Below are 72,089 nucleotides of genomic sequence, written 5' to 3'. Positions count from 1 at the left end.
ACACGAACGCGAGCAATGTAGAGAAAACTAGTGTCTCTCCTTTCTGGCGTGTATAGATGGGTGCTAGAAGAGTGTGCTGGCGAAGGGAAAGAACTCGCGGTGTTTTGTGGCGTCCAGCATAGCGGGGCGGCGTGGCCGTGCCCACAGCGGCGTGCATGCATGTTCGGCACTGGCATCAGCATGTACGTTCGGCATTAGCCTCGGCGGTATCTCTGGTGTGTCAGTGATCGAATGAGGAGACGGGATTGAGGGTGCATCCCGACGGTGACCTAGCAGTGGCGGCGAGCATAGCCGTTCTGACCATGCCGATATCGGCATCAGCATCGTTTGGAGGCTGTGGTGCTCGAATCAAGGTGGGATTTGTTTCTTGTATGCCAAAATGAATTTGAAACAAGTTTCGTGTTGAAGGTTAGGTAACGAAAGTTTGTAACTAAAAATTACTAGCGCCATGGTGAGGTTCTTTTTGATAGAGCTATACGGTTGGGCAAACTTTTTTTGACACTTTTTAGATAGGGTTCCTTGTTGTTACACGTATGGCATCATGTATGGCAAATTTGGGGTCATTTGGAGATGTTCGAAAAAATCACTTTGCTTAAGCGCATGCCGTTTCGTCTCACTGAAACCAGCTTTTCTAACAAGGTTATTTTTTCTACCTTCTCTAAATGACCTCAAATTTCATACCGCTGATCTTCTATACATAGATAGATAGATTGTTTCGTTTTTACATTTTTCGAACTTTTTTATTTCCCTTTATAATACCCAATTGATTTTTAGGTCAAAACCTCGAAAAATAGCATCATGTATGGCATCATTTTCGCCCTAAATTTCAAATTTTGTGAAACTTTCTCTTTTAGATATTCCTTGTTGTTATAGGTATGGCATCATGTATGCCAAATTTGGTTAGGTCTCACTGAAACCAGCTTTTGTAACAAGTTAGGTTTTTTTGACCTTCTCAAAAGGGATTTTTTTCTACCTTCTCTAAATGACCTAAAAAATCATACAGACGATCTTCTATACAAAGATAGGTAGATTGTTTCGTTTTTACATTTTTTGAACTTTTATTTCCGTTTATAATACCCATTTGATTTTCAGGTCAAAACCTCGAAAGTTAACATAAGTAGATGGTGAACCCTCCCAAACTTCAAATACAGAGATAGATAGATTGTTTCGTTTATCATTTTTATCGTGAATAGTAATGGCTACAAGAAATCGGTGATGGTTTATCATTTTTTACGTGAAAAGTAATGGATACAATAAATCGGTGATGGTTTATCATTTTTTGCGTGAAAATTAATGGCTACAACAAATCGGTGATGGTTTATCATTTTTTGCGTGAAAAGTAATGGCTACAACAAATCGGTGACGGTTTATCATTTTTTGCGTGAAAATTAATGCCTAAAAGAGTTTATAATTTTTTGCGCGTGAAAAAATAATACAGAAAACCGTCCTTTAGCATACTTAGAGAGTGGAAGCTAACCGACAGAGAGAGAGAGAGGGGTTATCCTGCCCTTTAGATCATACGATCAACGGTCGGCGGGCACGATCCGCATGACATGGGCTAGACCAATCAGGGCAATGTTGCACGTTTGCGAGAATTTGTGGAGGGAGAGGGCAAAACTGAGTAGTATCAAGAAACCAAGGGCACCTGAGTAATAAACAGACTAAGGGATTCAAATATGAGATTTAAAAAATGGAAAATGCGTGTTTTGTACAATGAAACCCATCTTGGCCTACCTCAAACTATTTGCAATACAAATATACATGAGTATGAGAATTGTGGCCTCATTTAGACAAAGTATGTTTTGGGGAAAGCTGTTTTGGGAAGGGCTTATTGTGGAAAACCATGCACCTTCATAGCTAGTAGGTGATTTGAGAAGTGGCAATTTGTGGCAAAACTTCATTTATCTATGACTTATCTATGATTTGAGAAGTGGCAATTTGTGGTAAAGACTCCATGAGTAAGTGCCACTATTTTTCGGAATTTTTTGCACATTAAATGACTCATTTAACTAGTTAATCTCATTTGTTGACTCTCTGTTGACCAGCCACTTGAGGGTAAAACTGAGCATATTGCACTAGCCAGTATTAGCACTCAAGGGGAAAACTGAGCACACAAAAAATGCTAGTATAATACTCGAGGGTATACCTGAGTATATCTAAATTTCCAGGGTTAGACTCGAGGACGCGTGTTGCGGTGCAAAAATGGAAGACGTGCAATTGTTGACGCGTAGACGCGGGTCGCGTTTCAGATGTCGAACAGTCGAAGACGTGCAATCGTGGACGCGTGTCGCGTTGCAGAAGTCCAAGACGTGCAGACGTGCAACGGTAGATGCGTAGGACGCGGGTCGCATTAACCACCCCTCGCCTTTATAGACGCCTCCTCCCACTATCTCGGTCACTCTCACTCGCTCACGCAACGCCGCCTCTCTCACGTCCCATCATCTTCTCCAAAGCAAAAAACCCTCTCCCTCTCCCTCTCCTCTGCCGGCGAGATGGACAAGGAGAATGCCAATCCCATCGTCCATGACGCCGTCGGCTCCAAGCGCGACGCCTCCCTCTTCGACGGCGTCCCCTCAATGGACGTCGCCGCCTCCTCCGCCGGTGCATCGGAGGCTGCTGCCGCCGGTGGCGGTCAGATCCCGCCGGGATATGACCCCTACGAGGAGGTGTCGTACGTCCCGCCCCTGAACCCCTACGACACCTCCATGGAGGACGCATGGAGCGAGGTAACTACGGTTTGCTTCCTTTTTGTTCCCCATTCCTTTTTTAACCCTATTTTTGCTGGTGTAGATGGATCTGTAGATGGATGAGTATTGGCTAATATTTGCGCCGATTTTATTCTATTTTGTGTTGATCCCTTCTTGATTTCGTTTAAGATTTGGGGTTCGGCCGTTCGGTTAATTTATGCAAGTAATAATGGGATCTCAATCAGTTAATTTATGCAAGTAATCATGGGATCTCAATCAGTTATTTGATGCACAAATCAAAAGATATCAACCGTTTAATTTTGCAAATAATCTGGAATGTGTTCAAGTTCAGATCTGGAATCTGTTTCTTTGCCTATGATGAATCGGTGGGCACAAATTTTTACAGGAAGGGTTCAGCGAACAATTGTTGTGTACAAATCTGTTGTGCATGAGCTTTGGTTCGCTAACACCATCCCTGTAGACATATAATCGTGTCCACTCTAACTGAGGCTGCCTCTTTTTTCCTAACTTTGTTATCATGCACGTTAGTCATCGTTGCAACTCATTCACTAATAGTTCCCGTTTGATATGGATCAGCTGTCTGGCAGCGACGTCGGCAGCGACGACGAGCACCATGACACCAAGACTCGCCAGGTGCTGCGGAGGCTGCAGGTCGGCCAGTACGTCTCCTACTTCGCCAAGGGTGTCTACAGGTGCCCCTTCTGCACTAGGAGACTCGGCGACACTGACTTCAACTGCCTCCTCACGCATGCCGAGAACATTGGCAACACCTTCCCCAAGATCGGCACAACGGTGAACCCCCACTCCTTCCGCGCCAAGCACAAGGCGCTCGGCATGCACCTCCGCAGCTTCCAGCGGGTGGAGATCTCCGGCGGGTGCATGCCTCCGCTCAAGCCCAAGGCTCCCAAGGGGAGCAACAAGTGGAGGCAGAGGCAGATGGGGTAGGCGGAGTTCTGGACGTGTGCTGCTGCTGCCTCCTATTTTGTTGTTAGCTAGGGATCCCTTGTTGTTATGTTGTTAGTATGATGGTGCTGGGAAGAACATCGAACCTGTTACTATGTTTGGCTATTGTATGCAGCTTATTATCTAGGGAGGGATCCCTATTATCTATCCCTATTCTACTATATGACTGTGTGAATTTATCGTACATTTCCTGTAGATTTGCTTCTAGATTTAACTACATACATATGGACCAGATGGAGTACTAGATTTGCTGCCATATTGGGCAAACAACGAGGGCCAAAAGGCACAAATAATTGAAGAAAGACAGAAATGCAAGCTTCTCTAGATTTGATACTAATTAGGTGAAAAAAGACAGAGAGAAGGAGGCGGAAAAGGTACTCTTAAAAGGGAAAATGCCAATTTCGGCCGAGAGAGACAAAACCCAGCTCCTGCTCACGTGCAACCAAACGCTATCTCATCTTGTCCCACGCGGTCCCTTTCTACCAGCCCCACGCGACGCGGCCCCACACGTCAGCACGAAACGGTCAACCAAACGGGAATCCTACCGTCTGAGCTCCTTCTGCGGGTTTCAAACAAGGACTTGGGGAAAACTGAGGAAAAACCAAGGAGTTGGGGAAAACTGAATACAACTAAGGATCCGAGGGCACGGAAATAGAAATCCCTAATTTGTATGTACTTGTTACACCTAAAAGTTTTCGACTAAATGTAAGACCTCAGAATTTCCGGCTAAGGCCGAAAATCCGCTGCCTCGATTCTAGGGCAAAAATATTCGGGCTTACACTAGCAAATGCTCGTGCATGCTCGACGTCGCGGGCGATACGTCGCAACTCAAGTCGAAGGAGGCTGGCGGAAGCACGATACGCAAGACAATTCGACCGGCGCTTTTCAGACCCGAAGCCCAAGTTCCTCGGAAGGGACCCCGTCGGAGGTTCCGGCGACTATGGGTTGAACTTGGCCGGATTTGACCGCTCCAAGCTCGGTTGTCGATCTCTGACAAAATCTATGCGAAGTCGCCAAAGAACGGAAGCAGGAACAAGGGTACGAGGAAAAAAGTAGTTGTATTGATATTTGTCGATTGTTTGCTTGATTTCAATCGGCCATCACGTCTTACATATATATGAGACAGCTAGACTTCCCGTGCAAGTTTTGGACAACTGTTTACATGTTTCGTACAAGAAAAGGATTTCCAATTTCCTCCTACATCTACTCTAAGTTGGATAGAATCCGGATACAACTATGTTCATTGTCCTGCTTCTTGTGTTGATTCTGAAAATTGCTCCGTAACTCAGATGGAGATGCTCCAAAAGAAAAAAAAAATTACATCTCGAAGAGACGAACAACTCTTATGTTTATCACTTTTCCATCTGAGATAATCTTGAGATATCTCCGGATCCATCTTCAACTTCAGGTCAGATCCGTCAGGCAGCATGTCACCCGGGTCTTGTCAAGACTCTGTGGCTCACACGGTCGGTCAGATCCGGGTGGACTCAACATTGAAGTTGTGCATTAAGATGATACGAATAAGTTCTGTGTTGAGCATTGTCTCATCCAGAACCGTCTTGATGCATTTCCAACGACATCTTATACTTGAGGTCGGATCCGTTGCTAGGCAGAAAGTTGCCCGGATCTTATGAGGTCCCTGGGGGTCGCATCTTAAGAGCATCCCAGCCGTTGGGGCTCCCCAGGCCGAAATCCGGCGTTATTTAGCGCCGGATGGATGAAGTTTTTGGCCTGGGGAGGCCCATTTTTCCAGCCGCGAGCCCATGGACGCGCACCCACCGCGTGCATAGCGACGGCGCAGTCACCGGGAAGGGCAATCGTCGGAGTTCCCTCGACGCATTGAACCGTCGCGAAGTGGACTGGAGAGCCGAAACGACTCGTCGGGAACGGTCGAAGTGGCCTCGATGCGAGAACCGCCGTAATGGAGCACGAACTCCGCGGAAGAGCAACCGCCGCTCTCTTTCGTCGAGAGACCTACATATACGGTTTCCGACGGCCGACGCCATTCATCTGTTCTCTCGTCACCATCCTCCGTCAACCATGAGCGATCTCTCTTGGCCATCGGACACCGACAGCGAGGGGAAGCCGCCTAGATGGCGACATTGGTGGGATAAAGCCGCATCGTCCAGCAGCGACGATTCCCCTCCGCCGGCCAGCGAGGACGACGACGAGGAGGACGAGGAGGAGGCCGAAGAGGCCAAGGAGCAGGCCGAGGAAGAGGCCGAGGAAAAGGAGGAGGAAGAGGCCGAGGAAAAGGAGGAGGACGACGAAGAGGCTGAGGACACTGACGAGGAGGAGGAGTCAACTTCCTCCGACGAGGAGGTGACGAGCCGGAAGCGTCGCCGCGACGACGATGAGGCGGGGCCTTCTAAGAAGAAGAAGTAGTTTAAATTAGTTTTAAAGTTTTTATATGTAATTTTTATGTTTATTCGAATTATATTCGAAATATATATAATCTATCTATGTTGCACCACTTGAGGGTTCAAAGCTTTCGTTCGACGAGGGTATTGCCGTAGATCGGGAAGACGAGGGTTTTGCCGTAGATCGGGAAGACGAGGGTTTTGCCGTAGATCGGAGGCCATTGTCGCCGACAAGTTGGGGCCACGCGTGCTTTCGTTTCGTCCGGAGTCCCCGAGCGCTCCCCGGGGGGCCGGGGATGGCGTGGGATCGCCGGATGAATTTAGGCCCAAATCCGGACGAAAGCGAGGAACCGGGGGCGCGACTGGGCCGAATTACGCCGTCCGGATGAAAAAAACGCTCGCCGGGGGCCTGTTCGGGGGACGAGTGGAGATGCTCTAAGCCGGATCCGGATGGTTCCAAAACCAAAGTTATACGTTTCGATGACAAGCACAACTTTGCTGTTGAGAATTTTTTTCATATGAGGTCATCTCGAAATATTTCCGACCATATCTTCAACGTGGGATCAGATCCGTCGCCAGGCAGAAACTTATCCAGATGTTGTCAGGTCTCTGTGAGCCTTATCGACAATCAGATCCAGATGACTTCAAAAGCAAAGTTGTATATTTCGACGATAAGAACAACTTTCGTGTTGGGCACTTTTTCATATGAGAACATCTTGAGGATATTCCGACTGACTTCTGCATATGCTGTCATCCGGGTGTCTCCAACTTCCCTATGAGCTAAGTTGGCAAAAATTTCACCTTCAATCTTGAGTGGCCAAATTCCGACTTATATAATTTGGCCTTCATCCTTTATGAGCATAAGGTGATGGAACCGCCTAATGATTGAGGTAGTTACAGATCCGACCAAGTAACAAGGGCGACCAAGGACCCACCTAGTGAAAATGGCCATGGATCCACCTTGGGACCAAAGTTTACGGATCCGACTACTCCATGCAGCTTCTTCAGCTTCAACTATTCCGACTTGCTTTGGTCAACGGGAGGACAAATATGGGTGCTAACAGTACTCAGCAAGCCGTGAGACTGCATATGTATATGACTCTCCAAAAAAAAGACATCATAAACATTTTTTTCGATAAAGAGACATCATAAACATGATTGCCAGGCTTCTAGAAATTTTTGAATCCGCACGTAGCAAAACCGGATGAAAATGAAATGAAGTATTTACAACAGTTAGATGGTAACCATTCCTGACCGAGGACTAGCTAAGACCATGTTTCACTTTTAGACTAATCATAGTGTCATAGTGAGTGTATCATATGTAACATTATGCATTTCATATATTTAAAAAGACATTGTCTCGTTGCAGTTAATGATGATAGATGATAATAACATGGCTGGTAGAATTTTGATAAAGGACATTTTATTAATTAAAAGAGATACTATATCATAACACATAAATCTGGTAAATAAAGATTATGCAAATCAATAAATATAACAAAATTACGATAGTCCTACATGATGTTATGAATTATTCAAAATATATGTCACTGTCATATGCATGATACTCTAGCATATTGTTCGATGCAAATGTCCGAACCAAAAATGCGTTGCACATGGCCAGATAAGTGTAGGAGTGATTGTTTCAAGTCAACGGTGCATATGGCATGACAGCTTGGGTAGAGCGATTTAGATAGATTTTTTATCTTCGGGTTTGAAGCCTTAGAAGCTTATGGCTTATTTCTAGCAAATATTTTTTTTTTGTTGAGCAACCGGCAGGAGCACTACCTATTCATTAAGAAGAGGGAAATTTGGCCAGTTTATAAGGGAAACTGGCCGAAAACCGTACAACCCAAACACCACACACCGACCCCGAGGCCGCGCACCACACGAGCCGACAACACTCCCGCCTAGCAAGAAGTGGCAACACTCAAAACAGAAGCACCCGGAGCCGCCGCTCCGACGTCTACTCCGGTCCCGAGACCGCGCACACTAGCGAGAACCGGAAAGGGACGGCCCAAACACAACACACTGGCCTCGAGGCCACGCACGCTACGAGCCGACGACACTTCAGCCCAAGCAAGAAGAGACGACGCTCTGGAGCAGCCGCTCCGACATCCACACCGGTCCCGAGACCGCGCACCCACCTAGCCGACGAAGCAGCTGCCATGCAAAGCATGCCAAACCATGCCCAGCGGAGTACCAGACGTCCAAGGCACCGCCCCAAGGGGGAGACGACGATGGCGTCGTCGATGCCCGCTCTAGCGAAAGCCAAAGCTCAGGTTTTCACCCGGAGAGTCTGAGACTTCACACGACAAGGGAGGTGAAGGAGCTCCTCGACAATGCCTCCAACGAGGCTAGCGACGTCCGAGGACGCCGACATCGTCGGCACCAACCGAAGTGGATGCAGTGCTTTCGCGTGGAGTTCACCCAAACCCAAGTCGCTGAAGCCTATCCACGAAGGCGACGAAGAAGACATGTCTGCATTGCAGCCCACCGCCGCCACACGAAGCCGACCCTGAGACGGCGCTTCACGCAGCCGTGCCCTGCCGCCCGCACGGCCAGGGCAGAGCAGCAAAAACCTCCACGTCCCGGAGCCGCCGCTCCGGCCTCCATGCGCAGCAGCAGAGCAAACACCTCAAGTCGACTCGTCGCTCGCCTCGGGGCACCAGTCAGCACCCCGACCACCAGAGAAGCGGCGCCGCCGCGCCGCCGTCCAAGCACCTTGGCACACCTCAACCATGGCCCGCAGGTGGCACAACCGCCGGGACGCCGCAAAACTGGGGGCAGCCACCACGCGACCGCCGCGCCGAGGCACCCACCAGATCCATGGACCTCCACGCAACCGCTGCGTCGAGGCACTGCCCGGACGCCAACCACCCACGCGCAGTCCAGACGCCGCAGCCGGCGAGGCGAAGACGCGCACTCGGGGCTGCCGCCCCGGCATCCCCAACTCCGGCAGAGAACATGCCAGCACCGGGCACCTCCTCCACCTCCACCCTTCACGAGCAGCACCTCATCCCGTCTGAGCCCGCCAAGGCCCAAAAACGGCCCGCCCTGGGCAACACCAGCGCGCCGCCATCCGCCGCCGCACGCAGCAGCACGCTCGCCGCCGCGCCATTGTGGCCGCCCGCAGCAGCCCCCAACGATCGTCGAGCAGCCTGTGGCCTCCAGCAGCGGCCCGCCCGCCGCCGAAGCACGCTGCGCGCGCGAGGATGCGCCGAAGAACCGCCTTCCCGGGGCCGCCGCCCGGCGTCCGCGCCAGATCCGCCGCGCCGACCCCAGCCCAGCCCAAAGATCTCCCGCCGTCGAGGACGAAGGCGCCGCCGCCGCGCCTAGCGCCCACCCCCGCGCCGCGACGCGAGACGAGGTCCCCGCCGCCGCCCACAGCCGCACGAGCTTTGCCCGTCGGTGCGCTCCGGCGGCGGAGGGAAGGGAGGCGGAGGGGAGGCCGAGCCCGGTGGCCAGGGTTTCGCCACCCGAGTCACCCGAGCGGGACGACGCGGGGGCCAACCATTTCCTTGGATCGTGTGTTTGAGCCGGCTAGCAAATATCTTTGTACAACACTTTCTTGATAATTTAGAAAAGAGAGAAACCCACCGTTCAGACTCTATAAAAAACAGTGCATGCGCTGGTTTTATTTATTTGTTTGAAATGGTCAGTGGTGACAGCTGGTTTTATTTTAGAAAATTATACCGCGTGGTCGCGTGTGAAGCGACTGCAACTGCAGGCGTCGGACTTCCAAGTTCCAACGAACGGCCATTGCATTTTATTTAAAGAGAGAAAATCTTCCGCGTGAAAGTTGACAGGCCCCACCACAGATTTCCCATGGCAACTCTCGATGTTCAACCAGGCGATTTGCACAAAAATAACCTAAAAGTGAAAGAAAAGCACAGACTGACCCTCCAGCAAAACTATTTCACCAATCTAACCCTTTTGTGTGGCGCCCCACATGTCGGCGCCACACATGCCAGTGTGGCGCCCCTCCTGCCGGCGCCACACACCCAGCCGACGTGGCGCCCGCGATGCTGAGCTGGTGCGCCCATCCGACGTGTCAGCATGTGTGGCGCCCCTCCCATCGGCGCCACACATGCCCTTACAATTGCCCAAAACATACTGTGAGACAATTCGTCTGAGACTTAGCCGTTTTGCGAGCCTCTATGTGTGGCGCCGATGCCAAGGGCGCCACACTAGCATGTGTGGCGCCGACGCCACGGGCGCCACACATCCACTTAAGTGTGGCGCCCTGATACGTCTCCGACGTATCGATAATTTCTTATGTTCCATGCCACATTATTGATGATATCTACATGTTTTATGCATACTTTATGTCATTATTATGCGTTTTCCGAAACTAACCTATTGACGAGATGCCGAAGGGCCAGTTCCTGTTTTCTGCTGTTTTTGGTTCCTGAAATTCTAGTAAGGAAATATTCTCGGAATCGGACGAAATCAACACCCAGCATCCTATTTTTCCACGAAGCTTCCAGAACACCCGAGAGCCGCCAGAGGAGGGCCTTGTGGGCCCCAGACGACAGGGTGGCGTGGCCCAGGCCTTCGCCGCGCCCCCCTAGTGTGTCGTGGCCTCGTCGACCCTCCGACTCCGCCTCTTCGCCTATATAAAGGTCCCTGGCCTAAAAACCTCGACACGTTCGACGAAACCAGAGAAAACCTTCCAGAGTCGCCGCCATCGCGAAGCCAAGATCTGGGGGACAGGAGTCTCTGTTCTGGCACGCCGCCGGGACGGGGAAGTGCCCCCGGAAGGCTCCTCCATCGACAGCATCGCCATCTCCATCAACGCTGCTGTCTCCCATGAGGAGGGAGTAGTTCTCCATCGAGGCTCGGGGCTGTACCGGTAGCTATGTGGTTAATCTCTCTCCTATGTGCTTCAATACAATAATCTCATGAGCTGCCTTACATGATTGAGATTCATATGATGATGCTTGTAATCTAGATGTCATTATGCTAGTCAAGTGGATTTTACTTATGTGATCTCCGGAGACTCCTTATCCCACGTGTGTAAAGGTGACAGTGTGTGCACCGTGTGGGTCTCTTAGGCTATATTTCACAGAATACTTATTCACTGTTATGAATGGCATAGTGAAGTGCTTATTTATATGTAATGGTGACAGTGTGTGCATCGTGTAGTACTTGGCGTAGGCTATGATTGTGATCTCTTGTAGATTATGAAGTTAACTATTGCTATGATAGTATTGATGTGATCTATTCCTCCTTTCGTAGTGTGAAGGTGACAGTGTGCATGCTATGTTAGTACTTGGTTTGGTTATGTTGATCTTTCATGCACTCTAAGGTTATTTAAATATGAACATTGAATATTGTGGAGCTTGTTAACTCCGGCATTGAGGGTTCGTGTAATCCTACACAGTTAGTGGTGTTCATCATTCAACAAGAGGGTGTAGAGTATAGCATCTATCTATTTATTCTGTTATGTGATCAATGTTGAGAGTGTCCACTAGTGAAAGTATGATCCCTAGGCCTTGTTTCCAAATACTGCAATCATCGCTTGTTTACTGTTTTATTGCATCTTTACTTCCTGCAATATTACTACCATCAACTGCACGCCAGCAAGCACTTTTCTGGCGCCGTTACTACTGCTCATATTCATTCATACCACCTGTATTTCACTATCTCTTCGCCGAACTAGTGCACCTATTAGGTGTGTTGGGGACACAAGAGACTTCTTGCTTTGTGGTTGCAGGGTTGCATGAGAGGGATATCTTTGACCTCTTCCTCCCTGAGTTCGATAAACCTTGGGTGATCCACTTAAGGGAAACTTGTTGCTGTTCTACAAACCTCTGCTCTTGGAGGCCCAACACTGTCTACAAGAATAGAAGCACCCGTAGACACCAAGCACTTTTCTGGCGCCGTTGCCGGGGAGGAAAGGTAAAAAGGCACTCATACTCCGGTCCCAGGCAAAGTACTTTTCTGTTGCCGTTGTGTGTGTGCTCGAAGCTATTTCCTTTAGATCCTGCAATTGCATCTTTTTGTTTCTTGTTTACACTAGTTAGGCATAATGGACAACAATGAGCTTCTTATTCTATTTCCTGATTTAAGACATGGATGGTTTGATGCGAAAATTAAAAAACCTATGGAACATATTAGTATGAACGCTTTGAACACCATTGTTGCTAATGATATGGAAAATTCTAAGCTTGGGGAAGCTGGCTTTGATGAGCATGATATTTTTAGTCCCCCAAGCATTGAGGAGAAAATTTACTTTGATGATACTTTGCCTCCTATTTATGATGATTATAATGATATTGGTCTTTTAGTACCGCCTATTATGGAGGATAAATTTGATTATGATTACAATATGCCTCCTATATTTGATGATGAGAATAATAATGATAGCTACTTTGTTGAATTTGCTCCCACTACAACTAATAAAATTGATTATGCCTATGTGGGGAGTAATAATTTTATGCATGAGACTCATGATAAGAATGCTTTATGTGATAGTTATATTGTTGAGTTTGCTCATGTTGCTACTGAAAGTTATTATGAGAGAGAAAAATATGGTTGTAGAAATTTTCATGTTACTAAAACACCTCTCTATGTGCTGAAATTTTTGAAGCTACACTTGTTCTATCTTCCTATGCTTGTTACTTTTTTCTTCATGAACTTGTTTATTTACAAAACTCCTATGCATAGGAAGCATGTTAGATTTAAATGTGTTTTGAATTTGCCTCTTGATGCTCTCTTTTGCTTCATACTCTATTTTTCATGTGAGCATCATTAAAACTGCTGAGCCCATCTTAATGGCTATAAAGAAAGCACTTCTTGTGAGATAACCCATGTCTTTATTTTACTACAGTACTTTGTTTTATATTTGAGTCTTGGAAGTTGTTTACTACTGTAGCAACCTCTCCTTATCTTAGTTTTGTTGCATTGTTGTGCCAAGTAAAGTCTTTGATAGTAAGGTTCATACTAGATTTGGATTACTGCGCAGAAACAGATTTCTTGCTGTCACGAATCTGGGCCTAATTCTCTGTAGGTAACTCAGAAAATTATGCCAATTTACGTGAGTGATCCTCAGATATGTACGCAACTTTCATTCAATTTGAGCATTTTCGTCTGAGCAAGTCTGGTGCCACTTTAAAATTCGTCTTTACGGACTGTTCTGTTTTGACAGATTCTGCCTTTTATTTCGCATTGCTTCTTTTGCTATGTTGGATGGATTTCTTTGTTTCATTAATGTCCAGTAGCTTTGTGCAATGTCCAGAAGTGTTAAGAATGATTGTGTCACCTCTGAACATGTGAATTTTTGATTATGCACTAACCCTCTAATGAGTTGTTTCGAGTTTGGTGTGGAGGAAGTTTTCAAGGGTCAAGAGAGGAGGATGATATACTATGATCAAGAAGAGTGAAGAGTCTAAGCTTGGGGATGCCCCCGTGGTTCATCCCTGCATATTTCAAGAAGACTCAAGCATCTAAGCTTGGGGATGCCCAAGGCATCCCCTTCTTCATCGACAACTTATCAGGTTTCTTCTCTTGAAACTATATTTTTATTCGGTCACATCTTATGTACTTTGCTTGGAGCGTCTGTGTGCTTTTATTTTTGTTTTGTTATTTTCATTCTCTGAATAAATACATGCTTGTGTGGGAGAGAGACACGCTCCGCTGGTTCGTATGAACACATGTGTTCTTAGCTATACTTTTAATGTTCATGGCGAAGGTTGAAACTGCTTCGTTCATTGTTATATGGTTGGAAACGGGAAATGCTACATGTAGTAATTGATAAAATGTCTTGGATAATTTGATACTTGGCAATTGTTGTGCTCATGTTTAAGCTCTTGCATCATATACTTTGCACCCATTAATGAAGAAATACATAGAGCTTGCTAAAATTTGGTTTGCATAATTGGTCTCTCTAAAGTCTAGATAATTTCTAGTATTGAGTTTTGAACAACAAGGAAGACGGTGTAGAGTCTTATAATGTTTACAATATGTCTTTTATGTGAGTTTTGCTGCACCGGTTCATCCTTGTGTTTGTTTCAAATAACCTTGCTAGCCTAAATCTTGTATCGAGAGGGAATACTTCTCATGCATCCAAAATCCTTGAGCCAACCACTATGCCATTTGTGTCCACCATACCTACCTACTACATGGTATTTCTCCGCCATTACAAAGTAAATTGCTTGAGTGCTACCTTTAAATAATTCAAAATTTATCACCTCTTATTTGTGTCAATGTTTTATAGCTCATGAGAAAGTATGTGGTGTTTATCTTTCGATCTTGTCATTTACTTCGGACAGACTTTCACCAATGGACTAGTGGCTCATCCGCTTATTCAATAATTTTGCAAAAAGAGCTGGCAATGGGGTGCCCAGCCCCAATTAATTAACTTGCATTAATAATTCTCTTCACATGTTTTGCTCTGATCTATCAGTAAGCAACTTAATTTTGCAAATAAACACTCCTCCATGGTATGTGAATGTTGGAAGGCACCCGAGGATTCGGTTAGCCATGGCTTGTGTAAGCAAAAGGTTGGGAGGAGTGTCATCCATAAATAAAGAAAAACTAAACTAAAGTACATGTGTAAACAAAAGAGAAGAGGGATGATCTACCTTGCTGGTAGAGATAACGTCCTTCATGGGAGCCGCTCTTGAAAGTCTGGTTGATAAGGTAGTTAGAGTGCCCACTACCATTCGTTGACAACAACAAACACCTCTCAAAATTTTACTTTGATGCTCTCTTTATGTTTTCAAAACCAAAGCCCTAGCACAAATATAGCAATCAATGTTTCCCTCTGCGAAGGGCCTTTCTTTTACTTTTATGTTGAGTCAGTTCACCTATCTCTCTCCACCTCAAGAAGCAAACACTTGTGTGAACTGTGCATTGATTCCTACATACTTGCATATTGCACTTGTTATATTACTTTACATTGACAATATCCATGAGATATACATGTTACAAGTTGAAAGCAACCGCTGAAACTTAATCTTCCTTTGTGTTGCTTCAATACCTTTACTTTGATTTATTGCTTTATGAGTTAACTCTTATGCAAGACTTATTGATGCTTGTCTTGAAAGTACTATTCATGAAAAGTCTTTGCTTTATGATTCATTTGTTTACTCATGTCATTACCATTGTTTTGATCGCTGCATTCATTACATATGCTTGCAATAGTATGATCAAGGTTATGATGGCATGTCACTCCAGAAATTATCTTTGTTATCGTTTACCTGCTCGGGACGAGCAGGAACTAAGCTTGGGGATGCTGATACGTCTCTGACGTATCGATAGTTTCTTATGTTCCATGCCACATTATTGATGATATCTACATGTTTTATGCATACTTTATGTCATTATTATGCGTTTTTCGGAACTAACCTATTGACGAGATGCCGAAGGGCCAGTTCCTGTTTTCTGCTGTTTTTGGTTCCAGAAATCCTACTAAGGAAATATTCTCGGAATCGGACGAAATCAACGCCCAGCATCCTATTTTTCCACGAAGCTTCCAGAACACCCGAGAGCCGCCAGAGGAGGGCCTTGTGGGCCCCAGACGACAGGGTGGCGCGGCCCAGGCCTTGGCCGCGCCCCCCTAGTGTGTCGTGGCCTCGTCGACCCTCCAACTCCGCCTCTTTGCCTATATAAAGGTCCCTGACCTAAAAACCTCGACACGTTCGACGAAACCAGAGAAAACCTTCCAGAGCCGCCGCCATCGCGAAGCCAAGATCTGGGGGACAGGAGTCTCTGTTCCGGCACGCCGCCGGGACGGGGAAGTGCCCTCGGAAGGCTCCTCCATCGACACCACCGCCATCTCCATCAACGCTGCTGTCTCCCATGAGGAGGGAGTAGTTCTCCATCGAGGCTCGGGGCTGTACCGGTAGCTATGTGGTTAATCTCTCTCCTATGTGCTTCAATACAATAATCTCATGAGCTGCCTTACATGATTGAGATTCATATGATGATGCTTGTAATATAGATGTCATTATGCTAGTCAAGTGGATTTTACTTATGTGATCTCCGGAGACTCCTTGTCCCACGTGTGTAAAGGTGACAGTCTGTGCACCGTGTGGGTCTCTTAGGCTATATTTCACAGAATACTTATTCACTGTTATGAATGGCATAGTGAAGTGCTTATTTATATCTCTTTATGATTGCAATGTGTTTTGTATCACAATATATCTGCGTGCTACTCTAGTAATGTTATTAAAGTAGTTTATTCCTCCTGCACGGTGTAATGGTGACAGTGTGTGCATCGTGTAGTACTTGGCGTAGGCTATGATTGTGATCTCTTGTAGATTATGAAGTTAACTATTGCTATGATAGTATTGATGTGATCTATTCCTCCTTTCGTAGTGTGAAGGTGACAGTGTGCATGCTATGTTAGTACTTGGTTTGGTTATGTTGATCTGTCATGCACTCTAAGGTTATTTAAATATGAACGTTGAATATTGTGGAGCTTGTTAACTCCGGCATTGAGGGTTCGTGTAATCCTACACAGTTAGTGGTGTTCATCATCCAACAAGAGGGTGTAGAGTCTAGCATCTATCTATTTATTCTGTTATGTGATCAATGTTGAGAGTGTCCACTAGTGAAAGTATGATCCCTAGGCCTTGTTTCCAAATACTGCAATCATCGCTTGTTTACTGTTTTACTGCATCTTTACTTCCTGCAATATTACTACCATCAACTGCACGCCAGCAAGCACTTTTCTGGCGCTGTTACTACTGCTCATATTCATTCATACCACCTGTATTTCACTATCTCTTCGCCGAACTAGTGCACCTATTAGGTGTGTTGGGGACACAAGAGACTTCTTGCTTTGTGGTTGCAGGGTTGCATGAGAGGGATATCTTTGACCTCTTCCTCCCTGAGTTCGATAAACCTTGGGTGATCCACTTAAGGGAAACTTGCTGCTGTTCTACAAACCTCTGCTCTTGGAGGCCCAACACTGTCTACAAGAATAGAAGCACCCGTAGACACCACGCCCGCGCCCGCCCCCAGCCCGACCCTCTCTTTCTCTTCTTTCTCTCCTCTCTTTCTCTCCTCCAACCGCCGCCGCCGGCCGCCTCTCCGCCGTCCCCCCACCAAATCCTCCACGGATTGGACAGATCTGGCCGGCCAAATCCATCCCCATACAATCCTCAAGGTATTCCCCTTCGTTCCCCTTCGATTCATCCAAGATTTGTTCCGGTTTAATTCGTTCCCCTTCGATTCATCCTAGATTGGAAATGTTGGTTGTGTTTGAACCATAGATTTGTATGCATGTGTTTGAACCATAGATTTGAACCATAGATTTGTTGGAACCATAGATTGTATGCATGTGTTTGAACCATAGATTTGAACCATAGATTTGTTGGAACCATAGATTGTATGCATGTGTTTGAACCATAGATGTTAAAAAAAATTAGATTGTATGCATTGTATCCAAAGATGTTTGAAATGGCTATGGTGTTCTATTCCTAGATATGAATGTATGTGTGTATGGAACCTTATGTATGTATGTGGTGAAAGGCAAAATTGGAGCTTAGCAAATGCATGTGTATGGAACCTTATGAATGTATGTGTTGCTCATTTTTGTTAGTGGAATGACTCATAACATGGTTGTGTAAACATGTAGGATGGTGTGGCTTCTGGATGAAGAGTACGACAGGGAGCACCGGGCTGTTCATATGACGGAGAGGGGAACGGATCTTCACCCTTTGAAGATTCGTTACCATGGCACAGTGGATATACCGTATGACGAGAGGTACACGGAGTTCATCCAGCCTACCGGTCTTATGCCGTTCATATCGCTTGTAAGCCGTGGGGGGCCAAACATGAACCCCTCTGCACTCACCGCCCTTGTCGACCGGTGGAGGCCGGAGACTCACACCTTCCACTTGGGGCCGGCGAGATGGCCCCTACTCTCCAGGATGTTTCCATGATCCTTGGACTACCTATTCAGGGCGATCCACTGTGTATGAACACAGCTTCTGATGGGTGGCGCGGACAGATGGAGGACCTTATTGGCAGGGCTCCTCCGGCGCCAGCAAATCCAAAGGAGAGAGTTCCCGCCGGCGCGTCTTTCTCTTGGATCAGGACTAACTTTGCACAATGCCCGGACGGGGCCAACGAGGACACTCGGAGGACGTACGCCCACGTGTGCTTATGGTACATGATTTCGAGGACTCTCTTTCCTGACAGTGGGGGGAAGCTGGCCCATTGGTGTTGGCTGAAGGCGCTTACTGTGTTGGACAACCGGTGGAGTTGGGGAACAGCGGCACTTGCCTACCTCTACCGGCAGGTGATGACTTGTTCTATGTACTATTTTCCTATAGTAGTGTGCTAGACAAAGTAGTAACCAAATGTCTTATGTACGCAGTTGGACGAAGCTTGTCGCAGGACTGGGAGCAGGACTGGGAGCGGCGGTATTGGTGGATGCTTGCTCCTACTTTTCGTATGGAGCTGGGACCGCATATCAGTTGGGCGGCCTAGGATACTCAACGAGAGGCCATGGCCTCATCACCATGAGAACCCTGATCGGGAGCCCACTTGGGCATACCTTTGGGACAATGTCTCGGAGATGACAAGCGATCCAATGGTCATGTACAGGCAGTACACTGCGGAGTTGGACACTCTTACCGCTGAGCAGGTAACCGATCACTGTTTTGCAATCCTAGTTTTCATTGATTGTACTGGCATGTTCTAAATTCTGAAATATTTGTATGGTGCAGGTGGAATGGGAGCCATATGGTAACTACTACCGTATTGGTGCGGGGATGCCTGACCTCAACCGCAAGTGCACGGAGGAGGCGCTGTTCTGGCGGATGCGTTGCCCACTCATATGCATGTGGCTTGTTGAACACCACCAGCCGCACAGAGTGATGAGATAGTTTGGGCTATATCAGGAGTGCCCACCTCAGTGGCAAGACACGGACAAGGCGCTTCATAGGTAAACTTCTGGAATCATGCGATGGAAGATTCTTGATAGAAGAGGTAGAATCTAACTTCTTGATTCTTGCAGGCTTGATAGGCAGCGGCAGAGGAAGATCACAAATTGGCCAGTCCACCATAGCGGCCACTGATGTCTACGCCCCCTCCTTTTCATGTAGACAGTGTTGGGCCTCCAAGAGCAGAGGTTTGTAGAACAGCAGCAGTTTTCCCTTAAGTGGATCACCCAAGGTTTATCGAACTCAGGGAGGAAGAGGTCAAAGATATCCCTCTCATGCAACCCTGCAACCACAAAGCAAGAAGTCTCTTGTGTCCCCAACACACCTAATAGGTGCACTAGTTCGGCGAAGAGATAGTGAAATACAGGTGGTATGAATATATATGAGCAGTAGCAACGGTGCCGTAAAAATAACTTGTCGGCGTGTAGTTGATGGTGGTGGTATTGCAGCGGTAGTAACGCAAAAAACAAGTAAACAAGCAGCGATAGCAGTATTTAGGAACAAGGCCTAGGGATTACACTTTCACTAGTGGACACTCTCAACATTGATCGCATAATAAATAACTCTTTCTCATATGTGCTACATACACTCTTTTGTTGGATGATGAACACATTGCGTAGGATTACACGAACCCTCAATGCCGGAGTTAACAAGCTCCACAATTCAATGTTCATATTTAAATAACCTTAGAGCATAATAGATCATTGCAAAATAAACCAAGAACTAACATAGTGCACACACTGTCCACATTACGCTATGAAGGAGGAATAGATCACATCAATACTATCATAATGATAATTAACTCCACAATCTACAAGAGATCATGATCATAGCCTACGACAAGAACCACACGGTGCACACACTAGTCACCTTTACACCATGCAGGAGGAATAGACTACTTTAATAACATCACATGAGTAGCACACAACTAGTAGCGATACAAAGCTCATCATATGGATCTCAATCATGTAAAGCAGCTCATGAGATCATTGTATTGAAGTACATAGGAGAGAGATTAACCACATAGCTACCGGTACAGCCCCGAGCCTCGATGGAGAACTACTCCCTCCTCATGGGAGCAGCAGCGGTAATGAAGATGCGGTGGAGATGGCAGCGGTGTCGATGGAGAAGCCTTCCGGGGGCACTTCCCCGTCCCGGCGGCGTGCGAGAACAGAGTCCTGTCCCCCAGATCTTGGCTTCGCGATGGCGGCGGCTCTGGAAGGTTTCTGTGGGTTTCGTCGAACGTATCAGGGTTTTCGCGATGGAGGCTTTAAATAGGCGAAGAGGCGGCGCAGGAGGGCTGACAGGGTGGCCACACTATAGGGGGGCGCGGACCCCCCTTGGCCGCGCCGGCCTAGGGTTTGGTGGCCCTGTGCCCCCTCTCTGGCGGTTCTCGTGTGTTCTGGATGCTTCCGGGCAAAATAGGAACCTGGGCGTTGATTTCGTCCGATTCCGAGAATATTTCGTTACTAGGATTTCTGAAACCAAAAACAGCAGAAAACAGCAACTGGCACTTCGGCATCTTGTTAATAGGTTAGTTCCAGAAAATGCACGAATATGACATAAAGTGTGCATAAAACATGTAGATAACATCAATAATGTGGCATGGAACATAAGAAATTATCGATACGTCAGAGACGTATCAGCATCCCCAAGCTTAGTTCTGCTCGTCCCAGAGTGTAAAACGATAACAAAGATAATTTCTGGAGTGACATGCCATCATAACCTTGATCATACTATTTGTAAAGCATATGTAGTGAATGCAGCGATCAAAACAATGTATATGACATGAGTAAACAAGTGAATCATATAGCAAAGACTTTTCATGAATAGCACTTCAAGACAAGCATCAATAAGTCTTGCATAAAAGTTAACTCATAAAGCAATAATTCAAAGTAAAGGCATTGAAGCAACACAAAGGAAGATTAAGTTTCAGCGGTTGCTTTCAACTTGTAACATGTATATCTCATGGATATTGTCAACATAGAGTAATATAATAAGTGCAATATGCAAGTATGTAAGAATCAATGCACAGTTCACACAACTGTTTGCTTCTTGAGGCGGAGAGAGATAGGTGAACTGACTCAACAATAAAAGTAAAAGAATGGTCCTTCAAAGAGGAAAGCATCGATTGCTATATTTGTGCTAGAGCTTTGATTTTGAAAACATAAAGAGAGCATAAAAATAAAGTTTTGAGAGGTGTATGTTGTTGTCAACGAATGGTAGCGGGTACTCTAACCCCCTTGCCAGACAAACCTTCAAAGAGTGGCTCCCATTTTATTTTATTTTTGGGTGGCACTCCTTCCAACCTTTCTTTCACAAACCATGGCTAACCGAATCCTCGGGTGCCTGCCAACAATCTCATACCATGAAGGAGTGCCTTTTTATTTTAGTTTTATTATGATGACACTCCTCCCAACCTTTGCTTACACAAGCTATGGCTAACCGAATCCTTCGGGTGCCGTCCAACAATCACATACCATGGAGGAGTGTCTATTTTTGTTAATTAATTTGGGACTGGGAATCCCATTGCCAGCTCTTTTTGCAAAATTATTGGATAAGCGGATGAAGCCACTAGTCCATTGGTGAAAGTTGCCCAACAAGATTGAAAGATAAACACCACATACTTCCTCATGAGCTATAAAACATTGACACAAATCAGAGATGATACATTTTGAATTGTTTAAAGGTAGCACTCAAGCAATTTACTTTGGAATGGCGGGAAATACCATGTAGTAGGTAGGTATGGTGGACACAAATGGCATAGTGTTGTTTGGCTCAGGGATTTGGATGCATGAGAAGTATTCCCTCTCGATACAAGGTTTAGGCTAGCAAGGTTGTTTGAAGCAAGCACAAGTATGAACTAGTACAGCAAAACTCACATAAAAGACATATTACAAGCATTATAAGACTATAGATCGTCTTCCTTGTTGTTCAAACACCTTACTAGAAATTATCTAGACTTTAGAGAGACCAATTATGCAAACCAAATTTTAGCATGCTCTATATATTTCTTCATTAATGGGTGCAAAGTATATGATGCAAGAGCTTAAACATGAGCACAACAATTGCCAAGTATCACATTACCCAAGACATTATAGCAATTACTACATGTATCATTTTCCAATTCCAACCATATAACAATTTAACGAAGAAGAAACTTCGCCATGAATACTATGAGCTAAGAACACATGTGTTCATATGAACCAGTGGAGCGTGTCTCTCTCCCACACAAGCATGATGTAATCCAATTTATTCAAACACAAACAAAAACAAAAGCACACAGACGCTCCAAGCAAAGCACATAAGATGTGATGGAATAAAAATATAGTTTCAGGGGAGGAACCTGATAATGTTGTCGATGAAGAAGGGGATGCCTTGGGCATCCCCAAGCTTAGATGCTTGAGTCTTCTTGATATATGCAGGGGTGAACCACCGGGGCATCCCCAAGCTTAGACTTTTCACTCTTCTTGATCATAGTATATCATCCTCCTCTCTTGACCCTTGAAAACTTCCTCCACACCAAACTCGAAACAAACTCATTAGAGGGTTAGTGCATAATCAAAAACTCACATGTTCAGAGGTGACATAATCATTCTTAATACTTCTGGACATTGCCCAAAGCTACTGGAAGTTAATGGAACAAAGAAATCCATCCCACATAGCAAAAGAGGCAATGCGAAATAAAAGGCAGAATCTGTCAAAACAGAACAGTCCGTAAAGACGAATTTTAAAATAACACCAGACTTGCTCAGATTAAAATGCCCAAATTGAATGAAAGTTGCGTACATATCTGAGGATCACTCATGTAAATTGGCATAATTTTCTGAGTTACCTACAGAGAATTTTGCCCAGATTCGTGACAGCAAAGAAATCTGAAACTGCGCAGTAATCCAAATCTAGTATGAACTTTTCTATCAACGACTTTACTTGGCACAACAAAACACTAAACTAAGATAAGAAGAGGTTGCTACAGTAGTAAACAACTTCCAAGACACAAATATAAAACAAAGTACTGTAGCAAAATAACACATGGGTTATCTCCCAAGAAGTTCTTTCTTTATAGCCATTAAGATGGGCTCAGCAGTTTTAATGATGCACTTGCAAGAAATAGTATTTGAAGCAAAAGAGAGCATCAAGAAGCAAATCCAAAACACATTTAAGTCTAACATGCTTCCTATGCATAGGAATCTTGTAAATAAACAAGTTCATGAAGAGCAAAGTAACAAGCATAGGAAGATAAAACAAGTGTAGCTTCAAAAATTTCAGCACATAGAGAGGCATTTTAGTAACATGAAAATTTCTACAACCATATTTTCCTCTCTCATAATAACTTTTAGTAGTGTCATGAGCAAACTCAACAATATAACTATCACATAAAGCATTCTTATCATGAGTCTCATACATAAAATTATTACTCTCCACATAAGCATAATAAATTTTATTAGTAATAGTGGGAGCAAATTCAACAAAGTAGCTATCAAATATAGGAGGCATATTGTAATCATAATCAAATTTCTCCTCCATAACAGGTGGTAACAAAAGACCAATATCATTATCATAAATAGGAGGCAAAGTATCATCAAAGTAAATTTTCTCCTCAATGCTTGGGGGAATAAAAAGATCATGAAAACCAGCTTCCCCAAGCTTAGAACTTTCTATATTATTATCAACAATGGTGTTCAAAGCGTTCATACTAATATTACTACCAGCATGCAAATAAGATTCCATAGGTTTTTTAATTTTCGCATCAAACAATCCATGTTTTAAATCAGGAAATAGAAATAGAAGCTCATTCTTGTCCATTATGCCAAACTAGTGTAAACAAGAAACAAGAAGATGCAATTGCAGGATCTAAAGGAAATAGCTTCGAGTACTTACAACGGCGAAAATAGCTTAGTAGCTGAGATCCGGAGTGTGAGTACGTTTTACCTTTCCTCCCCGGCAACGGCGCCAGAAAATAGCTTGATGTCTACGCCCCCTCCTTTTCCTGTAGACAGTGTTGGGCCTCCAAGAGCAGAGGTTTGTAGAACAGCAGCAGTTTTCCCTTAAGTGGATCACCCAAGGTTTATCGAACTCAGGGAGGAAGAGGTCAAAGATATCCCTCTCATGCAACCCTGCAACCACAAAGCAAGAAGTCTCTTGTGTCCCCAACACACCTAATAGGTGCACTAGTTCGGCGAAGAGATAGTGAAATACAGGTGGTATGAATATATATGAGCAGTAGCAACGGTGCCAGAAAATAACTTGCTGGCGTGTAGTTGATGGTGGTGGTATTGCAGCAATAGTAACGCAGTAAAACAGTAAACAAGCAGCGATAGCAGTATTTAGGAACAAGGCCTAGGGATTACACTTTCACTAGTGGACACTCTCAACATTGATCGCATAATAAATAACTCTTTCTCATATGTGCTACATACACTCTTTTGTTGGATGATGAACACATTGCGTAGGATTACACGAACCCTCAATGCCGGAGTTAACAAGCTCCACAATTCAATGTTCATATTTAAATAACCTTAGAGCATAATAGATCATTGCAAAATAAACCAAGAACTAACATAGTGCACACACTGTCCATATTACGCTATGAAGGAGGAATAGATCACATCAATACTATCATAATGATAATTAACTCCACAATCTACAAGAGATCATGATCATAGCCTACGACAAGAACCACACGGTGCACACACTAGTCACCTTTACACCATGCAGGAGGAATAGACTACTTTAATAACATCACATGAGTAGCACACAACTAGTAGCGATACAAAGCTCATCATATGGATCTCAATCATGTAAAGCAGCTCATGAGATCATTGTATTGAAGTACATAGGAGAGAGATTAACCACATAGCTACCGGTACAGCCCCGAGCCTCGATGGAGAACTACTCCCTCCTCATGGGAGCAGCAGCGGTAATGAAGATGCGGTGGAGATGGCAGCGGTGTCAATGGAGAAGCCTTCCGGGGGCACTTCCCCGTCCCGGCGGCGTGCCGGAACAGAGAGTCCTGTCCCCCAGATCTTGGCTTCGCGATGGCGGCGGCTCTGGAAGGTTTCTGTGGGTTTCATCGAACGTATCAGGGTTTTCGCGACGGAGGCTTTAAATAGGCGAAGAGGCGGCGCAGGAGGGCTGACAGGGTGGCCACACTATAGGGGGGCGCGGACCCCCCTTGGCCGCGCCGGCCTAGGGTTTGGTGGCCCTGTGCCCCCTCTCTGGCGGTTCTCGTGTGTTCTGGATGCTTCCGGGCAAAATAGGAACCTGGGCGTTGATTTCGTCCGATTCCGAGAATATTTCGTTACTAGGATTTCTGAAACCAAAAACAGCAGAAAACAGGAACTGGCACTTCGGCATCTTGTTAATAGGTTAGTTCCAGAAAATGCACGAATATGACATAAAGTGTGCATAAAACATGTAGATAACATCAATAATGTGGCATGGAACATAAGAAATTATCGATACGTCGGAGACGTATCAGCCACATCGCAGCGTTCCAACACTGTTTGGAAGCGACACGGACTGCTGGCCCTGTGGAGATTGTGCCTCACGACTTGGCCGCTTTCAACAACTACCTGCAGTGGTTCCATGAAAACACGCGTATCGAGTTAGTGAAGCGCGCGTATGCTGACTACATCTTGGACGACCCCATCGAGTTCGATGAGGTTGCGCAAAGCCAGCACGACACCTATGCTCGCAGAGGGAGATCGACTTCTATTGCTTCCGAGATGAACTTCGTGGTAATGGATTCTCTCATTAACTAGTACGTCATCTAGATTGCCATGTGCTCGCTTAAATTGTGTATGCTATGTTTGTCACAGCGGTCGGAGATCCAAAAAACAGCTGATGAGTGCGAGGTTATGTGGGACAAGAGCGGGAGAGAAGAAAAGCATGTCGGACCGTTGCGGAATTTCATTAAGGTATGATCACCAACTTTGAATGTACGCTATTATGTTCTGGTGGCTTTGTAACCATGAGTTCCATGACGCAGAACACTGCACGAAAGATGCGGCGGTTAGCCAACTTGCTAGGTTGCCGCGAAGGCGAAATTCCGCAATCCTCCTCTTCTCCAGAGCGGGAGGTATGGACTATTTTGTTGCTATCAAACATGTTCTTACTAATTTCAACTTTTGTAATCTCATTTGTTCTTGTTTGTGAAGATTCCTGACGACGAGGAAATTCTGAGTCAAAGCATACCTCCAAAGCATACCTCCAAGCAAGCCCCACGGTCTGCTTACCAGTTGAAGCCAAGGGGCAATGCTCCAAACCGGTACACTCCGGAAGATTATGTCAACCGAGGAAAGAAGGTTGTCACTGAGGAGGATGAGGCGCCGCCGCGGAGATCAGGTTTGAGGAGGATGAGGAACGACGAGCCCTTATCTTCAGAGGAGGAGGAGCAGGAGGAGCAGCAGGAGCAGCAGGAGCAGCAGGAGCAGCAGCAACAAGAGCCACGGCAGCGGACGAAGAGGATGGCCGTCCGGAAGCAGCCCGTGAGGACGACACGTCGAGGACGACAGTAGGATGTGCTCCGTGTTGTTGTGAACTATATCTTCATAAGTATCGAGTTGTGAACCCTATGTCATTTCGAACCATCTTTGTAATGCTACTTATTGTTTGAATCTACTTGCTACGATGTGAGCTATGAAGTGTTATATGTGTATGTTCTGAAATTGCAACTTGTTGTGTCCATTGTTGTACTCAAAACTGTTGGAGTTTGGTAGGATTGTAACACAAGTCAACTTGTGGCGCCCTTCACGCTGGCGCCACACTGCAGTGTGTGGCGCCCGTGGCATCGGCGCCACACACGCCAACGTATATCAACTATTGGGTCGAAAACATCCAGGGGCTCCGGACGATAAGTCCTTAGCCGTTTTGGCGAGGCTCTACGTGTGGCGCCCGTGGCATCGGCGCTACACTAGCATGTGTGGCGCCCTTGGCATCGGCGCCACACGTAGAGGCTCGCAAAACGGCTAAGTCTCAGACGAATTATCTCACAGTATGTTTTGGGCAATTGTAAGGGCATGTGTGGCGCCGATGGGAGGGGCGCCACACATGCTGCCACGTCGGATGGGCGCATCAACTCAGCGTCGCGGGCGCCACGTCGGCTGGGTGTGTGGCGCCGGCAGAAGGGGCGCCACACTGGCATGTGTGGCGCCGACATGTGGGGCGCCACACAAAAGGGTTAGATTGGTGAAATAGTTTCGCCGGAGGGTCAGTCTGTGCTTTTCTTTCACTTTTAGGTTTTTAGGTTATTTTTGTGCAAATCGCCGTTCAACCACGCGGCGGTGCAAATGCAGGCACGTGTTCGCACGCGATCGCGGTCCTTATTTTATTTATCGGTACTGGTGAGCTGTGGCACCTACTAGTATTGACATGCATCGCTGTAGTCAAAGTCTGAATTAAACTATGAGCCGAGTCTGCGACTCTGCATATGGAACCGTTCCCACTTAATTTAAGTCACTAGAGCTACATACTAGTACTTGGGTTAAACTTGATGATCTGGATCCATTCCTGGTCAGGTACCAAAGGTCTACGCTCGCTCGATGCCGGAGTCCCTCTTCCTCCAGTCTCCAGGTCAGTGCTTCTGCCTCTGCCCTCTGCTCTGATATTGTTGTTTTTCGGATTTGTGCTATGAAACTGCACTTTCTTCGTGATTTGGGGACGTTTATGCCTCTTTTATTACCAAACCTCATTTTGAAAATCCAACCGGAGAGAGCATGCATATGTACGAGGACCGTCAGACGGGTGCCATTGCCGCCTCCGCAGCTCCAAGGAATGGCCCCCAACAACATATATATAGCTCTGCATCTACGTACGCTCCATGAATTTGGAGGCCCAGCCAGCGACGAAGATACCGCTACTAGGCCTGAGCTATACGGCTTGGGTTAGGGAAATACTGTAGGAAAAGATTACGCATATTTTGTTGCATCTTTGATTCCGTATGAAATATTCCATGCTTTGCTATTTCATTATAAAGGTTTCATCTTTTGTAACCAAGATTATTCCAAATTCTTGGATCAGTAATACCCATAGTACAAATTGGTTCCTCGTCAATAAGTCTACAAAATTATAGTATACAATATGGATCAAATATGTTGTGGTGTCGTCTATCTTGATGCCAACATTGTTGTCCTTAGGGTCACTATTTTGTGGATAGACTGTTTTCTCATCCACAACAACTATCGCCAATTCTTGATGATGTTTAAGCATCAATTGATGATGTTTTCTACTTTACTGTCGGATGCACACTTTCACGATTTCATAGTGATACTTAATTTTAAGGAAATAATTAGTAATCGGAAATAATTGTGAGGATGCAAAGCTACTAGATCAGCTCTATAAAATCACACATAGTATCATGACGAACTCAAAAGTCCTACTACGAGTAATATATGCTCCTAATTCCTAAAACATCATCAATAAACCAATTGTAAATTATCGTGTTGGAAGACTAAAGACACAACTTCAGTCATCATTTATAAATCCTTATGAAGTAACAATCAATCAATCAACGCTGGCAAACACAAAATAGTGTGTATTACCTTTTCTTAAGGAATCAAAACAGTGCTCTCTGCATCGGTGCATGCACACAACAATATATTATTCATAATTCAAAAAATATTAGGCAAAGCCAGGCAGCGATGCTGAACAAGTCGACAAAAAATAAATACCTGAGGTTGGCCACCTTGCAATGGTATCTCCACAACTCTACAACAAACAATATGACAACTGACCGGAACTACCGAAAAGTACACAACTTCTAGTCCAAGACTTGGCAAAGGGTTTGTCGCACGTACACCGATGGTGACCAGTTCAATTGTATGTTGATCTTGGGATTTTCATCACCAAAGTTGAGTGTCCTTCCAATAACTTCAGCAAGCCCATGATGCAATCTCTAGGAGGGAAGGTCTAAGCTCAACCCCGACGACATGTGCCCCGTCTTGACCCATCTCGAGTACGAAACCTACATGAACTATGGTGCACCATGTGGTGGCATGGCGCAACTTCCAATGAAGATACAAATGATGCCTCAAGAACGAACCTGAGAGGAGTGTGCATCGGTGGCGGAGCCAGCATATAATTGTTGAGTCCAAATAAACCCAATGAGTCTTTCGTAATCTAGGCTAAACTGCTACTTAGCACCTTATATCACTTAGTTTGACACTATAGTTTTACATGGATGCACCCAATGCTTAATTCTACTAGCTTCGCCACTGTGCATGTGTGGTGACATTCACATGAGTCCAACCTGATACAACGACGATGGTAGCTGCAAGGGGAAACGGTTGCGTTGCTGGTGGCATATGTGTTCTTCACTTGCAAAGTTGCAAGGGGTAAAGCAGGATATGAGAGGTGACACTATTATACTTACTCTTAGGAAAGGCCCCCGTCGCGACTAATCAGATCATCAGAGGGTAGGGAGGCGCTAGTTGTTAAGTAGGAAAAGGAAAACACAATATCTAGGTAGGGGGGAGACACCGGATGTCATACATGACATCTGGACTTCTAAGCAAATGTGTCACGTAGAATATATAATTGGAGATTATAACACATGCAAAAGGAAGAAAAAATGTAATGGGTTGGCACTTGGGGATGTGGCATGCCTGTAGAGGTGAAATGACAGGCTTGCATGTGAAGAGGAGTGAGTTAGTACCGTACGCACGATTATTTAAAATTGGATGTCCACAGGAAATTGTAAGAAGATGAATATCGTTTGTACTCCCTCCATTTTTATTTAGTTTTCGTTCTAGGTTAAGTCAAACTCAAACTTTGTCAAGTTTGACAAAAAACATAGGAAAAACAACCTTATTACCCAAGGCATATAATATGAAAATATATTTTATAGCAATTCTAATATATATTTGAAATTATTGATATTAGTATATTTTTTCCTAAATATTTAGTTCAATTTTATAAAATTTGACTTTTCGCTAATCCTAAAACGCAATCTATTTGTAAACAGAGGGAGTGTAAATTTTCGCTGAATACACATGCATCTCTCTGATTTGATGCATATGCACATCTGCTATATGGTATAGATTTTAGTATTCGAATGTTACAAAAGGTAGGTTGATGGGGATATTCATTTCGGCTCACGTGTGCATATGAACCCACTATGTGAAAACACATTTTAAAATATCAAAAAATTCTGAAATAAAATTGCGCATGTACATCTAAACATTCTATGTTGGAACACAAGTTTTCTCTTCTTTGATATATTGTTCACACCAACATGTGTATTTATTTCCCACAGCTCATTCTTTGTACTATGGAAATTTACATTATCTATTCTCTATTTACAGAATGCGGATTTGTGGCATGCAAGCTCGTGTGAGTTTGGCACTTTAAAATTTTGAAAATGATATTAAGAATTTTAAACATATTATAAATGGTTTGCGTGGATAGATACATGTCTTCTTTATATATCTGCAAGTTTCAGTGAAAATGGTGTATTTTGGGCTACACAAAAAATGATAGCTTTGCGGTTTAAAAAGGGGGCAAACTCCATTTTGATCCCACATTTGTCTCTTTATGTGTAAATAACGGTTATACATATATTTCAATGAAGCTTGTGTTGTGCATAGTGTATATGTAGTTGTAGTTGTATACTTATTTTTAGTATTAGGATTGATTTTTTAACGAGCTCAGTTTAGCTCGGGTTTTACAAGGAGTTTTCTCTAGTTATGGAGCTAGATATAATTCTTAGAGCCATCCGACTAATTGAAGAATAATGTTCTCACAAACCTTAAATAACTCTGACCAATGTGTATTCCATTTTTTCCTTCACTGAGCTTTGACTAATCGTACAAAATATTTATGACATAGGGATAATGATGTGAGCCAAGTATTAATGTGTCATTTTTGTCACTTCAACCTGATATTTTATTTAGGCCGACGTGATTGCGTCCCGAGGAAGAATAACACGGAGAGAACAAATTCCCAAAGCCGTGGTTGAAGAATCAAATACGTCGGTGAGGTTTTATGAAATATTACTATGGTGCAGTAGCTTACGATATTCATCTGAATCATACTTTATGTTCTCCAAATTTTCGCTGCTTCGTGGGGACATCTTTCTTGTTTTAAAAATTACCCCCCACATCAAATTGTATTTGACATGGCATAATTGTATACGGCACCAGAAGATAGTTGAGTTAGTTTTGGGCAATTAAAGTAGGGAAGACATTGGTTTTGTTTTACTTGCAGGACAGTGGGTAGGATCGGAAGAGTCAACCAGAAGCTACAAGGTGATATGAAGGAGCCAAAAATGGTGAGGCTTTTTGGCTATGAAATTTCAACGCCAATCTCGGTCAAACCTTCTTTGATTTCTTATCTGTTTCCAACTAGATTTAGTTGTTTCAGTAAGACATTGTATGGTTAACCTTGATCTAGTTCTAACATAAAACTTATTGGCTGAGATATGTACTCCCTCCATCCCACCGAAAATGACTCAAATTTATCAAAAATGCATTCGATAAACATCTCAACCATTAGGGAAACTCCACTGGGGGCTCAAGACGAGTCGCCTTGATGACAAAATTGCCAAAAGTGTGATAACACCGTGCAATTAGACGTGTGTGTGTTGAGTTAATGCTACAAGTTCACCATCACAAGTATGAGTACTAATGGGAGAATTTTTATTGATATCTCCACTAGGTCTATCCTCAAGCCCTCCAAAGTACCCCCACCCCACCCCACCCCCCGTGTTCTAAAGAAATGACTTGGAGAACATTGTACGAAACTCGAATAGTTGATTGTGTATGCACGGGGCTTACAATTGTACAACACGAGAACTCCAACTTAATTGGAAGGCGGCCACCGACATATTTAAGATTATACGTAAATGACTCAAGGGCCTCGAGAAGACAAAAGAAATTCATATCTGCAAATTTGCATGTTGTTGCTATCATCATGTTCATCAACAGACAAGCTCGGTGTAGGAAATTCCTTCTTTTTTCGGACACCAAAGAACCTCGTCGATTTCATCCTCTGAACTCTTTCAGTTACCATTGTAATCCCATTATCCACAAATAACATAGCCCAAGAAAGAGTAGGACTTTTACCTGCACAAGGGGGTGAACCTACGTAAATTGAGTCCTCTGTAGCATATGATGATTATGATGATTTTGGTATATCCACAACTAAACAAGTTACACACAGTCGCATGGATACACTCGCGAGGTTGAGATCTCCTCAGTTTTATCCCTCAGCAAAACATGCATGCCGCTGAAACATTTAGGTTGGATACCAAAATAATCTCTATAAATACATGTTAGGTGTCCTTAGGGTGCATCGCCTCTCAATGATCTTTTCTAGGATATGATAGGTACTTAGAGATAACTATCCCAATGCAAATATCTTTCATATTCTTGATATTTCTTATTGCAAGAGCACTCTTATTATGAAGTACAGTTCTAATTTGGGTGGTATTTTTTTAGATATCATATCTCATGTAAGATACGTCTAAACTATATCTCTTCATTAATTATTTGCCTTGTAGAAAAAAAAACCGATGTGGCGGCTACAAGACGGAGCCATGATGGAGCGTTGGGAGCGGACAAATTATGTAAGGGGAGATCATTCCATATTCGTAACTCATAGTTAATTATTATTTTCTACAAAGTTAGTTATAATATTGATGGTTGAATTGTTGAACTCTTTAGGATGATAGTGGGACGTCATTTTACAACCCAAATAGAGAAGGTGTTACAAATGAGGTAAACAAGGTGATCTTATAAGGAACGGGATTTCACCATTGATCTCTCATCACAAATATCTATGTTGATATTGTTTTTCTTTGTCACCGTTTTAATATCGAACACGCATTGAAATTAACATATCAAGTAATTCTTCATATTTTTTGAAAATAGATCTTTACTAACTAAAATTTTGCATCACGGTGATACAAGTGAAAATGGTTCACACTCGTCTTCTGCATAGCAAGATGTACACATCCCAAATAACACAATGTATATAAGTAAATATGCATGGTTCTGCAAAAGGAAGGCAACCAAAAGTGCCGGAGGATCGATCCAAAGACTGAACTAACACCCATGTGAGGTCAAAAAAAAACCCACCTTGACTAGTTGCTCGAGTTGGATATGTGTCGTTGCAGAAATCTCCTTATGTTTTGTGCACTTAAGCATAGAAAAAATATGGAGCCAATGTGCACATAAGTGTATAACCTCTAGCGGAGAAGTAACCTTCTATTTCTCAGAACCTGTTTCGCTCCTACAAAGCCAAAGAGCCCAACACAAGGTCACTTCTCCCATGAGAATATGGGAACTAGGATTTTTTATGAATGTCCATTAGCCGGCTACCAAATATGTTTAAGAGTCTAAGGTTGGTACAAATTATAAGCCACGTGGACAATCGACGACACTTGGCAAGCAAACTTGAACTTACAAAGTGATGTTTAGTTCATTCATCGCCATGGCAAGAGACACAATTTTTTGCTTCCTTGCTAATTATTCTTCGCAAGGTTACCCTTAGTCAAGATCACTCCTCTCCAATGGTGTCAAAGAAAGATCTTATTTTAAAGGATACTCTTAACTTCCACCATATTTTGTTATTTGATGGGGATTCAGTATGAATTCAGCCTTGATAAGTGAATTTACAATGATTTTCTATTTAGTTCTAGGTTCTAATGGCAGTGGCACCATGCCTCAAATGAACAAAATCTATCACACCCAACAGAGTGTTCCGCATTGCTAATCTTGGCAACATCATGTCTCTCCTTCGGGGAATATATAGTGGATATGGTTCCAAGACTTCTGCGATTAATTGTTTCATATTTATGCCGTACAATGCAAAAAAAACCAGAGTAATGCTCTTGTAATGGCACATTACAAATCCAATTGTCTTCCAAAAATCTTACTTGAGATTTTTCCTGGATGGAGAATGTTCTAAACAAGAAAAGGTGTTGTTTTTCTAAGACCGACCGAGTGAGAAGCGGAAAAAAAATCGATAAAGGCGCTTTATTATTCAAAAAAAATTAAGCATTACTCTCAGCATCTACATAACTAGGATGCACACCGCCGTTCGAGAACAGTTCAACCAAATAATTTGATACAAACGAAAAATAACTGACTGGAAAGCCAAACTAGGTAGGAGGAGCCAATCCTAAAACTATGCAGCCACCCATATTGGGTAATAAACTCTTTCGCCGTAACCTTCAACCGCGTCGGTCCTCCAGGCGTTGAAGCGGCGACCATGAACGGAGCAAAGTCGTACATCATTAGATGACGTGAATAAGAGAAGAATTTTTATCATTAAAAACCTTGTCATTCCTACATAGTCAAAGCGACCATATAACAGCAATCGCTCCCACCCTGATAAGTATCTTAAACAAGGTTTAAAATAGCACGATTTTCCTCCGCTAATAGCGCGTTATAGCATATCTAGAAGGTCCATGCTAAATTTTAGTAATTTTACTCGTTGTGGCACTATTTGCGAAATAACATGCTATATCGCGGTAAAATTTCATAACGTTAGCGTGCTATTTTTTTCAGACAAGTTACCTTCACTTCTCCGTGGTAATGAACTCCTGGTTCCACTTCTAAATCAGAAGATAATATTGCTAATGCTAATAATTTTAATAAATATTTTATACTATGTTGTTGTCTTGTGAAATGTTGATGTTAGCCTTCTAAAATATTTAAGATCTATTTTTATGTGTGGTTATGTATGTATGATTCAGTCACTTTTGGACTATATATCCATTCGTTCTAGTAAAATTATTTATTTTTAGGTCATATTTAGTATTATTTTGAAAACGCTATTTGAAATATACCACGTTGTTAGCACGATATAGCGTCCATAGCTGCCGCTATTTCATTTAGCATGCTATTTTAACCTTGAACTTAAACCTAGAGTTCACTCAATTTAGCCAATTGCCAAAGTATTTGCAATTTTTCATAAAGGGTATAAGGTAGGAGATATTTGAATGATTGACCATATAGACCTAACGAACTGACAAAAAGGTATTTTATTGTCTCCTCTTCATGACAGAAAACACGTTTCGTACAACCATGTCAGTTGCATTTTGCAAGGTTATCTTTCGTAATAATAACACCACGATGAAGGTACCATGCAAAAAAATCTTAGTTGTCAATGGTATCTTCATCTTCCAAATTAATTTATTATTTACAATCGGATAAATGAGTTCAATTAAATCTTTATATATGGATCCTACCGAGAATACACCATTCTTGGTAAATCCCCAACGAAATACATCACCATGTAAAAGCACAAAAATTAGACTAGAATTGATATAGTGCTTTAGAGCCAATTTACTTATTACGTAGGAGATCTTACCATTCACCATCCTTAATAAGAAGCTTAGATACCATTAACTAAACAGCCTAATGTTCTTTACTTCAAAATCATGGATCTCTAAGCAACCTTGATCTTTCAAACGAAAAATAACATTGTTTTTTGGTGAGTCGGCATATCCTTTCTCACTATCACTTTACCAGGAAATTGTAGACCTAACGCAAGTACACATTATAGGACACCTTTCACCACTTGGAACAAAGACATCATGTACAAGAACATGTTGGTAAGCACATGGTTGATTAGGACCAATCATCATACATAGGACATATATTTTTCTTATTCAAGTCTAATCCTATTTACAATCTTTCTCTGCGTGTTTCTCTTCCGCATTGGTAAGTTAGCAAAAACTAATGAAAATAACAAAAATAAATGGGTAGGAAACCGATGAAAATAAAAATGGAAATTTTGGTGTACACGGATCTAGCTTCCTAGGCTTCACTGAAGCGGAATAATTCGTTTTGTGAAATTTGATCTTCATGCTAGAGAGCTGTTCAAAAGAGTGTAGCACCATTTCAAGATTCTTAGCCTTTTCTGAATCGTGGCCCATAAAAAAACCATAACATGTAGAACGGATAAACCATTATGATGAGGAACCACCTCTTTGATCTGATCAATTGTGTTTGCTTGCTCAACGAGGATCTTGAGCATATCCACTACAATATTACACTACTTCAGATAGTGCGGAAGTGGATCTTCTTGGCGCATGCCCTTCTTTGCCTAGAAATAATGACAAACGTCATAGTTGACTGTTATGGCCACACTAACTCCATAGAAGAAGATTTCAACCCATCTACCACACTTAGGACAGAAAAAGTTCCATTCTTAGCATTTACTTGAGAAATGTCCATTTGACCTTATCATAAGTCTTCTCAAATTAAATTTTGAAGACAACACCGCTTATCTTCCTCATTAATAGTCTCATGAAGAACAACTACCACATCTAAGATATTTCTACCTTGCATGAAAATTGTATAGGTTTGACAAACCGCATGTGTGCTATCACATTTAACTGATTATTTGAGAAGTTATTCATTGCATAGCCAACTAAAAAGAATCAAACATGGAATATACTACTCCCTCTGATCCATAATAAGTGTCGGGGATTTAGTTCAAATTTGAGAAAATTTAAACATGGAATATACTACTCCCTCATCCATAATAAGTGTTGGGGCTTTAGTTCAAAATTTCTCAAATTTGAACTAAACCCCCGACACTTATTATGTATCGGAGGGAGTAATTAATTTCATAAGTTTAGGTTGAATGCCTAAACTTGGAGTATCATTAGTCAGTGCATAACATGTTTATTTTATTCGTTTTTAACTACTCGTTGAAAATGAGGCAAACGGTACTCAAATGGAAGTTAAATGTGTTGTACATGTAGGGTGTGTCCCATCTCTTGATTAAAAAGGTTGTTGAAAAATGAAAGTCATAACAGCAACATGCTCAAATAACTTTGGCTAACAAGCCACGATAGCAAAAGCAAACTTAAACGCGTCTACATGCGGGAAGCGGACTTTTAGCTCTCGGGTGCAACGCACCCCCATAGACCAAAAATATTATAGTAATTTAAAAAAGTTAAAAAAATCCTTCCTGGAAACCAAGGATAATCAAGTTTGTACTCGTAAAAAAAATGTTTGAAAACGAAATGATTCTCATGGTCTCCAGGGCAAAAAAGATAAAATTATGACCAATATAAAATGAATAGTACCTAGTCATGGGGCGTTTCAAGTTTTTTTTACCCAGGATACAATAAAAGTAATTTCTTAGGGAAATATTTTGTTTCAAGTACAATACCTGATCATCTTCGATTCCCAAAAAAGTTTGAATTTTTTCAACTTTTTTAATATATTTTTTTATTTTTCCAAGTATAGGGGTGTGTGGCACCCGAGAGCCAATCTATATTTCCCTCTACATGCGTCACTATAATCAGCTTTCGTGTCCAGAACATGATCACATGACCCACTGCGCAGAGGTCGTTGAGTCAATGCAGGCGGTCAGGTACATGAGGTAGACGAGGTCGAGGCGACCTTCTGCCGGAAGGCGGCCGGAAGCAGCAGGTGCAGGTGGTGGCGTCTCATAAGGTTGGTAGGAAGAATACAAAGACCAAGATAGAGAATGAGAGAGAGAGCGAGAGTCAGAGTCGGAAGGAGATGTGTTGTACATGTAGGGGGGATGCACAAGGGCAAGGTTGTGGATGTAAAATGTTTTACATGAACCTCAGAACACCGATGACCACTGAATAAGGCCAGGAGAAGCAAGTTATTCCGCAATCTCCGGTTGGTAAGGGTTTTTCTCCACAGTATATCGGTCGGTCCAACGGGAATAGCGTGTGCACTACATGGACGATGATGTGGGACTTCAGAGCAAGAAATAGGTCATACAGAAAAAATGTTGTTTTAGAGTTAATTAAGGGGCAAAATGAGGCAGGTATAGAAAATGCCCCCATACTAGTTACTTCTACATTTTACTGAAAATATGCCCCCTTACAAAAAAAAATACAGTAGGGAGGAGGATTTTTCAGTGTACTGAAAACCACCAAAATTTGGTGGGAGGGAAATTTCTGATCCGCGGCACCATTTACTATGCAGCTACTGCTGTACCGAATACCTGCCTACAGCCGATTGCTACAACGTTTTAAGTTTTGTATTAAAATTTTATTTTTATTTCTCCTTCTTATGTTTCCACTGGTATTTTTTTCGTAGGCAATTATGAAGGTTGGGCCATGGGGTGGACAAAAAAGCAAGCCTAGTTACATCAAGGTGGAACCACAACATCTGAATAGCATCACAATCCGTAGTGGAGAGGTCATATATTCCTTTGCGTTTTCGTACAGTGACCACGGTGGAAAGCACCACCATGAAGGTCCATGGGGAGCTTGCGAGGGCTTCACTTACGGGAGCTTTGACACGGTGAGTCTGTAGACATAACTCAAGATGTGATTTCAAGAAAGAAGGCATGCGTATATCTGTATATATAGCTAGGCTGATAATCATTTTTCACCCCTTGTAGATTCAGCTAGGACCCTCGGAGTTTCTGACTGAAGTTTCTGGAACAGTTGGTTTCTCTACCAAATATTCTTCTGACGTTGTAACGTCTATTATGTTCCTCACCACTGTTCGTCGATATGGACCTTTTGGAGGAGGAGGAGGAACTCCTTTCCACAGTCCAGTGATGAGCAATGGCTGCATCATTGGCTTTTTCGCCCATGTCGATAGGGTAGTTGACGCAATTGGTCTGTATATGATCCCAGAGAGGGAACCAATTAAGGAACAGGTGCCAATTAATTTATTTTAGTTTCTTTTGAGATTATCAATCTGAAATTGTTACGTTAACTGGATTACACTCAGGATTCGATTACAAAAATTGGGCCATGGGGAGGTTATTCAGGGAAGCCTAATGATGTGGATGTGTTGCCCCGACGTCTGATAAGTGTGGTGCTTCATAGTGGTAATGTAATCAACTCACTTATGTTTACATACAGTGATTACGATGAACAGCACCACACCGTTGGTCCATGGGGGGCGAGTGAGCCTCTAGACGGGAGCTTTCATGAGGTGCGTATAGGTCTTACTAGTAACTTGTTACAGTGCTTTGCTGATTCGCAAGAAATCACTTTTCTGTGGATTTAAGATATAATTTTATTCTCTTCTACTGATGTGCATATGTATGAATTTCTTCTTCCACTTTATATTTCTAAAGGGCAATCCTTCTCTTCTGAAGTCGATGGCATTTTTGGCTTGGTACAGTACTGAATATGAAATATTGACTCTTTTTGTAAACTAGCACAGTGGTGGCAGACCTCGTAGTATACTGCTGTCAAAAAGAAAGGCTAGTAGTATACTGAGCCGTTGGTCTCGATTATTTGAGTTGAATCATACACCAACACTTTAATTTTGATCCTGCATTGGTGTTCAACTCTAGAGTAAACAAGGTTTATCTCGAGAAAACTGAGCATAAATTAAATGTACCCCGTTCATTTTCCTTCCGTTAATCCGGTTATCCATTACTATCACTTTGTAAATTCGCAAGAAAAAAATACTATCACTTTGTACAAATAGCTAGGATGATAATCAATTTTCTTCACATGCAGATTATTCTTGGGCGGTCAGATTTTTTGATTGAAGTTTCTGGAACAATTGGTGGGAACTCCGAATATTCAGATGTTATAACATCACTTTTCTTTCTCACCAATACCGATAGCTATGGACCATATGGAAATGGAGGGGGGACTCATTTTCGCAGCCCTCTGCAGAGCAATGGTAGTATTGTTGGCTTCTTTGTCAATGCTGGAGACGTGATTGACGCAATTGGTGTCTATTTTAGCCCTGAGAGGGAGACAATCAAAAACGAGGTACATATTTATATCCCGAATTATGTAGGTCATCCATCCAGCCCTAATGCCTTATAGAAATGAGAGAGGGGTGTATAGAGAATTGCAATTTGTGATGAAGTGGAGAATTAAGGGTACAGATTTCTCTGTTTTAACGGTGGTCTTTCCCGCTTTGATGGTAGAACAGAGATGATACCTTTCCTGTTTCCTATGTAGGTGGAAGAAAGTTCTAGAATTTCAGATGCTTCAAGGGAAAGGTAAGACGGGCTCCGATGCAAGCGCACTCTAATACCAGGATAGCTGATACAAATCACATTTCTTCTCTTACTAGTATGAGTTTATCAATGCTCTCCTGACTATTCGTTCTTGAATCATAATTCACATGACATATTTTTCTTACAATAAATCACATGACATATACCCTGATTCAAGAGCATGTATACATGTGAATTTGATTCAAGAGCATGTATACCAGCTCCCGGATCTTTCTATTTCCAATACTGGTCTTATGATCCTTAAAATTCTGGTGTCTTTCAACTTTTTCGATGCTGAGTCGTAGAAATTTGCAACCGAGCTGTCTCTCGATAGTGTCCATTTGTTGTCTTAGTAATAACACAACTAGTGCTATCAGCAAAATATTGGTTTGATTGACAAACAAAAATTGGTACTCGGGAGAATACGTTGAAGACCATTTTAATTTCAGTTTGTTGTTATGTTGTCATGCTTCAGTGAATAAACTAATCTCAATATATATCAACTAAGGAGTGAAGCAAATCGATGTGCTTACCATATACCAATGAACATTTTGTGTTTACGAGGGAATTTATTTCTCTGTGTTTTGATAATGGGCATGCTGTAATCAGGGTGGACATAAAAGCTGCATTCGATGTTCTAGAGAATATAATAGTTGAGGAAAGTGCGGAGCCGGTGAATCTGCCATTAGCACTTTTACAACACATTACTGATGATTTCGCCGATAAGCGACAAATTGGCCACGGTGGATTTGGAGTCGTTTACAAGGTAAGCTTATGTTCTACAATCCCGGGTTGTAAAAGCTTTCACAAAGCAGAGCAGAATTTGGTCTAAAGTTCTTGGATGTGCTACCCAAAAAAGGTTTTTTGCGAATAGTGCTAACCAGAAAAGTTAAACAGGGAGATCTTCAAAACGGGAGCGTTGCTATTAAAAGGCTTTTAAACAGCCATACAATCGAAGAGGAGCCATTTTATCGCGAGGCTACTTCTCTAATCAGTGTAAAGCACCCAAATATAGTGAGGCTTCTAGGCTACTGTGCTAATACTGAGGAGGAAGCAATGAAACATCCAGATCCAGGGGAAACTTTGAAGTATATATTTGTGGAGATAAGGGAAAGATTACTGTGTTTTGAATATATCAAGAATGGAAGCCTCGATCAATATCTTACGGGTATGACAATGCATGTGGTATGTCGTTATTTTGTTAATCTTTTCATTTCTTACATTTTCTCTTGTTTAACTTGTGTAGATGAACTAAGGGGACTTGAATGGCATGAGCGGTTCCAACTAATTCGAGGAATTTGCAACGGACTGGCTTATCTTCACAGGAAGGGTATTGTTCACAGGGATATGAAACCTGCGAATATACTAATTGATGATCTTATGATACCAAAGATTACAGATTTTGGTATATCAAAACTCCTTGATGGAACGCACGCTGTCACTAGTAATACCACAGGAACATTGTAAGCTTGCACACGGAGAACCCAATTTTCTATATCAGGTTTACCTCGTTTCCTTAATGGAGTGCGACAAATAATGGTACATTGTACTTTCATGCAGTGGATATTGCGCTCCGGAAACCATAATGGATGGTGTGGTTTCAATCAAGTCAGACATCTACAGCTTGGGTGTCATAATTACCGAGCTCGTGACTGGATGCAAGGACGACCCTGATATTAAACAGGTAAGAATAATTCAACTGATCACAGTTCAAGCCTCTCAATTTCCTGTCAATGGTGTTCTTTTTCCAAGCAGTACTTTTCCTGCAATTTCATGGAAACCACATCTAGCTTTAGACATATACCGGATGAAATTCAAATTAAGGTCCAAGCAACATGAGTTTTTTTTTTTTTTTGAGAACCAACCTGAGGTTGGGTGGTTAGGAGGGTGGTTGTACCCCCAACCCACCAGAGTTCAAACCCCAGGTTTGACATCTGTGTGTCTCATAAAGGCGGAATATTCATTCAGTGGGAGGCGACGTTCCCGTCGACAGCGAGGCGCCTGTGGTGACTTCGTCAATTTCAAGATCCAATCCGCCGGCTCAGTCTTCCGAAGGTGCTCATAGGGGTAGGGTGTGCGTGTGTGCGTTCATAGGGGTGAGTGTATACGCGTGTATGTGAGCGTCTGCGTCTCAAAAAAAAAAACATGAGTTTTTTTATTAGAGCTAAAAAAAGATCTTTCCATCGCTCTGTGAAATGACAGGTGCTTAGAAAGTGGAGGTACAGGTGGAATAGAGTAAAGAAGTATCCAGCACTGGGCTACCAACAAATAACTGAATGCACTCAAATTGCGGTAAGATGCTTGTCAGTGTCCCCAAAGGAAAGACCTTATATATGGGAAATAGTAAGCATGCTTAACGCAACGGAAGGCAACGATGCCGATGAATCTGTTGTAGGCCTGGTAAGCTCGTCTTCACAGAAATATCAGCGCATGGCATATTAGTTTAGATTATTTAGTACTTACGAAGTGTGAAATCTTCTCATGCAGATAAGCCCTTACCCTTGGGAGCTGCTTGAAATTGAACCACTGGAGCTTAATTTCCCTTTCGAGATAAACAAGCAGATACCATGCTCACTCCAGCTAACCAATGTAACAGATGAGTATGTCGCCTTCGATACGGAAATGACAAGCATGCTGCAATACTGCACAGAGCCGGAGATCGGTGTTGTGCCACCACGATCCAAGTGCACTGTGACAGTAACACTGCAAGCGCGGGAGAGGGCTCCGCATGATACGGCCTCCAACGATGAGTTCGTCGTGCGGTGCGCTATTGTGGATGAGGGCCTGGCTGCTGAGGATATCACCGAGGACATGTTCGACAACAAGTCGGGCAAAGTGGTCGATGAGGTGAGGTTGACGGTTGTTATTTAGCGCAACGCAGTGGCACGAAGAACCTAACATGTTTGCCGTGAGCAGTTCCCCAAACAAGGTTTTTCATTATTTTCCTAACTGTGGGAACAAGGTTTATGAAGTACCCAGATTGATTTTCAGGCCTTGCATACTTCTCTCGTATTTCCGCGCCCAAGGGGCTTGGTGATTGGAGGGTTTAGTGAACCCCTCCCTTTCACCAAATCCCTTTCAATCTCTTCAAATTCTCTTTCAACTACAAGTATGGTGGAGAGTTTTAATCTATGCAAAAGTAAGAGGATATCTAGAGATACCTCGGAATTATCCCATCCAAATCCAGCTTGGTAAAAGAACTATTGGAGATTTTTTAAGATTCGAGATAATCCACTCCGATCCTTTTAAATACACTAAAAAATGAACAAGGCCTTAGTGTGTTCAGATAATCTCTATACATTTCGATGTCAACATGTTCTTAGAGACAATGGTTTAAGAAATTCTCTCTCAACATTCTTCAATTTTCTAGGAGCTTGTATATATACATAATATAGTTATTCTCTTCTATGTTTCAATAATATCATGTAACTCTCATTTCAACTAGCAACGATGCATCATCCCCTACACCACTAGCACGGTAATTTCTACTTTTGCAAAAATATGGCCCTCTTACAACTTACTACTCGCCAAATGCATCTTATTTTTCATGTGTGCTCTCTCCTTGCCAAGTGTTGCATGTTCCCCACACGGTGTCTACATGTTAGCCAAATATCGCAAGGAGAAGAAAGGTGGGATGAAGATGATAGAGAAACGGGGCCGGGATCAGGAGGTTTTCCTCTTCCGAATTGTGAATTGTTTCCATAGTTGCGTTTAAAACTAGATCTCATGTTGATAATTTTCATAAAAAAATTATTTTCAAAACTAGTACTTTTGTACTCTGAGTTGCAGTGCAAGTGTACCCCGCTTTCAACCAGTGGTACGTTACTTTTCATTATACTAGCACTCCGTCTTCAGTGTATTAGCACTCTGTTTCAGTGTACTTTTCCTCCGTTCTATGTGTGCTTGTACCCCATTTTTTATGTGCTTGTACTTTCGTGAATTTATACTCCATTTTCTATGTAATGTACCTCCTATGTTTATACAAAGTACTTCGGCTAGTGTTTTTGTCCTTTAATTCTTAATGTACGTGTACTTTTGTAGTTCGGTTCTTGCTATACGGCATGTACTCCTTGTTTTTCGTTCGGTGTACTTCGTGCAATGTAATTCATGTACTTAGTGAAATTCCTAAGTGTACTTTGTGCACTTTCTGCAATGTACTTTGTGCAATTCCTTCACGCACGGTGCAAGATTTTTAAAAGCGGAGGAGCCTTTACTTTGGACTCTATCCAATTGGCTTTATTTACAGGGTGAAATTTTATTACAGCCTATGGACGTTGTATTGCCAAGCAGAGAAGAGATTGATCATAGATACTCTTGAATTTGATTTGATTCCGGTTCGTGCAAGCATGCGTGCCAACAAACAGGTACCTCTGCTTATACCTGGGCATATTTTGGGCCGGGCCTAATAAAGCCCAACGCAAAAAAAAATAGGCCTAGGCCTAGAATTTCAGCCCAAGCTCGGCCCATCACATCAAATATCCATTGGGCTTTCGGGCCTCGGGCCGAGCCTTTTTCTTATTTGGCACATTTCTCAAGCCCAGACCCGGCCCAACGCAACCATCGGGCCAAAATCTTCGGTGCAGGCCCGGCTCACAGCCATGCTCAGGCTGGCCCATGCCCAGAAATTTCGGACCGGGCAGGGCTTCCCATGGCCAGGTATAGTCTGCTCCTTGGCTTATAAAAATCTTGCACCGTGAGCGACGGTGTCGCAGCTGACAATGCCGGCGCACATGGTCGCCACCGGTGATGAACGGGAAAGTATGCGCGTGCGGGCAGGCCCAAAGGCAGCAACGGTCTGGCAGGAGTGCGGCGATCTGCGTAAGCCTAACCAGTAGCTGGAAACATTGGCCGAAGTTTAGTCTAATCCACACTTGATCGTCTCTGCAACTGCTGAAGCATGCGGCTGCTAGTTAAATCAACAGGACCATCCTGGCACTAAATGCAAGCCCCACGAATAGCGCCGGGCCGGGGACTAGTGGCGCTAAGAGCAAGTATAATACTACCTCCGTCCCAAGGAATAAGGCGCACGCGTATTTCAAGACGAACTTTGACCATAAAAATTGAGCAACACAATCTTAATTATATTATATGTAATTAGTATCGTTGGATTCGTATTGAAAAGCACTTTCTAATGATACTAATTTCATATAAACAATCTTTATATATTTGAAGTAATTCTTGGTCAAATAAAAAACACGTAAAACGAGGGCGCCTTATTCTTTGAATCGGAGGTAGTAAGTCTTAATCAGCTGGCTATAAGGATTAAAATAATATATTTATGCTTAGTTGGAGGAGAGAGAAGAGGAGAGAGAAGAGGAGTGGGCTCTCGTGCAAGAGCCAGTTCTAGCATGTGCTCCTAGGCACTTTGTGAGAGTGAAATATGGGTCATCCATTGATAAAGTAGTACATGATTATAGCTCACTATTATACATATTGGCTCTATGTTAGCTACAAATGACATGGCACATGACTTATAGCCAGTAGCTGGCTATAAGCTGGCTATACTATTAAACTTGCTCTAAGCATGTGAAACTGATTGTTTCTCGTCAGGGGAGATTGAGCTGGACAACAACGGTTGTGTCTACCTGGCTTAGCCTATTATATTAGCAGTGCTGATTGTCATGCGTGTGCACGAGATATCTCAGTAACTTAACTGCCAAAATTATGGCTGTGATCTCTATCCGGAATAAACATCATAAATCTGAGGAAATGTCATAGTGTGTAAACTATGTCTTCTATACGTAGATGGCCATGAAAGGAGAGAAAACAGATCGTAGCTTCCTGTCATAATGAATATCATTTTAGGATATGGGACTCATCAATATAACAAAACTATTAATGCCCTCAAAGTTTGATGAAATATAGACAAAGAGATTAATGGCCAAGGTGGAATCAATATCCAAAGCCATGTGTATCATGAGATAGAGAAGTACTCTTTTGTTTGTGTGTATGAGGAAGGAATATGGAGGATTAAGGAAACCCAAGATTAGAGATCTTAATATTGTCTTGCAGAGATCTGGTAGCAGATTGTTCAGATTGTGGAGTTATGTGGGGAAGTGGCAGGATGCGCATTATGGTTATCGGTGGGGTAGATTTGATGACAATGTCCCAATGGTTCAGAGATTAAACTTCAGAGGGTTTGTTGAGTTCTGAACATGAAACCGTAAGACTCCAATTGCTGTATGGCCAAAAATATTTTTTCTGAAAATTCTTACATGCTGCAATATCAAGTGGGTGTGATCAACCCAAGATAATGAAATTCTATTGCTATCACAGTTCTTATGCAATCGATTAGATCATATAGATACCCAAACAACACAACAGTTGTACCATCATCGAATTCAGAAAGGGTTAGATTCATAGCGACAGCACAAAAAATCTCAATTCTAGAAGAGCCATTTGGAATATCCTGACCATGTAACATAAATTTTGGGCTTCCTATCAAAGAGTAACAATCATACGAACAGATCCCATGAAGGAAAGATAAACTGAGACAGATAACATTCAGCATAGCTTAGGGTAACTTCAAAATCTGGAACAGATTAGTTCAAGGTTCACACACTGCTGCTCCTTAAGAGGGACGGTATACTTAGAAACTCAGAACCAAGAGTTACTACATAAACGAGATAATAACACTGAATCCTCGAGCTCAAAGAAAGCCATTCCTGATAGTTCTCACTTGAGGGGAATGAACCTTGAAGAGTGGGTGGCACCAATACCGGGCCTCCCGTGCTTGACTGGCTTGTAGGAGAGGGAGAACTCCGCCAGGTAGTGGCCAATCATCTCAGGCTTGATCTCAACCTGGTTGAACATCTTCCCATTGTAAATCCCAACAAGGCTTCCTATCATCTCTGGCATGATGATCATGTTGCGGAGGTGGGTCCTCACAGGCTCAGGCTTCTCACCAGCAGGGGCATTGCTTTTCTGTTCACACAAGACATCAACAGGTGAGCTACTGATATTTTCGTAAAGATTACATGATGTAGCATGAGTGCACAAATCAAATTAGAGATTGCAGGTGGAAGTTGAACGAAACAATTAGTAACGGGTAACCAAATACTAACTCAGCACATTCACACTATAAAAGAGACAAAGCTAATGGTCAATCAGTAGAGATGGATCAGATAGAGCTAAATACAGAATCGCGGCCATCATGCAGACCAATCAATCCAATAGGTATATTGTATCATCATCTCAATCTCACTCACATAGCAACATAAAAAAACAGATATTAACACAAACAATGAATTCCAGATAAAGAATAGAAAAAACAAACAACTTAGAACAATAGTACAAGGCAGTGATCAAACAAAACAAGCAAACAAAGAAGCCATCAGAAAATATCTCATTTAACAAGAAATACTACATACACAAATGAACCTAGAAAAACTATATTTTAGTGAAATAATGAACATGTATCCAGGCTACTGTTCACTGCAGATATTTTAAACAACAATATATTAAATATTTATGTGGTGAAGCAGAGGTAAATTCAAAATTAGCAGGACGAAATTGCATGTTAACCTACAGTACTATAGTTAGTAGGGCAAAATGGAGAATCCAACGTTCCAACAATGCATGTATCCAACACAAACAAGACTGGACGCACAGTGCTAGAAAACATGTTCGATAGATCAATATAGCTAATTAGCTATAAAACAAACTAACAATAAAAAGCTGCACAGCAGTGGCTATTTAACAAATCTACCACTTGATGGTACACTTACTCACCAACAAGCAAATAGCAGGGCAAATGGTGAATACAGCATACTAACATTGTACCGACACAAAGAAGACTGGACGCACAATTGGTACTAGAAAACCTAAGCATGTTCTGTAGATCCATATAGCTAATTAGCTATGAAACGTACTAACAATAATACAACGTTCTACAGCAGTTGCTAATTAACAAATCTACCATTTGATGGTAAACTTAATAACTAATAACTCAGTCGTGACAGCGAAATAACATAAGTGGAGCAGGGTACAATCAGATCTACAAATCTAAGCAGTCAACTACACGATTCACAACCGAGCTCCAAGCAAATGTCTCAAGCGCACAAATCACTCACCGCCTTGCGCAGCTTCTTGACGAGCGCCATCGGCTTCCTCTTCAGACCCCTCGAGAACCTGTTCAATCAAAACACAAACCATGGACGCGAACCGGATCAGACAAAGCACGGCCGTTACGGGACAGCAGCAGTAGATCGAAGCTCGAAGAGGTACCTTCTGCGGGCGCGCGCAGGGAAGAGCTGGACGAGGTCCTCGCTGGACATGTCGAGGAGCGCGTCGAGGTCCACGCCGCGGTAGCTGAACTTGCGGAACGTCCTCTTCTTCGGGCCGGCGGCCGCCAACTCGGGGTCGATTTCCGCATCCGCCTGGAAAAACGAGGAACCAATCAACAAGAGAGGAGGGGGGGTTGTGGAATCGAGAGGCTAGGGTTTCGGAAGAGGCGCGCGCTCACCATGGTCGAAGGGAGGGAGAGCTGGAGCTCGAGCCGAAGGCGGGCGGCGCTGCTTGCGGGACGAAGAGGAAGCGACGGCGGCGGCGGCTAGGGTTTAGAGACGGAGGGCTCCCGGGAGACTATATAGTGGTGCGCGCATGCGTGGTGTTCTAGGGTAGTTTCCCGGGCCGAGGCCCGGCCGGAGCTTACATTTGAGCAAGGCCTATGACGAAGCTGAACACTGTGGGCTTAAAAGCGGGCCAGAAATTTATAGCCATTTACGTCACCATGTAGCCCATCCAACAAGACGGTTACAAAAAAAATCTGATACAACGAAATGATGGAGTAACTAGGCCTGCAAACACAGAAAAAAAAACTAAAGTAAGAGAAAATATAACCAGGGCGCTAGGGCTCAACAATCTCGCCAAAGCCGCGTCTAAACTTTCCGTTTGTAACCCCACCATGGCTCTCATGATGGACAACTTTGAGAAAATGTTTTTGTGTTTCCTGCACCGTCGTCATGTGCGACAATTGGCATGGACAACGTTCATATATCCTATGGCGATAGTGACGCAGCTAAAACTCTAGAAGAGGCACTAAAACAAGATATGAAAAGAAGGAAAAACGAGGCATGAGGGCAAGTCCGAGACACCATTGGCATTGTTGAGGAGAACTTCGGTGCGCAAAAGTAATGTTGAATGGGACAACGTCAACAAACTTCGGCATGTTCAAGTCAATTGCATGTGCATAACTCTGAGTGGTTCGAGACACGGAGCATGGATGATCATGGATCAAGCAGCTCGCGTAGGCACACATTTGCAAGCCCCAAAGCATCAAGGTCAAGGTTCCTCACATTCTAGTTCTTCTCACGGGGCGGCAAGTCTAGGGACACGATGCCATTAGTTGGCGGGTGTCATCGCCAGGAGAACACCGTTAGTGCACTGGGAGGATGATGGTGTGGAGAACAAGGGGAAGGGCGGATGGGTGGCGTGGGAAATGTTTTGGAAATGAAATTGTCGTTATATGTTGTGTTGTAGTGCATGTCACAAGGTACAGCGCGCCTGAATAACCGTGATTTTTGGTTGATTTCTTCTCTCATTAAGTTAAGACTTTTGATACAATAAATTATCCATGCCTCTGCATCGGTTATCAAATCGATGTGTTTTTGGTGAAACTAACATGAAATCCAGCGAGACATACTTTATATTTGTCAAGCTGCAGTTCAGCTTTTAGCCATGGAAACACGATTGACGATTCGCAAAACCAACATAAAATACGTTTGAAATCATCATGAAATCCACTTAAATACATGTTTCTCGTTTGTGAACACGTGCACAATCTCATGGAACTAGTCCCAAGCCACATAATAGTTTTTTCTAGATAAAAATCATATAAATGCCCAACTTTAAATTAATAAAACCAGAGATTTAAGATTAGCAGGTAAACAGTTCCAAAAGCATACAAGTAAAAATGACAACGGGGGCGGCCTCCCCACTAACACGCGGCAGACACAACTAACAAGAAGCACACAAAGGTAGAAGGTCATCAGCTTCAGTGGTCGGATTATGTCGTAAGCTTCTTGGTTTCATGGCCGCGTATAGCACCCTTAGCTCCCGCGCCATCTAGTTTAGACCCTTTTTTTTGCCTTGAACTTGAGATGCCACATAATAGTTGACAAATATTTTTCCATGAAGCGCACGGTATATCCACACAAAATGTTCAGGCTAGCTTGGTGTGAACAGGAACCTCAGCATTCATGTCCATGTTCAGGCTCATTCTCACTTACCTCGCTATTCATGTTCTTCGACAGTGAAGTGAGCAGGATATGAGCAAGCAATCAGATTGTATCGTCCGATATATCAACGTCACACCGCCGACGAAATGCAAACACGAAGTGCACACCTTATACTACCCCTATGAGGAACTTCGAGAGACTGAGTCGAAGAAACTGATCCAACGGGTCTTGAAATTGACGAAGTCACCACGAACGCCTCACTGTCGATGGGAACATCGCCTCCCACTGAAAAATATTCCACCTTTTAATGAGACACCAAAGTGTTAAATCTAAGATTTGAAATCTGGTGGGCTAGAGGTGTCACTGCCCTGCTAACCATCCAACCACAGGTTGGTTCTCGATCGTGCTTCGATTTGAGATGCTAGAGTGAGTTCAAGAATAGACATATGCATGTGGCAGATAAACATGGGTTTATGATATAGCAAGTATGCAAGTGTGGAAAGTTTATCTTTGCATGGTTAATGACATGAGTAAATGGCGATATTTACTAAGTTGGGTAGTTCTCGATTCCATGAATGGAATCGATCCATAGTGATGGTTATTGGGAAGTTCCCATTCTTAGCTAAGCTTTTGGCATATCTGTATGGACCTGCCAAGAGCATCTCATCCATCCTTTTAAGTGTTGGTGAATATATATGGCTTGGTTTCATGTAGTACATTGATATTTCCGATCAGACGCACCAAATTGCAATGCATTTGTTCGATATTTGAGATCTCCAACAAGAAATGAGTTCTTCATTGTCACTCAGAGGCGGTCGTGCTAGGGATGAACCAAGACCATGCAACTACCAGAAAGCCTCCACGCCGCTCTCGGTGAATCCTACGCTGCTAGGAAATATGCTATAGGCTCAGGGTTACCACCGACGCACCAAAAAAGGTGCACGCCGGTGGTATTTACCACTGGTGCACATATTTTATGGTTCGCCGGTGGTGCTAAAATTCCGTCGACGCAACGAAGAAACTTTGTGCCAGGGCCCAGGGATAAGGGTCGACCAGGGTCCGGGCCAGCCCAAAAATTAGAGATCCTTACCGTCGGCGCATGGCGGTAGGGTAGACTCCGATTTTTCCTCCACACCCCCCTATACCTTTTCAGTTTTTGAAAATATAAAATAAAATGATAGAAGTTTCAAATAATAAAATACTTCGAGATGGCCATGTATTATGTCATCTAGTTTCAATGGCAATTTTAAAACATGAATTTCCATGTATATTATGCAAAATAACATCATGTTTTGGTAAAACGGCATTTCTGGTTGCATACGACCTCCGATGGGAAAGTTTTTATATCAAAATGTATTTATGCAAAAAATTACACCCGACGACAATTCCCTCCGGACGTTTAGATAATTTTTAGATTCCTCAAATTTGAAAAGGAAAACAGAGTTCTTTAGGTTTTGATTTTGATGAAAAAATAAAAAATTCTCCCCGGCGCACCACCATATTGGGTGCGCCGGTGGTAACCTAGGGGACAACGGCCTGATGACCTCCTCTCCTTGCTCACTTTCTCTCCGCCTCCTCTCCACCTTCTTCCTCCTCCTCCTATTTCCTTTTTTTCTTCGTCCTCCTCCTCTTTCCATCCTTCTCTTTTCTCCTCCTCCTCCTCCTCCTCAAGCCAGCAAGCACCTCCTCAAGCCGGCAAGCACCTCCTCAACCCGGTGACCTCCCTCCGGGGAGTAGCTCCCCAAGTCGGCGACCTCCCTTCGCTGACCACCTCCTCAACCTCGTCGGGACCTTCCTCCGGCGACCCTCCGACGACCACCGATGTCTACGCACGCTTCTATTCTTGTAGACAGTGTTGGGCCTTCAAGTGCAGAGGTTTGTAGAACAGCAGGAAGTTTTCCTTAAGTGGATCACCCAAGGTTTATCGAACTCATGGAGGTAGAGGTCAAAGGTATCCCTCTCAAGCAACCTTTCAATTAAGATACAAGTAGTCTCTTGTATCCCCAACACACCCAATACACTTGTCAGATGTATTGGTGCACTAGTTCGGCGAAGAGATAGTAAAATGCAAGTGATATGGATGAATATGAGTGCTAATAACAATCTGAAATAAATATGGCGACGAGTAAACATGTAGTAAAACAGTAAATAAACGATGATTCAATGTTTAGAAACAAGGCCTAGGGATCATACTTTCACTAGTGGTCACTCTCAACAATGATATCATAAAGGATACATATATATATAAGCACTTCACTATGCTACTCTGAACGACTCTCCGGTTGGATAGCGAACACTAATTCATTGCGTAGGGCTGCAAAAGCAAACCTTAAAGATGTATTGCCAAGTACTAATGAACATCCCACGATGTACTTTGAGCATTCATAGAAGGTACTAACACACCACAATTTCATAAAGACATCCAACTCAAATCATAATTTAGTGCACAAGTATTCTGTGAAATATAGCCTAAGAGACCCACACGGTGCACACACTGCACCTTTACACACGTGGGACAAGGAGTCTCCAGAGATCACATAAGTAAAATTCACTTGAATAGCATAACGACATCTAGATTACAAAGCTCATGGTCACATAAAGATCACACCATGGGAGAAAGAGATACACCACATAGCTACCGGTAGAGCCCTCAGACCCGGGGGAGAACTACTCACTCCTCATCGTAGGAGTCAGCAACGGTGATGGAGATGGCGGTGGAGTCGATGGAGATGGCTCCGGGGGCAATTCCCTATCCCGGCAGGGTGCCAGAACAGATACTTTTGTCCCCCGGATCTTGTCTGCAATGGCGGCGGAGCTACGGAACTTTTCGTGGATGAGGCTGGTATATCTAGGGTTTTTGCGTCGGGGGCTTTATATATGCGGAAGGGTGAGGTCGGTGGAGGCCTGGTGGCCCTATACCACCCCTAGGTGTGGGCCAGGCCAGGCCGCGCCTAGGCATGGTCTGGCCACCCTGTGGCCCCCTCCGTCTCTCCTCCGGACTTCGTCTTCGTTACGGAAAAATAAGATCTTCGGATTTTGTTTCGTCCAATTCCGAGAATATTTCTTGTACAACTTTTCTGAATACAAAACAGCAGAAAACAGGGAACTGGCACTGTGGCATCTTGTCAATAGGTTAGTGCCAGAAAATGCATAAAAGTGTCACGAAGTGTAAACAAAACATATAGCAATTGGTGTAAAACAAGCATGGGACATCAAAAATTATAGATACGTTTGAGACGTATCAACCACCTCCTCAACCTCAATGGCAGCCACCTCCACAAGCTCTCCGGCAACCTCCCGTCTGGTGACCCACCTTGATACCTCCGATCTGGATTACGGATTGTAGTATGGTAAAAAAATTCCCTAGAAGATCTAGGTTTAATCGAACCTTGGGAAGCACTGTCAAATGGTGTAAATGAAGGAAACGTCTACAAGACTTTGCTAGTGTATCTTATCTTCAGCTTATCGGACCTATCTAGTTTACTTTTGAGAGGGTTGTGTTCAATGATGGAAATAGGTCAGGGTTAAGGTTCCACTTGCAGCTATGCGTACATATATAAATAAAGCTCAGGTGTGTAACAGATGAAATATAGATAAGAGATATGTGGGTAGCACATCCGTAAATACCCTTGCCCCTAAAGCCAGAGGTGACAAGAGCCTAATGGTCCAACCATTGTCCTCACAGCCACAAGCAACAACAGTTATTAAGTAAATACATACCAAAGCCTTAAGCTAGATGATTGTGCTATGATCCCGAATGAATCACTAAACATGTACCGGTACTTTCCCCTTTCTGTCACTAAGGTTTCACGCGTACATGCCGTTCTCCACTCATCCCACCTCTTCCCTTGATCCTCTCCAATGACATGGGTACTTGAAAATCATCAAAGACGAGGCAAAGAAACAAGGATACAAGATCGCAAAACTCATATAAAATCCTTACACATAAACATAAGATTAGATGCACATAGTTGTTGCGAGGATTCACCCCAACCCGCAACCAGTGAGGACTACTCACACATAATATCAAGATCAATATCAAACATAGAAATCATTGTGCAAAATACTTAGATTGAAATCACAATATTCTTATAATGGTCGCCAATCTCAATGAGATCTCTATTACAATGGTGATGGCTATGGCTATGAAGGAGATGGGGGATGGAATGGATGCACTAGATGAATGGATCTCCTTTGGTGTGTTGCAGATGGATCTGGTGGATGGCGGCTTTGTTTGGCGACGAATGACTCTCTGTTTGGCATCGGTCTCTTCACGACTTTTATAGAGTTTGACCTCGGGAACGCAGTGGCACACTGTACGGGCGGGGCTTGCCCGTACCGGTGCCCGTTAAAGCCCCTGGAACCGCCTTTCCGAGCGTAGTCAACTTTGCCATGCTCCTGACGCAATTTTCTTCGGTAATTGTGGGACCACTTTCCATTATGACGTGATATCCTGCACAACATCCAAAAATAGAAGAGATCGCACATCTTCGCATTGATTAGGCATTAGTGGCAAGTTGAGAGGCAAACTTAGTCAATTTATTGACTTAGCTAGGGGTTTAAACCCGATAAAATATGGCGTATTTCACAGCCATCAACTTCCCCAAGCTTAAACTTGACTATTCTCGAGCAAGAAACAAAGAACCATAAGGAACTTGGCGTTTAAACCAAAACAATGAGAAAACAAAATCACTTACAAGTGGTAGCCTTATGAGTCCAGCACTTCTTCCATTTGAAATCTTAGCATAGTTTGAGAAGTGCCAAGAATATGATACAAGCATTGGTAACTCGAGACAATCACAATAAAGATTATAAGTATGCATAGCTAGTTTTAGAAACAATCACTCTAGCTTAAATAGTTAACTCTCAGTTTGCCAAGGAACACTGGAAGTTTATTATCATCAAATTAAGTATGAGCATTCATGTCTAAAGAGGTATAAGCAATGAAGTATCTTAATTACGCCCACATCAATCGATCAAGGCTATCAAAACACTTAATCTCCATTCATTGCCTTTGAAGAATATAGTCATCTAACAGTAACGAGTACATGCCAAGACTTGGGATTGATATCTTTCAGATTGATAGTTTCCAAGTAAAAAATCATGAATGACTTTATAGTATTGTGACAACCATGGGGCCAGTGGTGCTAGTATCCCAATGGTGTGCGCAACGGTCATGTTGACAAGCATAAAGCAGTATCAGACACTAAAGCATATGTTGACACACGTAAAGAAATATCTCATATTTATATATAACCTTACATCTTGGCGTAAACTCAGCTACCACTGGACTTCAATTCCATCAAACAACTCCTATCAAGAGTGCTATAAAGTCTATCACAATGTCTATGGAGTTAAGTATCTTCAAAGTTAAACCCTTAAGACAATTGGTCATCATACAAGTCATACTTTTAAGACTTCTTTTTGTTGTACTTGTTTGGCAATATTGTTTCCAAGGCAAGACTCGGTTAAATAGATGAACTAGAGTAAGAACTTTCATAATTAACTAAACATACAAATAAAGCTCTACTCCAATTGTTTCAAATCACTCCCACTGGTACAATATCTTAACAAGTCTACTGACTAGCATAAACAATTCAAACTTCAAAAGTGGGATACATAAGACATACCTCTTGTAGATTACTTCAGATTTCTCTTCCTTATGTTGTGTTCCTTCAAAACACTTAGTAGATCTCTCTCATAAATATTATCAAGCAAATAGGCATTAGAAAATTTAGCTCTTTCAAGAACAAGGATAAAAGAAAAATATTTTCGTATTTTTGTGAATTGGGATAGAGAGGGAAAAGAAACAAGAATAGCGAAAAAGTAAGGAACTAAAACAAACAAATGAAAAGAAAAATAAACTAAAACGAAAAGCAAATAAAAAAGCAAAGTGTTGGAACAAACCAATGCGAGTGTTTAAAAGCTCTCTCAAAGAGTTGGAGTACAAATTTATTAAACACAAATAAAAACGCTCGAGGAACACATCCCCAATCTTAGGCTTTTGCAAGCCCTCATGGTGAGCTCATTGTGGTGGAGGATAATTCACATAGTTCCATTGGCTGCTCCAATGAGACATTTGGGAATTGAGTTCGGTGGTGTTGTCTCGGAGGTTGATGGTGAGGTTGCTCAGGTTCTCAATGCTTCCTTCGAGCGCGTACATGTCCTGGTAGGTGGCGAGGTCATGGAGTGGTTGCTGCTCCTGTTCCGGCCCTTGAGGTTCTTGTTCAACCTCTTGTCCTTCTTCTGGTTCATCTTGTTGTGGGGGTAGATATACCTCAACCTGCACATCATAATGCAAACGCCTTTCCTCAAGAGAGAAAAGACCATTAGGCAGAGGGGCCGCGATCGGATGATCAGCTCCCGGTATATTGAAGTAAAATCTACCATCTACTTTTCCGATCATACCACATGCATTCAGAGTAGTAGAACCAAGGCGGCAAGGGCCTTCCAATGCTCGTAAAGTAATTACATCAAGATTAAGCGCCTTCTTGCCAAGACGGTTATGACTCCACCTCTGCATACGGGGCCACGAGCTTCAAGTGCTTGGTGGTGCAAGTAGAGAACAAGAATGGTACCTAAGTTTGGGAGGAGGTTGCATTCTGGGAATGCAGCTTTTGCGAGGACCATCATGTCCTCCTCATTAAGTCTTGTGAAATTACCTCGTGCCTGCAAGGTGTTAGCAATAACATAGTACAAATAATGAATAGCAAGGCACTCAATAGTATTTCCCCGAGGGAGTGTGCTAGGTATTCTCATCCTAGAAAAGTACATGCTAGGTGAGGGGTTCAAAGAAAATAAAGCATATATAGCGGTTTGTGGTGGCACTGTTCTCAAAGCCAAAATGGTTGCACCACTCATCCAAAGTCAAATCATACCCACGGTTCATTAAACGGAAGGATATCAGACCGCCTCCAGTAATGGAGTCCCTCTCCTCTCACCTCTCCTCCCACCGCACCAATGGCGCTGAGATCTGATCAACTTTGGATCCAAGATGGACGGGATTCTCCATTGGGACTTCTCCCCCGGCCTTGTGGTCGAGGCTCAGGTGTGTCATCGCTTTGGATCTACGGCACACTTTTCTCCATCGCCGACCTCCAAGGAATTTTTTCTGGTGGTCACGTTTTCCTCGGCTTCTTTTGTTCTCTCGGAAGAATTAGTTGGTTTGGCTCTACAATGCTGCATTGGTGGGAATCATATTGGTTTCAATATCTGCCAAACAAGTGATCGTTGTTTTCGTTTCTCGGTGGCATCTAATAAGCTGGGGCATTTCATCTATGGGTTACAAGATAGGATTTGGCTGGATTTTGTTTGTAATTTTTCACTCTATCGTGGAGTATCTCAATCTGCGACTGGTTTTATATTGCCAAGATCCTCAGCATGATCTTTATCAAAGCAGAATCTTGCAATGGCTTAGAGGAGTCCGACTAGGTTGAACCCTAATTTGGAGGTTTTAGAGTCTAGTGCCCTTGCGAATCAACTTTCGTCTAGATCTAAATCAACAAAGTTTCGTCTGGTTTTGCCTGCTCAAAAGGTGATGATGAATCACAAAGTTAATAACCAATCTTTGATGTCACATTCTAATGTCTAATGTTCTTTCTGGCTAGATCACAACAGTTAATGTCTCGACTAGAATTTCTTTTGGCTTATTTCATGCAAGTCTGGATCAATGGGGTGATTTACAATTACCCAATTTTTTTGGAATTCATCCCAGAAAGGTTACTTCTGTGATGAAGGATGTGACTGCTTCAAAACCTTCACATAATGAAACATTTTCTGGGTCTGATTATGCAGGCAAGGGCAACTCTTCTGTTCCAGATCATGATTTCTCGTCTGCTACTGATTTATCCAATAAAGTTTCAGTGGACATCCTTGAACATTTGGAGGATTTACGTATTGCCAATTTTTGTGAGGCTGAAATTATGCAAATTCTTGATCTGCCGCTTATCCCGCCTAAAGAGATGGTTTTCAAAATTCTTGGCCGTTGTTCTCGTTGTGGTTTGTTGGATCATCAACGGTCACATTAGCAGATTGGGCCGCATTTGTTCTAACTGAATTACTCATATTATGATGTGGCCGCCAAAATACAGAAAGTGTTTGGGCTCTGGTCACACTTTTAGTTCTTGCCGTATGGGCTGGCGTTGCAGAAGGTGTCTCAAGCTGGGCCATTGGGCTAAAGACTGCACATCTCGGTGGGCTCAAATTTGGAGGTTCAAGGTCAAAGAGGAGTTCTCTCTATCTCACCAGCCAAGGAAGGTTTGGGTCCAGAAACGGAAAACTGAAGAGTCGCCATCTAAGGAGGATAGGTCCGACAAATTGATGAAGCAGATATATTCGCCTATTAATGCAGTTACCTTTATTGAGCCTACAAAGGATTTACTCCCTAGGGGGTGGAACTTCTCCTTCCTCCTCCTCCTTGGTGCCAAACATCGTTCCCCTCACTACAATGGCGACTTTTCCAGTCAATACGCTCGCCTTTCTCCCTAAGGGTATGATGGTTGATCAAGGCCCGGCTGACAGGAAGATCTGCACCGACATGGTTGTCCCTACCATTGTGCCTCTACAACATGACAGATTCATCATCGTAGAGACGGACAGATTCATCCCGATTCAGCATCGCCTGGAGATGCGCCTGGAAGTTCGAGGTATGATCGACGAGGCGGGTTTTACTGTTGGGATTCCTATTTCTGTGCCCTCGGGTCCTTAGTTGTGCTTAGTTTTCCCCAGCTCGTTAGTTTTTCCTCAGTTTTTCCCTCCCTCTAGTTTGAAACCCCTCGCAGACGCTCGGACGGGAGGGTTGCCGTCAGGTCAGAGGCCTTACCGTTACCGTTAATCTGACGGGTGAGACTGCACAGAGGGCAGTTCCTCTCTGACCCGTCTCGTGCTGACAAATGGGGCCGCTCTATAGGGCTGTCGCAGCCAAAGACCAGTGGGGTCATCTATTTTTCAGGAAAAGTCATATATTGCCGCTCTGAGGGGCTGCCGCAGCCAATGACCAGTGGGGTCGTCTATTTTTCAGGAAAAAACATATATTTGCCGCTCTGTGGGGCTGCCGCAGCCAATGACCAGTGGGGTCGTCTATTTATTTATAGAAAATCATATATTGTCGCTCTGTGGGGCCTCCGCAGCCAATGACCGCTGGGGTTGTCTATTTATTTAGAGAATATAATATAGAGCCGATCTGTGGGGCCGCCTCAGCCCATGGCAGGTGACTATTTTCGTAGCTTAATCTAAAGTGACTCTTATGTTAAACATTGTGCATAATATATAGAAAATAGCTAGATCTCTAAATATATAGAAAATAGCTAGTAGATCTCTAAATCGATGCATATGAAGCTACATATATATTCTTGGTCATAATCCCCTTATCTAAAGGGGATGGATGCGTGGCTTCACGTCGTCGTCACTTTCATCGTCAATATCTTCGTCGTCTGAGTAGTAGTACTTCCTGCAAATTGTTCTATCGAACACCTTCACTGTGAGCACATCATCGCTTTCATATTTGAAGTGTACGTAGCAGCCGAAATCCACACCGTGCGCGATGGCAAAATTCTCCCAGCCCTTGTCGAGATACATCCGGCCTTGTCCGTCAAATAGGACCTCCACGGTCCAGAGACGAGGACCGCAGTCAGCTGCTCGCAAATACACCTTAGCTGGCTCCTGGCCGTCAAGATAGTCCGCAAACTTTTTTGGGAGTGCCTGCAAAGAGATCGAGCGCCGATCGTTTGAAATTAAAGGTTTTTTTAGAACATGCCCTTAATTAATCACATGCATCATATATGTGGGAACGCGTACGTACCTTCTTGACCAAAGGGTCTTCATAGATGACGATGAAGAACTCCTCTATGATCAATGGCAGTGTTGACGGCGGTGGTGGTGGCAATGATGATGATCCACCACCCCGGCCGCCCCTTCCCCTTCCCCTTCCCCTTCCGGTCCGCGTCCGAGACGTGGAAGCCATGGCAATGGATGATCAAGTGTATGTGAACGAAGAAGAGAGAGGAAGAACCTATTGACACAAGGGATGGCCGTTGTGGGTGTTTATAAGGGAGAGATGACCGTTGTAGGGGTTTACACAATAAATTAAGGAGGAGGTGACCGTTGTGGGGGTTTACACAATAATTTAAGGAGGAGATGACCGTTGTGGGGGTATATATCTCAACAAAAAAGTAATGCGGACTATCTTGACGGAAATGGAACTTCGTGATTTAGTTTATCATTTTACCGTGAAAAGTAATGCCTAAAATAAATGGTAATTCGTGATAGTTTATCATTTTACCGTAATGGCTACAAGAAATCGGTGATTGTTCATCATTTTTTGCGTGAAAAGTAATGGCTACAACAAATCGGTGATGGTTTATCATTTTTTGCGTGGAAAGTAATGGCTACAAGAAATGGGTGATGGTGTATCATTTTTTGCGTGAAAAATAATGGCTACAAGAAATGGGTGATGGTGTATCATTTTTTGCGTGAAAAGTAATGGCTAAACAAATTGGTGATGGTGTATCATTTTTTTGCGTGAAAAGTAATGGCTACAACAAATTGGTGATGGTGTATCATTTTTTGCGTGAAAAGTAATGGCTACAACAAATTGGTGATGGTGTATCATTTTTTGCGTGAAAAGTAATGGCTACAACAAATTGGTGATGGTGTATCATTTTTTGCGTGAAAAGTAACGGCTACAACAAATAGATGATGGTTTATCATTTGGGGATTTTTTGCGTGCAAAGTAATGGCTACAAGAAATGGTGATGGTGTATCATTTTTTGCGTGAAAAATAATGCCTAAAAGAGTTTATAATTTAGCTCGTGAAAAATAATGCAGAAAACCAAACTTTAGCGTACTGGGTAACCGCCCTTAAGAATACATAGAGGGTGGAAGCTAACCGCCGACAGAGAGAAAGAGGGTGGTGGCCCCGACCAGAGAGAGAGAGATAGGGGTTATCCTGCCCGTTAAATCCTACGATCAACGGTCGGCGGGCACGATCCGCGTGACATCGGCTAGACCAATCAGGGCAATGTTGGGCGTCTGATGACCCACAAGTATAGGGGATCGCAACAGTCTTCGCGGGAAGTAGAACCCAATTTATTGATTCGACACAAGGGAGACAAAGAATACTTGAAAGCCTTAACAACGGAGTTGTCAATTCAGCTGCACCTGGAAACAGACTTGCTCGCAAGAGTTTATCAGTAGTAACAGTTTTATAGCAGTAGCAGTAGTGAAATAACAGCAGCAGAGTAACAAAGACAACAGTAGTGATTATAGTAAACAGCAGGATTAAAATACTGTAGGCACAGGGATGGATGACGGGCGTTGCATGGATGAGAGAAAATCATGTAACAATCAAAGCAGGGCATTTGCAGATAATAATAAAACGGTATCCAAGTACTAATCAATCAATAGGCATGTGTTCCATATTTAGTCGTACGTGCTCGCAATGATAAACTTGCACAACATCTTTTGTCCTACCAGCCGGTGGCAGCCGGGCCTCTATGGAATCTACTGGAAATTAAGGTACTCCTTTTAATAGAGTACCGGAGCAAAGCATTAACACTCCGTGAACACATGTGATCCTCATATCACCGCCTTCCCCTCCGGTTGTCCCAATTTCTGTCACTTTGGGGCCTCGGGTTCCGGACAACGATACGTGTATACAACTTGCAGGTAAGATCATAAAGCAATGAATATCATCATGAATTGATAACATGTTCAGATCTGAGATCATGGCACTCGGGCCCTAGTGACAAGCATTAAGCATAACAAGTTGCAACAATATCATAAAAGTACCAATTACGGATACTAGGTACTATGCCCTAACAATCTTATGCTATTACATGACCAATCTCATCCAATCCCTACCATCCCCTTCAGCCTACAGCGGGGGAATTACTCACACATGGATGGGGGAAACATGGCTGGTCGATGGAGAGGTGTCGGTGGTGATGATGGCAATGATCTCCTCCAATTCCCCGTCCCGGCGGAGTGCCAGAACGGAGTTTCTGGTCCCGAGACGGAGTTTCGCGACGGTGGCGGCGTACTGGATGGTTTCTGGCGACTTCGACTTCTCGTCTCGCGTTTTTAGATGGAAACCCTTAAGTAGTCCAGAGGGGGGCGTCAGAGGCTGGCCGAGGGGGCCACACAGTAGGGCGGCGCGCCCCCCTCCAGGCCGCGCCGGCCTAGTGTGTGGGGGCCCTGGGCCTTCCCCAGGCCTACCCTTCTGGCTCCGTGAATCTTCTGGAAAAATAAGCCCTTCGACATAAATTCCGGGGATTTTCCTGAAAGTTGAATTTCTGCACAAAAATGAGACACCAGGGCAATTCTGCTGAAAACAGCGTTAGTCCGTGTTAGTTGTATCCAAAATACACAAATTAGAGGCAAAACAATAGCAAAAGTGTTCGGGGAAGTAGATACGTTTTGGACGTATCAACTTCCCCCAAGCTTAGCTTATTGCTTCTCCTCAAGCAATTCAGTTAACAACTGAGTGCGATAAAAGAACTTTCACGAACACATTCATATGATGTAAATATTCTCATGATATGGCAAGTACTTAAGCAATTCATAATAAGATACATGCAAATAAAATCATCTAACAGCTATGTCAATCATGGAAAAGGTACCAACAAATTAACAATAAGCATCATGAATCACGTCTATCAGCAGGATTGCAATGTTCATAGAAGGATATGATAAAGTGGTATCTCGCTTGCCCGTATTTGTACAGCAACACATAAATGCTCGGGCACCTTTGAAGTTCATGGGAAGACTGGAAGTAGAGATTATCAAAGATAAAAGCATCAAAGTTATACCACAGTTAATCACATTTTGGGACAAGCATATTATACTAAGAATGATAGTCGTGCTCTCAAGAAAGTGCTCAAAGAAAGGATGGAGACTCAATGTAAAAGTAAAAGATTGACCCTTCGCAGAGGGAAGCAGGGATTAACATGTGCTAGAGCTTTTCATTTGTAAAACAGGGGTAAAATTATTTTGAGAGGTGTTTGTTGTTGTCAACGACTGATAATGGGTACTCTAACTACCTCGTCAACCAAACTTTCAAGAGCGGCTCCCATGAAGGACGTTATCTCTACCAGCAAGGTAAATCATCCCTCGTCTCTTTTGTTTACACACGTACTTTAGTTTTATTATGGATGACACTCCCCCAACCTTTGCTTACACAAGCCTTGGCTAACCGAATACTCGGGTGCCTTCCATCAATCACATACCATGGAGGAATGTGTATTTGCAATTTAAGTTGCTTACTGATAAATCAGGGCAAAACATGTGAAGAGAATTATTAATGAAAGTTGATTAATTGGGGCTGGGAACCCCGTTGCCAGCTCTTTTTGCAAAATTATTGGATAAGCGGATGTGTCACTAGTCCATTATGAAAGTCTGTCAGGAGTAAATGACAAGATTAAAAGATAAACACCACATACTTTCTCATGAGCTATAAAACATCAACACAAATTAAAAGTATTTTGAAAGTTTAAAGGTAGCACATGAGAATTTACTTGGAATGGTTTGAAATGCCATGCATAGGTATTTATGGTGGACACTCTGAAATAACTTGGTTTTCAGGGGTTTGGAAGCACGAGCAGCGTTCCCGCTCAGTACAAGTGAAGGCTAGCAATAAACTGGGAAGCGACAATCAAGAGAGCAGTAACTGTCATAATCATGCTTGCGACAAAATAAATTAACGGAGGCATAAAAGTGATACAAGAACTCTGAGGTAAAGTAAATCATCGAGGCTTAATTGACTTTTGTTCAGTCATATGCATGCGTGAGCATGTGCCAGGTTGATTCAAGTGAATTATTCAGAGGAGGATACCACAATGTCATATCTATCTATGAATAAAGCAATGCAAGCAAATATTTATGACATGCTACTCATATTAATAAATTGGAGCTAATCATGAGAGATCATGAACTACTAGACTCTCTTAAATGACATATACCTCACATGAACCAACTAAGCATGCTCACATGGATGAGTATATGTACAAAAATGAAAACAAATAGAGTTCATACCAGCCTCTCACCACAGTCGGATTGTCATAGATCGTCATTATTGCCTTTTCACTTGTATAGCTTGAATAATATGAAATGAAAGCGAAGCTCCAACCACCGAAGACCACTGAATTCCAAAATGAACTTTACAAAACCAAAGAAGAACAGCAAATATTTTTGGTGTTTTCGAATTGGAAACAAAAACAAAAGGAAAAAGGCAAACAAAGCAAAATCTTTTTGGATTTTCTTATAGCAAACTAACGATAGCAGATAAAGCAAAATGAAAGCAAGAAACCAAAATAAACAAATGATAGAGAGAAACAACAGAAATATTTTTGGTCTTTTTGTGTTTTAGGAAAGAAACAAAGCAAAAACAAGAAAATGAAAACTAAAAGAGTCACATAAACACAAAGCAGCAGAAATCTGCCAAACTTGACAGCAGTACAGTAATCGATTTTTAAGAAATTCTTCCGCTGCCCATCTCGAAAAGTGTTCAACTAATGAAAGTTAGATAACAACCTGGGGAACATGCACAAAAATTGGCTTCGCAAAATAACGTTCTGGCTATTTTTGAGAATTTTTTTCGTATCAGTCCAGAATCTGTTTTCAATCAGCACTTCCCCAAATATCATCTCCCTCTTATTTAGAAAACCACTCTAAGAAGCTAAACAAGTATATACAAGTATCCAGCAACCATAATATGCAAAGAATGAGTGATGCCGATATACCTCCCCCAAGCTTAGGCTTTTGGCCTAAGTGGAGATCAATCCCATGGTGCCCATGCACATTTTTGGGTGTTAAAATTATTATTACAGGGCAGAAAAAGATTTGCAAACCTCTAAACAACTAAAGCATCTTGCAAAATAAGTAGTGCTACAGCAAGTAAAGCAAGTGGAGAAAGAAAGAAATGTTGTTTAGCTCTTCTATGCATATAAAATGTACTTGTTAACAAGGGTGATCAAGTCTTGCCACCAAATAAATTTTACATAACATAAGAAGAATTAAACCTCAAATCAATCATGTTACCTTGTATTGTATTGATACGGATCCAATCACAAGAGTTTGATATTCTTCTTTAGGCTCATATATTGGACAATCAATATCCCCCACTTTGATAGATCTCACATTAGAAATTGTATTAACTCCACATATTTTATCGATCTTCTTGGGAAAATAAACAGTATGCTCCTTGTCATCGACATTGAAAGTGACTTTTCCTTTATTGCAATCAATAACAGCCCCTGCGTTGTTAAGAAAAGGTCTCCCAAGAATAATAGACATATTATCATCTTCGGGCATTTCCAACACAACAAAATCAGTTAATATCAAGCAGTTATTAGTAACTTGAACAGGAACATCCTCACATATACCAACAGGAATAGCAGTAGATTTATCAGCCATTTGCAAAGATATATCAGTTGGTATCAACTTATCTAAATAAAGTCTCTTATAAAGAGAAAAATGCATAACACTAACACCTGCTCTCAAATCACATAGAGCAGTTCTAACATAATTATTCTTGATGGAACAAGGAATAGTAGGTATACCTGGGTCGCCCAGCTTCTTTGGAACTTTGCCATTGAAAGAGTAATTAGCAAGCATAGTGGAAATCTCCTCATTAGGAATTTCCTTTTGTTAGAGACAATATATTTCATATACTTTGAATAAGTAGGCAATTTAATAGCATCAGTCAAAGGGATTTGCAAAAACAAGGGTTTCATCCAATCACAAAATTTATTATTGTGTTCCTCTTCCTTTGATTTTAGTTTCTTAGCAGGAAAAGGCATTTGCTTTTGAACCCAAGGTTCCCTTTCATTACCATGTTTCTTAGCAATAAAATCTTTTTTGGTATACTTTTTATTTTTAGCATGCTTTTCAGGTTCTTCTTCAACCTCTTCTTTATCAGAAGCATCATTCTTATCGTTATCTTTATCATGTTCATTACCACTTTCAGTTTCAGCATCAGAAATAGAAATACTATTAGGATCATTAACAGGCTCAGAGGATTCTACAACAGTTTTATGTTTCTTTTTTTAGATGGAGCACTAGTTTCAGTTCGTTGAGAATCTTATTCAACTCTTTTGGGATGCCCTTCAGGATATAGAGGATCCTGGGTAGAAACACCGCCTCTAGTTGTTACTTCATAAGCGTGTTTTTCTTTAGAATTATTTTTTAACAAGTCATTTTGCACTTTAGTGAGTTGATCAATTTGAGTTTGAACCATATGAAAGTGTTTAACAAGCATCTTAACATCATTGGAGGTTCTCTCCATAATACCATGCAATTCACTAATAGCTCGAGAGTTTTCCATTAAATGATTCTCTACTCTCATATTAAAATTTTCTTGTTTAACAATATAATTATCAAACTCATCTAAACATTGAGCAGGAGGTTTTGAATACGGAATATCTTCCCTAGTAAAGCGTTCAAGAGAGTGTACCTCAATCATGGATGAAGGGGGAGTTATCTTACATAAATCTTCTATGGGAGGTAAATTCTTCACATCTTCGGATTTAATACCTTTCTCCTTAAGAGACTTCTTGGCTTCCCTCATATCTTCATCATTTAATTTAATTAAACCCCTCTTCTTCAATATTGGTGTCGGGGTTGGTTCAGGTGTAGACCAATCATCATGATTCCGGCCTATTCTAGCCAATAATTCTTCAGCGTCGTCTGGAGTTCTTTTCCTGAAAACACAACCAGCACAACTATCCAGGTATGCCCTAGACTCAATGGTTAATCCACTATAAAATATATCAAGTAAATCATGCTTTTCCAAATCATGTTCAGGCCGAGCTCTAATAAGAGAGCAAAATCTCGCCCAAGCCTCAGGCAATTTCTCTCCATCTTCCTGATCAAAATTATAAATTCTCCGCAAAGCAATATGTTGAGCACTAGCAGGAAAGTATTTCCGGAAGAAAACATCAAGCAATTCTTTTGGACTATTAATAGAATCAGGTGGCAAACTATTATACCAAGTTTTAGCATCATCCTTTAATGGGAAAGGGAAAATTTTAGCAACGAAATAAGTACGCAACTTAACATCATCAGAAAACAAGCTACTCAGAGTAGATAGCTCAATCATGTGTTCTATAGCACTTTCTTTTTCAGTACCACAAAAAGGTGTTTTCTCAACAATAGATATATGAGATAGATCAAGAGAAAAATCATAATCCTTATCCTTAATATTTATAGGAGATGTGGCAAATTTAGGATCAGGAGACAGTTTATATCTAACAGTATGTTGTGCAAGAAACTTTTTAATTTTACTTGCATCAGTAGTAGCATTGCATTTATCAATGAAATCATCATCAAGTTCTACATAATCTTCATCAGGATCATCAGTAGAGTATTCAACAGACTCTGGTGAATTAACAGGTGTAGCAGCATTTTCATTAGGAGTTTCAGTATTTTCAATTTGTCTAGACCTAGCAATTGTAGCATCTAGAAAAGATCCTAACGAACCATCATTATCAAGTACAGTAGAAGCATCATCAAAATTATAAGAGGAACTTTCAGATCTAGCAGAAGTACCAGCATGTGAAGCTTGTGGTGGTGAAACAAGTTTATCTATCACAGATGGTGAATCAAGAGCAGTAGAGGTACTCAGAGTTGTACCTTTTCTTGTAGTGGATGGTAATATGGCGACTTTAGTATCGCGAGGTTTACCCATGATGGAGAATTTGCAGCGAACAATATCAATCCAAGTGAACTTCCAAATAAAGCTATGCTCCCCAGCAACGGCGCCAGAAAATAGTCTTGATGACCCACAAGTATAGGGGATCGCAACAGTCTTCGCGGGAAGTAGAACCCAATTTATTGATTCGACACAAGGGGAGACAAAGAATACTTGAAAGCCTTAACAGCGGAGTTGTCAATTCAGCTTCACCTGGAAACAGACTTGCTCGCAAGAGTTCATCAGTAGTAACAGTTTTATAGTAGTAGCAGTAGTGAAATAACAGCAGCAGAGTAACAAAGACAGCAGTAGTGATTATAGTAAACAGCAGGATTAAAATACTGTAGGCACAGCGATGGATGACGGGCGTTGCATGGATGAGAGAAACTCATGTAACAATCAAAGCAGGGCATTTGCAGATAATAATAAAACGGTATCCAAGTACTAATCAATCAATAGGCATGTGTTCCATATTTAGTCGTACGTGCTCGCAATGAGAAACTTGCACAACATCTTTTGTCCTACCAGCCGGTGGCAGCCGGGCCTCTAGGGAATCTACTGGAAATTAAGGTACTCCTTTTAATAGAGCACCGGAGCAAAGCATTAACACTCCGTGAACACATGTGATCCTCATATCACCGCCTTCCCCTCCGGTTGTCCCAATTTCTGTCACTTTGGGGCCTCGGGTTCCGAACAACGATACGTGTATACAACTTGCAGGTAAGATCATAAAGCAATGAATATCATCATGAATTGATAACATGTTCAGATCTGAGATCATGGCACTCGGGCCCTAGTGACAAGCATTAAGCATAACAAGTTGCAACAATATCATAAAAGTACCAATTACGGACACTAGGCACTATGCCCTAACAATCTTATGCTATTACATGACCAATCTCATCCAATCCCTACCATCCCCTTCAGCCTACAGCGGGGGAATTACTCACACATGGATGGGGGAAACATGGCTGGTCGATGGAGAGGCGTCGGTGGTGATGATGGCGATGATCTCCTCCAATTCCCCGTCCCGGCGGAGTGCCAGAACGGAGTTTCTGGTCCCGAGACGGAGTTTCGCGACGGTGGCGGCGTACTGGATGTTTTCTGGCGACTTCGACTTCTCGTCTCGCATTTTTAGATCGAAACCCTTAAGTAGTCCAGAGGGGGGCGTCAGAGGCTGGCTGAGGGGGCCACACAGTAGGGCGGCGCGCCCCCCCAGGCCGCGCCGGCCTAGTGTGTGGGGGCCCTGGGCCTCCCCCAGGCCTCCCCTTCTGGCTTCGTGAATCTTCTGGAAAAATAAGCCCTTCGACATAAATTCCGGGGATTTTCCTGAAAGTTGAATTTCTGCACAAAAACGAGACACCAGGGCAATTCTGCTGAAAACAGCGTTAGTCTGTGTTAGTTGTATCCAAAATTCACAAATTAGAGGCAAAACAATAGCAAAAGTGTTCGGGAAAGTAGATACGTTTTAGACGTATCAGCGTCTGTGAGAATTTGTGAAGGGAGAGGGCAAAACTGAGTAGTATCAAGAAACCAAGGGCAAGTGAGTAGTAAACAGACTAAGGGATTCAAATATGAGATTTAAAAAATGGAAAATGCGTGTTTGGTACAATGAAACCCATCTTGGCCTACCTCAAACTATTTGCAATACAAATATACATGAGTGTGAAAATTATGGCCTCATTCACACAAAGTATGTTTTGAGGAAAGCTGTTTTGGGTAGGGCTTATTGTGGAAAACCATGCACCTTCATAGCTACTAGGTGATTTGAGAAGTGGCAATTTGACATGAGTGTGAAAATTATGGCCTCATTCAGACAAAGTATGTTTTGAGGAAAGCTGTTTTGGGTAGGGCTTATTGTGGAAAACCATGCACCTTCATAGCTACTTGGTGATTTGAGAAGTGGCAATTTCTGGTAAAACTTGATTTATCTATGATTTGAGAAGTGGCAATTTGTGCTAAAGACTCCATGAGTAAGTGCCACTCTTTTTCGGAATTTTTTGCACATTAAATAACTCATTTAACTAGTTAATCCCATTTGTTGACTCTGTGTTGACCATCCACTTGAGGGTAAAATTGAGTATATTGCACTAGCCAGTATTAGCACTCAAGGCGAAAACTGAGCACACAAAAATGCTAGTATATGACTCGAGGGTATACCTGAGTATATCTAAATTTCCAGGGTTAGACTCGAGGACGCGTGTTGCGGTGCAGAAGTGGAAGACGTGCCATTGTTGACGTGTGATGGCGCGTGAAGCACACGTCCATTGGGAACCCCAAGAGGAAGGTGTGATGCGTACAGCAGAAAGTTTTCCCTCAGTAAGAAACCAAAGTTATCGAACCAGTAGGAGATGAAGGCCACGTGAAGGTTGTTGGTGAAGGAGTGTAGTGCGGCGCAACACCAGCGATTCCGGCGCCAACGTGGAACCTGCACAACACAATCAAAATACTTTGCCCCAACTTAACAGTGAGGTTGTCAATCTCACCGGCTTGCTGTAAACAAAGGATTAAACGTATGGTGTGGAGAATGATGTTTGCTTGCAAATAACAACAGAGAACAATGATTGCAGTAGGTTGTATTTCAGATGTAAAAGAATGGACCGGGGTCCACAGTTCACTAGCGGTGTCTCTCCAATAAGATAAATAACATGTTGGGTGAACAAATTACAGTTGGGCAATTGACAAATAGAGAGGGCATAACAATGCACATACATATCATGATGACTACTATGAGATTACTTAGGGCATTACGAAAAATAACATAGACCGCTATCCAGCATGCATCTATGCCTAAAAAGTCCACCTTCGGGTTAGCATCCGCACCCCTTCCAGTATTAAGTTGCAAACAACAGACAATTGCATTAAGTACTGTGCGTAATGTAAACAATACAAATATCCTTAGATAAAGCATTGATGTTTTATCCCTAGTGGCAACAGCACATCCACAACCTTAGGGGTTGCTGTCACTCCCCCAGATTCAATGGAGACATGAACCCACTATCGAGCATAAATACTCCCTCTTGGAGTCACAAGTATCAACTTGGCCAGAGCCTCTGCTAGCAACGGAGAGCATGCAAGATCATAAACAACACATATATGATAGATCGATAATCAACTTGACATAGTATTCGATATTCATCGGATCCCAACAAACACAACATGTAGCATTACAAATAGATGATCTTGATCATGATACGCAGCTCACAAGATCTAAACATGATAGCACGAGAGGAGAAGACAACCATCTAGCTACTGCTATGGACCCATAGTCCAAAGATGAACTACTCACGCATCAGTCCGGAGGCGGGCATGGTGATGTAGAGCCCTCCGGTGATGATTCCCCTCTCCGGCAGGGTACCGGAGGCGATCTTCAGAACCCCCCTGATAACCCACAAGTATAGGGGATCGCAACAGTCTTCGAGGGAAGTAAAACCCAAATTTATTGATTTGACACAAGGGGAGGTAAAGAATACTTATAAGCCTTAACAACTGAGTTGTCAATTCAGCTGCACCTGGAAAAGCACTAGTAACAGGGGTGATGTGAAAGCAGTAGTAATATGAGAGCAAAGAGTAACAAGAATAACACAGCAAAGAGCAGTAATATGAGAGCAATGGCACCAGAAAATAGTTGATACTACTTCCAATGTCATGTAGAACGAGTATATAATGATGAAAGATGGACCGGGATTCCCAGCTATCTACACTAGTGGTAACTCTCCAATAACAAGTGTTGGGTGAACAAATTACAGTTGGGCAATTGATAGGATTGAAATAGCATTAAGACAGAACATCAAGATCATTAATCATGTAGGCATGTTTCCCATATATAGTCATACGTGCTCGCAATGAGAAACTTGTACAACATCTTTTGTCCTACCAGCCGGTGGCAGCCGGGCCTCTAGGGAATCTACTGGAAATTAAGGTACTCCTTTTAATAGAGCACCGAAGCAAAGCATTAACACTCCGTGAAAACATGTGATCCTCATATCTAAGCCTTCCCCTCCAGTTGTCCCAATTTCTGTCACTTTGGGGCCTTTGGTTCCGGACATAGACATGTGCATACAACTTGTAGATACAATCTAAGCAATAAGTATAGAGCTTAAATCTAAGATCATGCCACTCGGGCCCTAGTGACAAGCATTAAACACAACAAGATTGCAGCAACAATAACTTCACAAACTTTGTAGATAGACAATCATAACATAACAATCCATCGGATCCCAACAAACACAACACCGATTACATCAGATGAATCTCAATCATGTAAGGCAGCTCATGAGATCATTGTATTGAAGTACATGGGAGAGATGATACCAACTAGCTATAGCTAGAACCCGTAGTCCATGGGGGAACTACTCACGGAGCATGATGGAGGC

General features: G+C 42.8%; 2 protein-coding genes and 1 non-coding gene across 3 annotated transcripts; 1 reads left to right on the top strand and 2 right to left on the bottom strand.

Moving 5' to 3' along the window:
- Window positions 1–27,412: 27,412 nt before the first annotated feature.
- LOC127292368 (uncharacterized) lies at window positions 27,413–42,840 on the top strand. The gene is made up of 16 exons (XM_051321749.2): window positions 27,413–27,507; window positions 30,825–30,905; window positions 31,138–31,201; window positions 32,432–32,497; window positions 32,595–32,648; window positions 37,971–38,177; window positions 38,278–38,541; window positions 38,616–38,822; window positions 39,359–39,619; window positions 39,815–39,855; window positions 40,462–40,618; window positions 40,750–41,020; window positions 41,099–41,315; window positions 41,413–41,536; window positions 42,055–42,252; window positions 42,340–42,840. Exons 3-16 carry the CDS (start codon window positions 31,184–31,186, stop codon window positions 42,721–42,723), a joined length of 2,469 nt encoding a protein of 822 aa, XP_051177709.1. The 5' UTR covers window positions 27,413–27,507; window positions 30,825–30,905; window positions 31,138–31,183; the 3' UTR covers window positions 42,724–42,840.
- A 3,485-nt stretch (window positions 42,841–46,325) lies between these two features.
- Window positions 46,326–48,452, bottom strand: LOC127292367 (small ribosomal subunit protein uS19). The gene is made up of 4 exons (XM_051321747.2): window positions 48,317–48,452; window positions 48,079–48,230; window positions 47,925–47,982; window positions 46,326–46,776 (listed from the first exon to the last, which is right to left on the bottom strand). Exons 1-4 carry the CDS (start codon window positions 48,317–48,319, stop codon window positions 46,528–46,530), a joined length of 462 nt encoding a protein of 153 aa, XP_051177707.1. The 5' UTR covers window positions 48,320–48,452; the 3' UTR covers window positions 46,326–46,527.
- On the bottom strand, window positions 46,967–47,052 carry LOC127297775 (small nucleolar RNA Z102/R77). Its single transcript, XR_007849463.1, has one exon. It is a non-coding gene; the product is annotated as a small nucleolar RNA Z102/R77 (small nucleolar RNA).
- Window positions 48,453–72,089: the final 23,637 nt, after the last annotated feature.

The sequence above is a fragment of the Lolium perenne genome, chromosome 4 (genome assembly GCF_019359855.2).
Source record: "Lolium perenne isolate Kyuss_39 chromosome 4, Kyuss_2.0, whole genome shotgun sequence".
Classification (NCBI taxonomy): Eukaryota; Viridiplantae; Streptophyta; class Magnoliopsida; order Poales; family Poaceae; genus Lolium; species Lolium perenne.
Note: the sequence above shows the minus strand (reverse complement) of the source record. Positions and strands in the feature narration are given on the sequence as shown.

Bases quoted from the DNA above. Each gene is read 5' to 3' on its own strand.
- LOC127292368 (XM_051321749.2), top strand. The intron at 40,619-40,749 runs GTAAGCTTATGT...AAAGTTAAACAG, and splicing joins GATTTGGAGTCGTTTACAAG to GGAGATCTTCAAAACGGGAG. The intron at 41,537-42,054 runs GTAAGAATAATT...GTGAAATGACAG, and splicing joins ACGACCCTGATATTAAACAG to GTGCTTAGAAAGTGGAGGTA.
- LOC127292367 (XM_051321747.2), bottom strand. The intron at 47,983-48,078 runs GTACCTCTTCGA...TTGATTGAACAG, and splicing joins CCTGCGCGCGCCCGCAGAAG to GTTCTCGAGGGGTCTGAAGA. The intron at 46,777-47,924 runs GTGAGTGATTTG...TTGTGTGAACAG, and splicing joins TCAAGAAGCTGCGCAAGGCG to AAAAGCAATGCCCCTGCTGG.